Genomic DNA, 65,677 nt, shown 5'->3' with positions numbered 1-65,677 from the left:
AAAGCAGTTGTACTGTAAAGCGCTAGCTCCTTCTGGAAGCTCACGATTAGGCACAATGAAATGGCTGTCTACACACCAATATTACAATTAAAAAAAATACACGTGTTGGTTCAATTTGCAATGTGCATGGTGAAATTTCTTGCTCGGCGCGCTTGCACAGAGTGAAAAACTGAACTAACAAAAAAGTCTGCCTTTTTCACTCTACTGTGCATGCGCCCCAGGATTCAGAAGGAAGAGGAAACACTCACTACAGCTACCCCGGGGCTGGTGCAGTTTTCTCCTAACAGGAGCACCATGCTGGGGTAAAAGGTAAGCGATTACAATCACTAGGGCAGCGGTTCTCAACCTGGGGGTCAAATGACCCTTTCTCAGGGGTCGCGACAGTCCCGGTTTTTACAGCGCGTCCCGCTGTCCCGGATTAAACAATCCAGGCCAGCGGGACGCGCTGGCTGCAGCCGACCGCTCCGGCACCGTCTGTTCTTGGGCTCCTGTTCTTATTCGGCTCCTCGTACGGCGGCGACAGTTCCTTTTATAAGGTTGCGCCCGTGCGTACGTGTGACGTCACACGTACGCACGGGCGCAACCTTATAAAAGGAACTGTCGCCGCCGTACGAGGAGCCGAATAAGGAGCAGGAGCCGCAAGAACTCTGTGGGGGGAATTTTCTATTGCAGGTACTCTCTATGGGGGCAATTGGGGGGCTCTGTGTATTGGGGGGTACTGTGTATGGGGGGCACTGTCTGTGGGGCAATTGAGGGCATGGTCTATGGGGTCAATTGGGGGCACTGTCTATGGGGGGTACTGTTTATGGGGGCAAATGAGGCACTGTATGGGGGTGCTGTCTATTGGGCCAGCGTGGGTACTATTTTAAAAATGGGGTGTGGCAATTGGGGCGTGACCAAAAAGTGGGCATGGTCAAAAAATTTGCCGCGCTGCACGCGCCAGGTCTTTTTGTGGTGGTCGCCACAACATGAGGAAATGTATTAAAGGGTCACGGCATTAGGAAGGTTGAGAACCACTGCACTAGGGGTTCCTAACATTTGGCACCGACTCCCCCAGTGATTTTTACCTTACCTTTAACTTTTAGCATATGATTGTTATTGCTATTCTCTTCTGCCTCTTTCCAGTTTCAAATGGGGTCACAGCCACAAAATTTCTGTGTGGCTACAATTTTACTGTTACTTCTTCTTAATTATTTCTCTCTTTGGCCCTCCCCTCCCATTCTCTCACTGCCTGGTTGCTAGGGTAAATTGTACCCATGCACCACAATAAAATTACAATCTGGAAAGCAGCTCAACAAAAACCTAAATAATTCAAATAATCCATAACGAAATATCACTGTCTGCATCACACTAAAAGTTAATTTAAAAGTGCATTACCTCTTTAAATTTTTTTAATGTTCAGAACTACCAAACAAAAAAAAGAACGTAAAGTTTGTTAAGGCAACTGGACACTTACTCCCTATATATAAATTGTCCAACAAGCACAACATAAAAAAAGCACTGTAAGAAACTAGTACTCTATCCATTGACTTTAATGACATTTAGTAATAAATTATTATTTTACTATATTACTAAGATTTTTAGCAGATCATGCTCACAACTCACAATAACACTAAAAGTAGCTGATACACTTGTGTAAATAACAACGGCTGCACAAGCAAAACTTGGCATATTGCACTTTAGTAAACAAAGGAGCTGTTGTGTTACTAAAAAATGTAGTGTTCACAAGCAATAAGTTATTAAAATGCTTCCAACTTTTAAAAAATCCCTAAGTTTGCATTATTCTCTACCATGCTGATATATTTTAATAACAGGCAATTTAGACACACTAAATGATGTAACTGATACAATATCTGCTGTACGTTACAGGCTGCTCGGATTTTGTGGGGGTGGGGGGGTATCAAGGTGCCTCGGATTTGCTGGGGGGGTATCACTGTGCCTCGGATTTTCTTTGGTCTATGGGGAGGAAATCACTGTACCTCGGATTTTCTGGGGGGGTATCACTGTGCCTCTGCTTTTCTGGGGGGGTGTCACTGTGCCTCTGATATTCTGGGGGGGGCTATAACTGTGCCTCTGATTTTCTTTGGGGTGGGGGGGATTACTGTGCCCCTGATTTGCTGGGGGGTATCACTGTTCCTCTGATTTTCTGGGGGCGGATATCACTGTGCCTCGGATTTTTGGGGGGTATCACTGTGCCTCGGATTTTCTTTGGTCTATGGCAGCGGTTCTCAACCTGGGGGTCGAATGACCCTTTCACAGGGGTCGCAACAGTCCCGGTTTTTACAGCGCGTCCCGGATTGTTCAATGAATGTCCCGCATTACGGAAATGCAGAACATTCATGAAACAATCCAGGCCAGCGGGACGCGCTGGCTGCAGCCGTCCGCTCCGGCACCGTCTCTTCTTGCGGCTCCTGCTTCTTATTCGGCTCCTCGTACGGCGGCGACAGTTCCTTTTATAAGGTTGCGCCCGTGCGTACGTGTGACGTCACACGTACGCATGGGCACAACCTTATAAAAGGTCTTGTCGCCGCCGTACGAGGAGCCGAATAAGGAGCAGGAGCCGCAAGAAGTCTGTGGGGGAATTTTCTATTGCAGGTACTCTCTATGGGGGCAATTGGGGGGCTCTGTGTATGGGGACACTGTATGGGGGGACACTGTAAGGAGGGCTACTGTGTATGGGGGGCTCAGTGTATGGGGGGGCTCTGTGTATGGGGGGGTACTGTGTATGGGGGGGCACTGTGTAAGGAGGGCTACTGTGTATGGGGGCATTGTGTATGGAGGGTACTTTCTATGGGGGCTACTGTCTGTGGGGCAATTGAGGGCATGGTCTATGGGGTCAATTGGGGACACTGTCTATGGGGGGGTACTGTTTATGGGGGCAAATGAGGCACTGTGTATGGGGGGCACTGTATGGGGGTGCTGTCTATTGGGCCATCGTGGGTACTATTTTAAAAATGGGGTGTGGCAATTGGGGCGTGGCCACAAAGTGGGCGTGGTCAAAAAATTGCCTCTGATTTTCTGTGGGCCTTTTGGGGGGGAATCACTTGCAGAAGATGCAAGGTCAGCGGATCAGAGAGAGTGATATTATTTTCAGGTATAGTATATAATAGAATTAGGGACGGGTTTTCTAATTTAAGTGACATTTGTGTAATAAGATTAATGGTTTTCATTACTTCCTGCCAATAGGGTTGAAGCAGTGGACATGTAAGCCAAATGTGTAAATGAGTACCTTCAGCGCCATTACACCTCCAGCATAGTTCAGAGCTGTTTGGGTACATTTTATGAAGTCTAGCTGGGGTGTAGTGCCATCTTGTAACCAGTTTATATATAGCTTCGCGAGTTCTAGATGCCCTAGAGGCTTTGTGTACCAAGTTAAATAGTCTGTTCCAGAGGGCATCTGGTATAGTAGTATTTAGCTCTTTCTCCCATGCCTTGCAGAAAGGTTTCGGAGAGGATATCAGGTTATTAAGCAATAATTTGTATACTTTTGATAAAGGTTTATCCAGCATTTGATTTAGGGGCCTATCCCATTGTTTCTGATTGGACGAGTGGATGAAATGATGTATTTGATTATACCTCCATCTATCCCTAGTGTGGGAGCCCCAACGTTTCTAAATATCGGCTAATGGTACCATTTTGTTCTCTTTAATTAAGTCACTTATTCTGGTATATCTGTTGTCAAAGCACTCCCAGCTAGAAAAGGAACCCGGTCCCATACTGGGAATAAAATTTGGGTTATGAAGCAATGGTTGGAGTACATATGGGCATACAGACAAATTATACTTTTCTTTATTATTGTGCCAGACTTTAAGAGTTGCTTGAATAAGGGGGTGTAGTTTTACTTCTACTTGTGTAATATCTTTATTTACCCATAATAGATTCGTGAGAGGGCAAGGCACAAAAGTTTGCTCTAGTTCAATCCAGTCTTTCCTATCTTTATCAGATGTCCAGTTTAATATGCGTTTTAAATGGTTGGAGATATAATACATATGTATATCCGGGAGCGCAAACCCACCTTTATCTCTGGGAAGTATGAGAAAGTTGTATTACAATCTAGGGTTCTTTCCAGACCAAATAAATCTTGTGATCATGGATTTTATTGATGTAAAATATGACTGGGGCAGATGTATTGGGAGTACTTGTAGGAGATACAGAATTTTGGGAATGAAAGTCATTTTAATCCCTTGGATTCTTCCAAACCAGGAAGTTTTCCCCATTTTTCTAATAGTTTCTGGAGAGCTGTCAGTAAGGGAATATAGTTGTCTTGGTAACACTTACCTAAGTCGGATTGTAAATTTACACCTAAGTATCTAATAGAAGATTTAGTCCATTAAAATGGGAACTTTTCTTCAAGTGCTGATCTAGTTTTGTCAGAGATATTGATATTTAGTATCTTTGACTTGGTATAATTAACCTTAAAGTTGGAAAGTTCCCCAAAGGTTTTCAAGAGGTAAACTATATTTGGGAGAGGAATAACTGGGTTTGTGATGAACATAAGTAGATCATCTGCAAAAGCAGCACACTTATATTCCTCCCCCTTTATTATTATTCGAGAGATGTCCACGTTATTTATTATATGGGATAGCAATGTTTCCATTATCAATATAAAAAGTATCGGCGAGAGGGGGCAGCCTTGTCTAGTACCATTGAAAATCTCTACTTTGGGTGATAATATTCCATTAACTCTTATTTTAGCTGTCGGTGAGCGGTATAACGCTAGAATCCTATGCCTGGACATACTACCCATGCCAAATCCTGGTTTTATCTAAGAAATCCCATGATACCCTATCAAATGCTTTTTCAGCATCCGTCGTAAGTATTATGGATGGTATCATTTTTGATTGTGTATATCGAATTAATGATATCACTTTAGTTGTATTGTCTTTTCCCTCTCTTTTAGGAACAAAGCCTGCCTGGTCAGGGTGGATCAATGAAGGTAAGTATTGTTTAATTCTGTTTCCGATCATTCTTGTGTAGAGTTTTAGATCAATATTTATTAAAGAGATAGGTCTGTAACTAGAACAAAGTTGGGGGTCTTTGCCTGTTTTGGGAAGTATTGTAATATGGGCTTCCTGAGCTTCGGGATGAAAGTTATAGGCACCAATAGAGTTAAAGTAAGTCAATAAGGGAGTACCTAGTTCTTTTTTAAAGGCTTTGTAAAAAAGGGCAGTATATCCATCGGGTCCTGGGCTTTTCCCAGAAGGGAGAGAGTCTATATTTTCTTCTAACTCGAGCAGAGTAAATGGTGCATATAATAATTGACCTGAATTGATTGAATAATTGTTCTTCAGTAAGGGGGTTTAGTCTAACTTCTTTGATGAAAGAGTCAATTTTTTCAAGCTGAGAGTCTAATAGTCTGTTCTCTTGTATTTTATAAAGTGATTGGTAATATTTTTGGAATGCCTCAGCTATTCCTTTAGTATCATATTGTGTTAAATTATTTTGGTCTTTGGTTAGAGGAGATGTAGGTCTGAGGTTGCATTTTTTAAATTATCCTAGCAAAATGTTTGTACATTTATCTCCTAATACACTGCCATACAGCTCCAAGGCAAGCCACACCCCCACTGTGCCTCTGATTTTATGTGGGCCTTGAGGTGGGGGTATTACTGTGCCTTGGATTTTCTTTTGGCCTATGGGGTGGGGGGATCACTGTGCCTCTGATTTTCTGGGGGGGGTATCACTGTGCCTCTGATTTTCTGAGGGGGGTATCACTGTGCCTCAGATTTTCTGGGGGGGTATCACTGTGCCTCTGATTTTCTGGGGGGGTATCACTGTGCCTCTGATTTTCGGGGGGGGTATCACTGTGCCTCAGATTTTCTAGGGGGTATCACTGCCTCTGATTTTTTGTGGGCCTTGGGGTTGGGGGATCACTGTGCCTCGGATTTTCTACGGGGGGTATCACTGTGCCTCTAATTTTCTGTGGGCCTTGGAGTGGGGGGATTACTGTGCCTCTGATTTGCTGGGAGGGGTATCACTGTGTCTCTGATTTTTATTTGGCCTGTGGGGTGGGGGAATCACTGTGCCTCTGATTTGCTGGGAGGGGTATCACTGTGCCTCGGATTTTCTTTTGGCCTATAGGGTGGGGGGATCACTGTGCCTCGGATTTTCTGGGGGGGGGATCACTGTACCTCGGATTTTCTGGGGGGGATCACTGTACCTCGGATTTTCTGGGGGGGATCACTGTACCTTGGATTTTCTGGGGGGGATCACTGTGCCTCGGATTTTCTGGGGGGGTATCACTGTGCCTCTGTTTTTCTGGGGGGTGGAATCACTGTGCCTCTGATTTGCTGGGAGGGGTATCACTGTGCCTCGGATTTTCTTTTGGCCTATGAGGTGGGGGGATCACTGTACCTCGGATTTTCTTGGGAGGGATCACTGTACCTCGGATTTTCTTGGGGGGGATCACTGTACCTCGGATTTTCTGGAGGGGGATCACTGTGCCTTGGATTTTCTGGGGGCGATCACTGTGCCTCTGATTTTCTGGGGGGGGGAATCACTCTGATTTTCTGGGGGGGGGATCACTGTACCTCTGATTTTCTGGGGGGGGTATCACTGTGCCTCTGATTTTCTGGGGGGGGGATCATTGTACCTCTGATTTTCTGGGGGGGGAATCACTGTGCCTCGGATTTTCTGGGGGGGATATCACTGTGCCTCGGATTTTCTTTGGGCCTTGGGGTGGGGGGATCACTGTGCCTCGGATTTTCTTGGGGTGGTATCACTGTGCCTCGGATTTTTGGGGGGGTATCACTGTGCCTCGGATTTTCTGGGGGGTATCACTGTGCCTCGGATTTTCTGGGGGGGTATCACTGTGCCTCGGATTTTCTGGGGGGGTATCACTGTGCCTCTGATTTTCTGGGGGGTATCACTGTGCCTCGGATTTTCTGGGGGGGTATCACTGTGCCTCGGATTTTCTGGGGGGGTATCACTGTGCCTCGGATTTTTGGGGGGGTATCACTGTGCCTCGGATTTTCTGGGGGGGATATCACTGTGCCTCGGATTTTCTGGGGGGGTATCACTGTGCCTCGGATTTTCTGGGGGGGTATCATTGTGCCTCTGATTTTCTGGGGGGTATCACTGTGCCTCTGATTTTCTGGGGGGGATATCACTGTGCCTCGGATTTTCTTTGGGCCTTGGGGTGGGGGGATCACTGTGCCTCGGATTTTCTTGGGGTGGTATCACTGTGCCTCAGATTTTTGGGGGGTATCACTGTGCCTCGGATTTTCTGGGGGGGTATCACTGTGCCTCGGATTTTCTGGGGGGGTATCACTGTGCCTCTGATTTTCTTTGGCCTGTGGGGTGGGGGTATTACTGTGCCTCGGATTTTCTGGGGGGGTATCACTGTGTCTCTTATTTTCTGTGGGCCTTGGGGTGGGGGGATCACTGTGCCTCTGATTTTTTGGGGGGGTATTGCTGTGCCTCTGATTTTCTTTGGCCTATGGGGTGGGGGATTACTGTGCCTCTGATTTTCTGGGGGGGTATCACTGTGCCTCTGATTTTCTGGGGGGGGATTTCTGTGCCTCTGATTTTCCCAATGAAGCCAGACTAGTAGTTTAACCTATAGTTATAGGCTATTGAACATGTATACCCTTTATGGCGCGGTGGTTCCTTTCTTGCCCCGTGACCCATAATAACCAGTTTGCCCCTCCTCTCTTTTTTTCAGTTGCGTCGGAGTTTGAGGTCCCGTAAAGTTTCCTGCATCAGTTACAAGAGCCTGTGCAGCTGTTTTGGGGATCACGTCGGCGGTGAGTTCCCATAATCCCTTTGTATCTGCCCCTCACTGTGCCATACAGAGAGACTACTGATTCCCTGTCTCCTTTAACAGTGTTTCCCACACATAAAGTAGCCAGCTTGGGTATGCAGGTTGCCCTGCGGGTGCTGCAGAGAAAAATGCCCCGTGTGTGCCCAGCTGTGTGATCAGATGATTGAGTATGTAGTCTCCTGGAATGTTTCCGCAGAGAGCAGGTGAGGAGCCGGTGGGGGGGGGGGTGCTACTGATATTCAGGTAATGTGGTACCCCAATAGGGGAGGCTGAAAATATGAGTTCTTTAAGATGGAACTGTGATTGGATTATAAAATCTGCCCCGTTTGGTGGCACCAGGGTGTTCCCTGTGGGCAGGAGGGGTTGTTAACTAAACACAGAAGCGTGGATGCATCCTATAGGCAGTGCCCAGGAGAAAGCGCCACCCATGCCCCATAACAGCTGCAGGGGAACATGTTCTTCTAACTGGCACTGCCACCTTTGTGCTGCCCTGACTGCTCCCTCTTGGTGTTCCTGAAGGACGAGACCAGCAGCCGCTTGTAGGAGAGAGTCCTGGAGGTGTCAGGAAATAAAGCAGCTGGGCCACTTCCAGGGCCAGCTGAGGGCACTCGCCGCCCATCCTATTGCCAACTACACTGTACAAAGGCTCCTCAGTGCCGTCCAGATTAAAACTGGTGAGTTGCCATCGGGTGTTTCCTGTAACCTAAAAATCTATTGGGCAGCCAGCACAACAGGGGTGTAAAAGTGCATGAAACATATTCCCTTATATTCCCGTTATTTCTATAGTTCGCTGTGCTTTTTAATGAGCTGTCCCTGGGGCTGGAGGATGCTTTAGCCAAAGGTCACATGGGAATTATCACAACCCTGGCCGACACTTGCAAGAGGCTGCAATGATGCCAGTGAGAGCTCCTCTCCCAACTCATGGAGGTGAGTGTTGTATTAACTGCCCCCATTTGCCGTCAGGGCAATGACCTATGAGGCAGTTTGTAGAATCAGGGCAATGTGTTGGCGGGTTAGGTGATTATCGCTGCCATGTTTCTGAATGATAATCCTCTGTAAATGCCAGCCATTACCATTGCAGCAAGTAGAGGGGCAATTTGGAGTATTTTGTTGCCCGTGCAAATCACACGGTTACCAAACTACCTCAGGTTGCCCTAAAAGTGTAATTTAAATCGCTTTTTACCTCCCCCAGGCTTTCCACTGTGCAGCTCTGCTCTCCCGCCAGGTGGCCAGCATCCCTCTCGTCCTCTCTCTGCTCACCTATGAGGTTTGTTATAACAAAGAAGAAGAGGAGGAGCCATCAGAGCACCAGGTAAATAGCACTATAATTAGTGCTTTGAGGGGATGCGCTAAAATCATCCCATAACACTAAAGGTGGCTCCTGATAGGCTGCCTTTTACCTTGGCTAAGTCTATTAAACGCAGCTAATGAACTGTATTGCATCACCTTTACTACTGAGAACCATTTTGTGTGTCTTTGATGGCGCAGGGCGATGCCGATAGGAAGCTGGAGAACGTGAATTATCACGGCTCCCTCCCTGTGCAGCACCTCCTCCACTTTGAAGACCCTTCTGTGGCCCTGAAAAGCCTTGGCTCCCTGACAGATGCTGACCTTCTCTCTGTGGATTGTAGCCAGGCTGGATGCCATGTTCTTGACTCCCTGCTGGGCAGCGCCACCATATCTGATAAGCTGAGAGTAAGAACATTTATGGTGTTTCCTGAAGCGACAGCGCCACCTATTGGTGCACATGTGCTTAACCTTAAGGGGTTGTTCACCTTGAAATTAACTTTTAGTATGAGACAATTTCCAATTGGTTTTCATTTTTTATAGTTTTTCAGTTATTTAGCTTTTTGTTTAGTAGTTTCCAGTTGGAATTTCAGCAGCAGGTTGGTAATGTCTTGTTTACCTTAGCAACCAGGCAGTGTTGTGAATGAAAGACTGGAATATAAATAGAAGAGGGACTAAAACGACAGATAAGGAATAAAAAGTAACAATAAAAATAAAAAACATTTTTAAAAAAAAAAAGCAAAAGATTTTTTTTAGTGGGGTCAGAAACCCTCATGTGAAAGCTGGAAACATGTAGACAAAGAAGGCAAATAATAAGACCAATTGCAAAGTTGCTAGGAACGGTATATTGTATAACATACTAAAAGTTATCTTGAAAGTAACATAGTAACAAAGTAAGTTGGGTTGAAAAAAGACAAATGTCCATCACGTTTAACCATAATGCCTATATATAACCTGCCTAACTACTAGTTGATCCAGAGGAAGGCAAAAAACCCCATCTGAAGCCTCTCTAATTTGCTGCAGAGGGGAAAAAATTCCTTCATGACTCCAAGATGGGAATCGGACCAGTCCCTGGATCAACTAGTACTAAGAGCTATCTCCCATAACCCTGTATTCCCTCACTTGCTAAGAATCCATCCAGCCCCTTCTTAAAGTTATATAATGTATCAGCCAGCACGACTGATTCGGGGAGGGAATTCCAGAACTTCACAGCTCTCACAGTAAAAAATCCTTTCCGAATATTTAAATGGAACCTCCCTTCTTCTAAACGGAGTGGGTGCCCTCGTGTCCGTTGATATGACCTACTGGTAAATAAAACATTAGAGAGCTTATTATATGATCCTCTTATATATTTATTCATAGTTATCGTCACCCCTTAAGCGCCTCTTCTCCAGTGTAAACAGACCCAACTTGGCCAGTCTTTCTTCATAACTGAGACTTTCCATACCCTTTACCAGCTTAGTTGCCCTTCTCTGGACTCTAACTTAATAATGTCCCGTTTGAGCACTGGAGACCAGAACTGAACAGCATATTCTAGATGGGGCCTTACCAGCGCTCTGTAAAGGGGAAGAATAACCCCCTTCTCCCGTGAATCTATACCCCTATTAATACAGCTCAAAACCTTGTTTGCCCTTGCAGCTGCTGCCTGGCATTGCTTGCTACAGCCAAGTTTATTATCTACAAGGACTCCAAGGTCCTTCTCCATTATGGATTTGCCTAGTGCAGTCCCATTAAGGGTATAAGTGGTTTGCATATTTTTACATCCCAGGTGCATGACCTTACATTTATCCACATTAAATCTCATCTGCCACTTAGCCGCCCAGATTGCCAGTTGGTCAAGATCCTGCTGCAGGGATGTCACATCCTGGATAGAATTGACTGGTCTGCAGAGTTTTGTGCCATCTGCAAACACTGATACATTACTCATAATACCCTCCCCTAAGTAATTTATGAACAAGTTAAACAAAAGTGGACCCAGCACAGAACCCTGAGGGACCCCACTAAGAACCTTACTCCAAGTAGAGACTGTACCATTAACAACCACCCTCTACCCGATCCTGTAGCCAGTTTGCCCCTCTGTACCCGATCTTGTAGCCAGTTTCCCCCCTCTGTACCTGACCCTGTGCCAGTTTCCCCCTCTGTACCCGATCTTGCAGCCAGTTTCCCCCCTCTGTACCTGATCCTGTAGCCAGTTTCCCCCCTCTGACCCTGTGCCAGTTTCCCCCCTCTGCACCCGATCTTGTAGCCAGTTTCCCCCTCTGTACCCGATCTTGTAGCCAGTTTCCCCCTCTGTACCCGATCTTGTAGCCAGTTTCCCCCTCTGTACCCGATCCTGTAGCCAGTTTTCCCCTCTGTACCTGACCCTGTGTCAGTTTCCCCCCTCTGTACCTGACCCTGTGCCAGTTTCCCCCCTCTGTACCCGATCTTGTAGCCAGTTTCCCCCTCTGTACCCGATCTTGTAGCCAGTTTCCCCCTCTGTACCCGATCCTGTAGCCAGTTTCCCCCCTCTGTACCTGACCCTGTGCCAGTTTCCCCCCTCTGTACCCGATCCTGTAGCCAGTTTCCCCCCCTCTGTACCTGACCCTTTACCAGTTTCCCCCCTCTGTACCCGATCCAAGGCTATTGTGATACTAATATCTACAGTTAGTACTAGTGGTTGTATTTATAGTTTATGTATGTGAGTGTATAGATTGGTAGGTGTGGGTTAGGTGTGCTGGGTTTACTTGGATGGGTTGAACTTGATGGACACTGGTCTTTTTTCAACCCTATGTAACTATATGTAACTAACTATGTAACTTCACTAACACGAATAGACCTTAGTTTAGAAAGCAGTCATTTGTGGGGAACGGTATCAAATGCTTTGGCAAAATCCAAATAGATGATATCTACTGCATCCCCACTGTCCAGCTTCTTAATTACCTCATCATAAAAAGCAATTAAATTGGTCTGACATGACCTGTCCTTCATAAAGCCATGCTGATTCCTACCCATAATGTCATAATGAACCACCCCTTTAAAATGAGCAGTGAAGAATGTGGTATTATTGCCGGTTATTGTGCCCAGTCAGTAGGGGTAATGCCAACTAAACATGACCTGCCTATCAGTGCTAGGTACCACCTTCATCATCCTCATTTTATTTTCCATGCAGTCACTTTGCTGTGTTTCCCTAGGGTCACTGTACGCAGTTGGCCTGCAATAAATATGGCAGCCGTATGTTAGATCGCATGTAGACGGCATCGACCTTAGGGGTCAAAGAGGAGATAGCGCAGAAGCTGGGTATGTCTGCTATACAGCTATACTGGGGTGATCCAGAGATCCCTTCCTGTAATATGGCATTATATTTTATATATTCTCTATTTGATATATACTCTGCCTGCCCTATGCTGTCTGTGTGTATGGCACACACAGGCAGCATAGGGCAGGTAGAGTATGGCACACACAGACAGCATAGGGCAGGCAGAGTATGGCACACACAGGCAGCATAGAGCAGGTAGAGTAAGGCACACACAGGCAGGGAAGACAGAGTATGGCATACACAGGCAGGGTAGCGCAGACAGGGTATGGCATACACAGGCAGCATAGGGCAAGCAGAGTATGGCACACACAGGTGAGCATAGGGCAGGCAGAGTACGGCACACCCAGATGAGAATTGTGCAGGCAGAGTATGGCATGCACAGGCAGCATAGCGCAGAGAGAGTATGGCACACACTGGTGAGCATAGGGAAGGCAGAGTATGGCACACACAGGCAGCATAGGGCAGGCAGAGTATGGCACACACAGGCAGCATAGAGCAAACAGAGTATGGCACACAGGCAGCATAGAGCAAACAGAGTATGGCACACACAGGCAGCATAGGGCAGGCAGAGTATGGCACACACAAGCAGCATAGAGCAAACAGAGTATGGCACACACAGTCAGCATAGGGCAGAGAGAGTATGGCACACACAGGTGAGCATAGGGCAGGCAGAGTATGGAACACACAGGCAGCATAGAGCAAACAGAGTATGGCACACACAAGTGAGCATAGAACAGGCAGAGTATGGCACACGCAGGCAAGGTAGGGCAGGCAGAGTATGGCACACAAGGCAGGGTAAGGCAGGCAGAGTATGGCACACACACAGACAGGGTAGGGAAGGCAGGGTTTTGCTGTACTACCACCATTAATATGGGTATGGTCATGTGATAACACGGGTGTGGTTTAAAAAAAGGGAGTGGTCAAAACTGGCTTCCATTATTGGCCCTCCATCACGTTGGCTGGGAAAATTCCGGCCCTTGGTACCACATAAGTTGGACAGCACTTTCCTAGTAGATTCTATTATCCCAGTAGAGTAGCACAGGGCATCTGTTGACACTATCCTGCTGTGTACCCTGTCACGCAAGTGTGACGTATTGGAGACTGGCACAAAACAGGGACACACCACACTCTGGGAACAGGGGTTACACAGGGGCTTTATTACACTAGGATATAACAATGGGAGAAACATGAACAAGATAATTAATATCACATAAGAGCAAAAGGCTGATCACTTGAAGTCCCATAAAACAGTCCACAGTTGAATTGGATACAACTCCCACGGGGGCAGCCTGAGGTTTCTAAATTAAGCTCCCCTTATTGAATCCAGAACACACAGTTCCTTTAGTTTAGGCAACTCCACAAATAAAGGCACAGGATTCCTCTATGGTATAACAATCTCTTTAGCTGTTGGGTCCCACCAATAAGCCTCCTTCTCAGGGGTAGGGAATCCAAACTGTTGGAGGGAGTCTTCCTGCTGCAGATAGGTTAGATTCCAGGGAGGTGCCCTGCTGCAGCCAGGGTGCTCCCCAGTGTCTAAAGAAGATGCCCCAAGCCAGGAGCTACACATGCAGCTTCCTCAGCCCCTGCTGCACCCACAACAACCCCCACCTCTCAGTCCATAAATACTTATGTAGTGGGAGGGAGTTTGCCAGACACCCTGAGTTAAATGGATATGCCAGCTATGTAGCTTTAGTGGGGGCTGGGCTAGTACTGTTCTTTATGGGAAAGGTAAGAACACATTCCAGGAGCCAAACCACATGCCCTTTTCTATCTCAGTATTCCTCACATAGCCCACTGGGAAATAGACTTTTTATTGGAAAAAATACTAGATCCTAGCGGATAGTATGCCTGTAGGAAAAAGATGTATTTAGGCGACTAGGAAATAGACTGCTTGTTTAAAAAACCTTAGATCCTAGTGGATAATAGTTTCCTTGTAAAGCAAAGATGTACATAGGCAACTAGGAAATAGACTGCCTGATAGGTGTTCTAGAAACGTTATTAAAATGGAAGATTCGCAGCCTGTAGTCCATGCTGCTGAAATCAAAAAGCCGGAAGAAGACGCCAAATCAGAAAATGGATATAGGTATTGTATGAATCGATCTGTTATCCTTTTTTTTTTTATTGATAAAATGTAAAGTTATTTAAAAGTCTAGACAATTCTAGTGTCAGGCCTCCATTAAAGGGGGTTGAATCTTAATTGTTTTTGGGAAGCAATATGGATACAGAGCAGCTAGGTTATCAAACACCAAAGCAAGTAACGCCTCTGTTCTTATCCTAGAAAGAGCGGGTTTCCTAGGCAATTTGTGGATAGATGTCTGAACGTAGTAGTGTTTTAGGGTAACAGCGTTTTACATCTTGCTGTATATAACACTTGATAATGAAATTTCAGAAATACTCTGTAACGCTACACATGAGATTCTGTGAGATAATTATAAAAGTTTTAAATATATTTTTAATTGTAAGCGCAATGCAGTTTGTATCTGTTGGTATTTGGTGCCACTGGGTTTTTTCAGAGCTTCTTTTCAGTCATTGTTTAATAGATAATACATTATAGATTATGTAAGCATAATGACTTTAGATGACAACATTGTTCTAACTCTGACATGTTTTTATTTCCCCCTAGGAGAAGAATCAGATGAGTTGCCTGACTTGGATTTTCTCTGTACCATGACACACATTATATTTGTTGATTTAGATAACTGGGCGCAGTTACACACATTATCCAGGATTCCTTAATAAGGGAACATTTGTCTGGGGCTTTCAAGGTAATGGGGAGCTTACCACTTTATATTACTTGTTTATTTACTTCTCTAACAAAACCACAGAGGCAAAATTTTATGGCTTAAGTGACATGCAAATTTGGCACATAAGGCAATATTAGACTTAAATAACACTATTAACTAAAGATCTAACCTGTATGATTTTAACAAAACATGAATAATATGATTGTGATGAAGTATCTTTTTTTATTTTTCGTGATGCAGCCTCTGCCCTAGAGCTGGAGAGGGAGTCTCTGATAGAAAAGATTCACAGCGTGCAGAACAGTCAAGATATAAGGACAATCAGTGATGGTAAGGCCTACTCATCTCTATATTACATTACATTAACACTTATTTATAAAGCGCCAACATATTACGCAGCGCTGTACAATAAGTGGGTTACATACATTGGACATACAGAGTAACATATAAAGCAATACATAACCAATACAAGAGGTGAAGAGGGCCCTGCCCAAAAGAGCTTACAATCTACAAGGAGAAAGGGTTGAGACACAAGGTGTGGGAATGGGCATGACCAGAGTTGTGAGAGGTGTGGCACAGGGTATTGCTAAACTAGATTAGGGTAGGCTTCTCTGAATAAATGTGTTTTTAGAGATCTTTTGAAGGCAGAGAGATTGGGAGAAAGTCTGACAGTTTGTGGGAGCGAATTCCAGAGAAGGGGGGCAGCCCTTGCAAAGTTTTGAATACGAGCGTGTGAGGAGGGAATGAGAGAGGAGTTGAGATATCGAATCCAGGATTCTTACCTTCTATTTATATTCAGATCTTTTAATAAATGACTCAACATTGCAGGTTTTAGTGGATATCATTTTATTTGTGGTTTCAAAAAAACACTAAAATCTGAATGTTGATAAATGCGCCTATAAGGATTAACTATAGCAGATGCTTGTGCCTTAGAGCCCTGACCCTGAATCTGGAGGGGGAGAGATTGACAGGAACAGTGGGCCTCACTCAAATGGAAGATACGCCTTAAGTTCTTCCATCTCTCCTGTCACATACCTCGGTTACAGATAAGAGTGACTGGCCATCTGTTCCCTTTCCCACCCCAAGGTTAACACACCCAGAAAGACCAACTGAGACAAAAACACAAATGTTGGTAAATGCAAAATGGTGTATCTGTTGGAGGAAAGATTATATAATTCCAGTATTTATATAGGGATTATAGTTTTCAAGTGGCAAATATAGGCCTGAAATAAATTCTGTTGGTGTTGGTGCTGCTGTTTGTATCTAAATAGAGAGCTGGCTGAATTATTATGTACAGTCATATTCAGTGGTGAATTCTCTAAATGTAATATAAATATTGTGCAACTGTGGGTGTGTCGTATCCATAAAGTGAGGTGAGCAGGCCAGTGGGTTAGTTTTGAGATGATACTGGGATGAAATTCATGTGATATATGACTATCATAGTATATGAAACTGGATCAGCTCCTGTTCATTACTTCCTAATTTATCTCCTAGGCTGAATTATGGGTAGGCCATCTTCCCCAGACTCCATTTTAATCAAATAATTTAGATTCTTAAATATTTTATTATTATTCATAATAATAAAACAGTACCTTTTACTTGATCCAACTAAGGTACAATTTACCCATATTGGAGGTAAAACAATTCTATTGAGTTTATTTAATGGTTAAACTGTCGAGGTTGGGGTTGTTTTCTCTGGAAAAGAGGCGCTTGCGAGGGGACATGATTACTCTGTACAAGTACATTAGAGAGGATTATAGGCAGATGTGGAAATAATTAGGGCCTCTTTCTTTCTATTTTTCATGACTTTAATTATGTTTAAAGTTCTAATCGTATTATTTTTACCTTCTCTTCCAGGGATAAATCCCGATTGGTCTGCGTGGATCAAAGATGGTAAGTGTATTTTTATTCTATTTGCTATAAGTTTGGCAAAGATCTTTTGATCTATATTAATAAGGGATATTGGTAATTCTTTAATAACTTTGGAAAGTTCTTCAATGGTAAATGGTCTATCTAAGTTTTTGGAAGTTGTTCTATCTAGTTTAGGGATGTTGAGTTGTGCTAAGAAATTTTTTCTTTTGTAATTTCTTGAGTTCTTTGATTAGGATGCTGTTTCTTTAAATTATATAAATTGGAGTAGTACATATGAAAACATTTGGCTAAATCTGTTGTTTTGTTAACCATTTGTTGTTTATGATTTTTCATTTTTAATACTATATATACTCGAGTATAAGCCTAGTTTTTCAGCACCCAAAATGTACTGAAAAAGTCACCCTCGGCTTATACTCGAGTCGGGTGCCATGGGTCCCTCTAGACTAGCACCCTCTGTCCTTTGTGTGCAAATTAGGCCACCTGCAACCAAACCCTCCAGTGCCCTGGCCTAGGCTCCCACTAGCAATACTTATTTCCCCTTACATCTCCTCCGGGACCGGGTCTGCTGCCCGTTTGCCAATGTGCAATGAGCATGGGGTAGTACTCATATTGTTTTTGTTGACCCTCTTCTCCACTTACAGAGCTAGTTTACTGTTTTTCTTTGAAATAAATATTGAAAAACATATACCCCACTGATGCCTCAATTAATGTAATTTTTATACATATTTATTTTGATTATTAAAACTTAGCAGTAGCTGCTGCATTTCCCACCCTAGGCTTATACTCGAGTCAATAAGTTTTTCCAGTTTTCTTAGGTAAAATTAGGTACCTCGGCTTATATTCGGATCGGCTTATACTTGAGCATATACGGTATATATGATTTAGCAAACTGTGTTTTGAGCATGTTTGCCAGATATTTACCAAATTTATTGCTAAATTCATATATATTACGTTTTGTTCTCAAGAAAGCTTTGCTTGATTCTGTATCAAGCAGGGTTTTTAAATTTTTCCTTTTTTGAATCAGTTCTTGGTAAGTATTTTCTAGCTGAGTAATTTTATGTTGCGTTTCTAATTTACTTATTTCCTTAAGTAATTTGTCTATGTTTTCTTTTCTTTCTTTTTTACAGAGTGAACCCAGAGAAATTAGATAACCTCTTAATGTACATTTATGTGCTTCCCATCTAATATGTTGTGATATGTCTTGTTCAGAGTTATCAATAAAAAATTGCTTCAATTTATCCAAAAATTTCTCTTTGTGTGATTCATTATAGATAAGACTTTCATTTAGTCTCCAGTTAAAATTTTGTTTTAGTACCGTAGGGAATTTAATTGTCATTGATACTGGGCAATGGTCTGATTGAAAGGAGTTTTCAATATCCGTTTTGTGAATTAGATCCAACCATTTATGTTCAATAAACATATAATCAATTCTGGCATAGTTTTTATGGACACAGGAATAATGTGTAATCTTTGTCTTGTGGATGAAAAATTCTCCATACATCTGAGAAGAGGTTTGAGTTTAATATTTGGTTTATACCTCTAATCAAAGAGAAAGGCAAGTATGATTTTTTGGATGATGTATCTAGGAGAGGGTTCAATGGAATATCAAAGTCTCCTCCCATAATTACTATGCCTTCTTTGAAGGATTTTAGTTTATTTAAAATTCCTTTCAAAGTTTTTAACTGATTTTTATTTGGTAAATAAACGTTGCACAACGTAATTTTTTGGTCAAATAATGTACCTTTAATCATAATGCATCTGCCATCATTCCTTGTATATATATATCAGCAATGGAGAAAGGGATATTTTTATGGATAGCTATTAGTACTCCATTAGTTTTTTTTTTCTATATTATTACCCAGATATATCTTGTCATAGTTTCTATGATGAATTCTGGAGATGGTATTCTCCTTGAAGTGTGTTTCTTGAAAAAATACTATTTTAGTACCTATGTTATTACAGTGGTTGAACATCTGTGCTCTTTTTATGGGTTTGTTTAACCCATTCACATTAATAGATATAACCTTAAGTTTTACCATTTTGATATATTGAATATTGCGTAAAACATTGTATGATATGCCCCTGAGAAAAACTTACATTTCTTTTTGAGATTGGTGTCAGATGAAAGTAAAGTAGTAAGAGAAAATAAACTATGTACAAATTATGACATGGGTATGTCAAGACTGCATTAATCCGCATATTTAGTATTTAAGTGTAAATTATTATTAATGCAGTTAGTTTTCTATAAGATAGGTACCTTGTACTATCTTTATAGTAGAGGGGGGTGGTGGAAGGTATACCTGTACCTTAGTAGCAAATACAATATTGTGGCTTATTACGATTCTACCCTGGTTATAGATAATATAACATAAAACATGGGTTTGAATAGCATGCCCTGCAATGTACTTTTTAAGGACAATAAGAGTTCAATTAAATTATGCCTATATAGAAAAAAAACAATAGGCATTTTATTTGCTAAACCTGCAATAGGTAGTTAACTGAATGTATACTAGATAAGCATATAATGAGAACCTTATTCAACATCTGGTATAAAATAACATCAACATCAATTGAACATTTAAGTTTTGAGTTCAGTGTATGTTCAGTTTGAACTCTTTAGTTTTACCGCATATCTGTTAACCTCAGACTTTCACGTTTCACTTTTGTCTAATAAGAAGGATATTTCAAGCACCCACTGACATCAGATGACATTTTTAAGCATGTCAAATCTTTAGTGCAGGATAGTTTGTCAAAACCCTTTACCAACCTGGCATACATGGTGGGCAGTATGCATGAATTCAGCAAAATTAGATGGCATGTTCACTCAAAAGGCATTGATCTCCTGTATCTCCAAGGTTTTTAGACCTGCACTTCATGTGGTTGTTGACTTTTATGGGCTTATTTATCAATTTTCAAGTTTTCTAATTGAAAAAACTCACATTTCAAATTGAAAATATGGCTTGACTTTGCCTAGGACAATTCCCATTGACTTCTATAAAAACTCGCAAGCTTTTAGATGCCAAAGTTTTACATTTGAGTTTTCGGGGTTTTTTGCATTTACCGTATTTTTCGGACCATAAGACGCACTTTTTTTCCCCCAGAAGTGGGGGGAAAAAGTCCCTGCGTCTTATGGTCCGAATATAGCCTACAGATATACTTTAAAAAAATGTTTTTACTTGCCCGTGTGGTCTCCGTGCAGGGCCCTCCTCTATTTACCAGCGCTTAGCTGTGGCGCTGTGTGCATACGCATGCGCGTCATTGCGCATGCGCACATCGCCAGAGCTAAGCGCCGGTAAATAGAGGAGGGCCCTGCACGGAGACCACACGGGCAAGTAAAAAACCTTTTCTTTACAGATATACCGGTACTTTAAGAAAAGCTTTTTTACTTGCCCGTGTGGTCTCTGTGCAGGGCCCTCCTCTATTTACCGGCGCTTAGCTGTGGCGCTGTGCGCATACGCATGCGCGTCATTGTGCATGCGCACAGCGCCAGAGCTAAGCGCCGGTAAATAGAGGAGGGCCCTGCACGGAGACCACACGGGCAAGTAAAAAACCTTTTCTTAAAGTACCGGTATATCTGTAGGCTATATGCTGGTACAGATGGGGGCAATATGTTGGGTGCTGCTGGTACAGGTGGGGGGCAATATGTTGGGTGCTGCTGGTACAGGTTGGGTTTTAATGCACATAAAATATTTTAGGACACTATTTGTTTCAGAATCTTTTTTTCTTCATTTCCCTTCTCTAAAAACTGGTGCGTCTTATGGTCCAGTGCGTCTTATGGTCCGAAAAATACGGTAATAAATACCAGACATTCAAGTTTTTAAACCATTTGAATTATGCCAAGTTTAGCGACAAAAAACTCAAATCTTGAAAAAGATCAAACTTGAACATTGATAAATCTCCCCATAAAGCTGGCCATACATGGACCAATGGGCTACGGATTATCATGCGGATAATTTTCGTACCATGGCGATTGGTCATTTAGTTGATCGGACAGGTTAGGAAATTCCAGTCGGATAACGATAAAATCTGCACATGTATTGCATATCAGACGATATCCTTGGGGGACCTAGGATAGAACTAGGATAGACTTTTGTATGATTGGCGTCTGCCAACTATTTCATGTTCAGAACATCCTCCAATTTGGGCTTTACCCTACAGTTTCAGATTGTTGAATTTAAACATATGACCGATATTCCAACGTTCGTTGGAAGAAGACAAAAATCTAAATGTGTAAAACTTAAACATACATGGGTGTGAATGGAAAGCACTGTTGCTTAGGGTGATGACACATGGGGAGATTTGTTATGCTGGGTTAAATTAGTGCTACTGCGGGCAACAAATCTCTGGAGAATGCTTTCCCACCAGGAATAATATAAATTGCCTCATACAAGACATTTCAGTTTTCCTAAGTTGCCTCGCAAGAAAACTTTGGGCAACTACGGCAAATGAAGTGACGCATATTTTCCCAACAGTAATTTATATTATTGCCAGTGGGAAAGCATTCTCCGAATTATTGTTACCCGCGGCAGCACCGATTTAACCACAGGCAACATGTCTCCCAGAATCTCTCCTCTCTCTAAATGAATGGGAAATAACAGCACTACCTTCTGCTAAATGCAGTGGACTGAATACAGTTAGCTTAAAATGAAATTCACAAAGAAAAAACATTTATTATTGTTCTAGAACTGACCAGAGAATCATCAAATGACATACCTTCAGATGCTCCTTTCCTCACAAAATGAATTTTAACTGACTAGCTAGCTGGCAGGTGGCGCTGTTTAAAATTCATTGTATTTAAAACTGGCTTACTAATTGAAAAATAGAAATATATATGGCTCTTGCACCCAGGTTGTATTTTTTGTTAGTGGTGTGCACCATTATGATCTCTGTATGTATGTATATATATAAAACGTGGAACAGGTAGTATTTAATCTAAGCTCCCATACCCTCACAGACTCAGAGGTTAATTTACTATCAAAAGGCCTTTCATTTGTTCCCATGCACAGGACACGCACACTGGATACCATGATTGATTTGCACAAGTTTCAGCGTACAATGAAGCTCAAAGAACATTTTCGGCTACCAAATACACATAGACGGATATTTAAGCCCCCTAGCCAATATGAACCACCTAACACACCCAAGTCCATAGCAGCATACACTCGACTGCTCATTGATGAAACTTATAAACATACACAACCATCTGGTCATTCTAATCTCACCAGAACAGAAAGGGAAGCCATGAGGAGTTTGTCTCTCAATCCTAACATCATTATAAGACCAGCAGACAAGGGGGGAGGTGTGGTTGTTTTAAACTATTCAGATTATAGACTTGAAATATCAATCAACTCTCTGACACTGTTACATATCAGAAACTTGAGAAAGATCCCACAGGTATCTATAAAAAACAGATTGATGCTTCATTATCTTTAGGCTTGACCAATGGGTTCATCGATACTGACACTTTCAATTTTCTCACAAAAGAATATCCGATCTGTCCCATACTATATACCTTACCCAAAATCCACAAAAGCCTTACTTCCCCTCCAGGACGCCCCATAGTAAGCGCCAGAGACTCCTTACTACAACCTCTATCCATCTACATTGACCACTTCCTTCAACCAATAGTCAAGGGCACACATACCTACCTAAGGGACACGGGTGATCTCTTACTAAAATTACAAGGATTGCATCCGCTACCTCTAAATACCAAACTGGCTACAATGGACGTCTCTTCTCTATACACAGTAATTCCAACAACAGAGGGTATAGCGATTGTGAAAGAGTATCTTGTGAAACATCCAGATAAATGTAGACCCCCTGCCGAATTCCTCATAGAACTCCTTACACATTGCCTCACAAGGAACTATTTTAAGTTCGAACACTCATACTACTTACAGACAAGCGGCACAAGTATGGGATCAAATGTTGCTTTATCTTTTGCGAACTTATTCATGGCTAATTATGAACATACATACATTTTTCCCAAATATGGCAAATTCATCCATAGAATGTTCCGCTATATAGATGATCTATTCCTCCTTTGGATTGGGACTGAGGATCAATTCTGGTCTATGGTGGATGATCTGAACCAACTCCCTACAACAATACGCTTCACAGCACATCTGGGGACCAGCAATATCTCTTTTTTGGATTTGGCTGTCTCAGTCACAGACACAACACTAACCACCACCACGTATGGGAAGGACACAGATCACAATACATTATTGCATTTCTCATCCTGTCATCCTCCACATACGCTACACAGTATCCCATATTCACAAATGGTACGGATGGTCAGGAACAATTCTGATCCCATTCACTTGCAAAACCGGGGATACAGACCATCTTTACTCCAATCATCCAGAACCAAAGTCTCTACACTGACACAAGCACAAGCATTGGAGGGTATGGACAGAGTGTCTCCAAAGGATAGGGACGAGAAACTTACATTTACCACTACTTTCTCCCCGGATAAGAAACCACTAATAGATGCAATCTTCTATCATTGGTCGGTTCTGGAGAAGGATCGGTCTCTACCTCCAATCTTTAGACACCCTCCACGCATTGGATACAGGAGGGGCCAGAGTTTGAGAGACATTTTGGTGAAGACAGACCCCCGTCATTGCTATCAGTCCACAGTCACCAATACGTGGCTCCCCTCTACAAAATTGGGATGCTATAAGTGTCCAAATTGCACCACATGTAATGCTCTCACCACGGGACCCACCTTCAATCACCCACATACAGGCAAACCAATCCAGATCCAACACAGATTGACATGTATATCGAAATATGTCATATATTTCATCAAATGCCCATGTGGACTAATGTATGTAGGGAAAACAGTTACCACATTTAGGGATCGGATGGCCAACCATCGTTCTGCAATCAGGGCAGCCCTCGCAACTAATGAAGCTAACACTCCAGTAGCAGCGCATTTTTTGTCTCAGAAACATACGTTGGCAAGTCTGAGATGTATGATCATAGATCACATTCCCCCTCTGATCCGTGGGGGCAACAGAGATAAACTTCTCCTACGTAGGGAACTACAATGGATGCACCGTCTCAATACCATCAGCCCCTATGGACTTAATGAACTAGTATCCTATTCGGCCTTCTACCTCTAAGGGGGAGCCTGCTTTGGGACTGTGTATTAGGATTGTGTTTGACCCCCAGTCTCCAACACAGTAGGTCGAAATAAGTATGAGATCATACACAGTTTCCGCTAGACTATTTTTTATTGATTATTAAGACGCTTTTTATTACACAGACTTTATGATTAACAAGGCAATCGAAGTGGAACTTCTTTGTTTATTTATTTCAAAATCTTCTCCAACACAGCAGTGACTGATAGCCGATAGCTATAGTGAAACATCCTTCATAACAAACTGTTGTAACAAAAATGATCCTTGTAACCAATTTGTGCTAATTTCACTTGTTACTTTGTTAGGACGACTATGAAGCTCCAGCAGAGTATATGTATCATTTGGGGGATTTCCCCTTACTTTTATATGTTTCTGTCTAAACTTATTATTTTTTATTTACTACCTTGGGTGTTTCCTCTTTAATATATTTTCTTTCCTTTCTCTTCTCGGTCACCACCTGGGCTATAGGCTAAAAGACCCACAACTCAGGCAAGCTGGACTTAACACACAGTATAATTCCGCGATCATTACACTGCGATCATGTTCTATATAAATACATTTTAATTTTCTGTATGCCCACATATGGCGATAGGAGTCGGTGTAAATAACAACCGATGGGGCACTGTTGTTCATTAGGAGTTTCGTGTAGTCTGCTACTGATACTGGCAGTCTATTTGATATGCTCCTATATACAGCCCCCAATGAACTCCATACCCCACAGTGGGTCCATGATCGGATTTTTCTGCACGGCCACCGGTCAGGTGGTAAGATCGTGGGACACGGGACTTTCCTATCAGCCTTGCTACACCCTTCTGATTGATAACAGCACTAAGTGCCGGAACTTATAGAGATCTGAGTAGCGCTTGGGTTACCATGGTAACCGGTATATACTGGTTCGTCTGTGTCGGCATGTCGGCTTCTGAGAAGTCAGGACGTAAGTAAACAGCGAACAGCGCTAATGCATCTATTCTTCCCACATGGCAACCCCTTATTTACAATAGACTATAATGTAACTTTAAGGCAGTTACTGATCGCTACATTTACCTTATGATCACAGGAGTCCGTATACCCTGATGCACTATATGAGTTGGTAGGGGAGTTGCAGTTCAGCCCTAGTGGGTGACTATGTGCTTTTCTTTATTACACTTTATTTTTACATATACTGTCTACCTTTCTCAAGCTATTCTTTTCTTATGACACTGTTATTCTTTCTCTAATTTATGTTGTTTGCTCCTTTATGTATTAGTGTTGGGATATCACTTACTACACAGCCAGTGACGTCATCAGTTTGTTTTTGGCGCCATTTTTTGTTTATGAGTGGGTTTGCTGTATTGTGTGATCACTTTGAGAAAGGCTGGGGATCCAGCCGAAACGTTAGTCTGTCTGAATAAATTTTCTTTATTTTTTCACTAAGACCTGTGAGTGCGGCATTTCTTCTCTTCTCTGTATATACTTACCTATATACTGCACCCAGGCACTATTGACTCTGATATTACGTGAGTGCCGGCTTTTTTCTACATATATATATATATATATATATATATATATATATATATATATATATATATATACACACACACACACACACACACACACATACAAAACACTTTAATTCAGAACTGGTACCAATCACCCATAGCAACCAGTGATTAGCTTTTCTCAGCCAGTAGAACAAAACTTTGATTGGTTACTGCCCAAGTGTAAATTTTACCCCTGCTAATAAATGAGCCCCTATCTTTTCTGTTGGGTACTTCCTGATTATATACCAATAAAATAATCAATAGCTACAGCAATTTTTTTTTTTTTAATGTATTTACTTAGCATACATGCAGTTAATGCAACACATGCTTTTTGTGACTGTTGATAGAGGAAAGCACCTTCCATCTTACAGTGCAATATTTTATATGGGCTCAAGGCAAAAACGACTTTAGACCAAAAGGTATTTTACACTTATCTCTCTCAACATGTTTGTTATATAGCAACAGAACAGATAGTCCATAATTCAAATTAAACGCAGTCAAGTAAATCAAATTTGTTTATTTACAGTAAGACAATAACAACTTTCAGTCCATACATGTAACTGGCTTTTGATCCTATTAAGCCTCCATACTGAACAGTAAAGCAAGACTCTCTTGTTGTCACAAGTCATCCATCAGCACTGACTGCACATGTGCATTGCAGTTCACCCCAGTTGTGTATATTAAATAGGTTTTCTACATATATACATGCAAGATGAACTAAACATTCTTTATGGAATTTTGTAATTAAAGTGCACCTGAGTTGAGGTTTGTCTTGCCTTAGGCATTTAATATCTGCACATATAGCTCATAATTCTGTTTCCATCATTTACTACAAGTTCTTTTGTACAAATTATGTTTAGGAAACCTGATGTTTGTATGTTTTGTACTAAAATATTGATGGCAGGTTGAAGCCTAATGAGCTGTAAGAGAAACTGTAAATGTCTACAATGATCTGCTATTGTGATCCATGTAGTACTCGGAGGGGAATCCCCAGTTGCATGCCATACCACTCCTGCATTACCATACAAGCTCAGAAGGCATCTTCGTTGTCAATCTTTTAATTTATTTTTTTTTTTTTTTAGGAAAGGGTCCAGATGAAAAAGCAAGGGAAAAACTTTCCATTACATGACAATGCACTGCCGCATTAGTGATAGCACAGACTGGGAGGCTTGGGCAATGGGATGAGTATTCATGAATATTTCATTTAATTTGTGCACTGAAGACAGTTTCCAGTAACAGGGACACATAATAAATGTAAAATGCTCTTCGGAAAGCATATTGTACCTTTCAGACATAACGTGTATAGATTTCCTGGACTTGATTGATTGATTGATTGATTGGAGAGTAATAATTGCTGGAGAAGCTGCAGTTAATTCCTTCTGTGTCTTAGATCACAGTGGATACTTGTCCTTTTCAAAACAGATAATGCGTTTGGATGTGTTCAAGGAAAAAGGAAAACTAAACCCTAAAAACAAATATGGGTAAAATGCTGTATTTTATATACTGAAATTATTGCACCAACCGAAAGTTTCAACATTCAATGACCCAGGTCTTTACAGCTATGCACAGGAGATCCCCATCTTTTTGTTAGGAATGTCAGTGACACTCAGTCAGTCCCTAAGCTCAGTAACTGACAGCAGCACAGAGCATGTGCAGTGAATCAGCAGAAAAGAAGATGGGGAGCTACTGGGGCATCTTCAAAGGCACAGATCCTCCCTGCTAAAGGCTGTGGTTGCCTTGGGCTGGTACAGAAGCCCACAACAAACAGTATAGCATTTCTACCCTACTGATTTATTAAGCTTTAGCTCTCCTTTAGCGATGACTTATATAATGGGAGGATGTCAGATATATAATGCAGAACCTGCCTAATAAACAGGTATGAAAACAGACAATTCTGTAGACATAAAATTAAACAACATGATAAGTCTGCATTTTTGGGTTTGTGTAACCTGGGTTGTTGCTTAAATGAAACGGATTGTCTAATTTAAAAAAAATAATTACCGGCCCATCAAAACAGCACAATATGGACAGCTGGACAAGTGAATTCAAGACTTTTGCTTTATACAAAGGCTACAAGATCTTGCCACAGTAGTTATGGCTGTGGAGTGGGCACAGTGGGGAAGAAAATACAACCTTTACGCATGGAAATGAACAAAGCAAAACCATCAAAAATAGGTAGGTTAAAAACCATTTGAATAGCAGCTTAGTGTCAAGGCATAGAATATTTTTTGGCACCATGCACATGAACTTCTTATCCCCCAGTCACACAATAGCTGCACACTGCTTCATAGTCTATTAACCGCAAAGAAATCCGTAATTCTTCTATGCACTAATACAGGGTTTGAGTAGTGGCAGACTTAAGTTATTATGGTTGCTGGTGGTACTCAAAAGAGTGAGACAAAACAATGTGTGAAGGGGGGAGCTAAGGGGATATTAGATAAGCTTATGTCAGTTCCTTGCCCTTAAGGAATCTTGATGAATTAACCAGGCTAAGCCCTAGGCTCTTGCGTTCTGTTATACTGACAGACTTGAAGCACACTCATATTTAAGCTGTAATACTATAACAATATGAGGAATCCTGCGAGTTATACTTATACTGACCAGTAAGAACACAAGGAGCTAATGTGTTGCTGCTTGGCTAGCAGATATAAAGTGCGGTGTGGGTAATCTTCCAGTCCCAGTGAACTGTAGACATGCAGCCAACAAGCCAGTGCACACTTACATCTAAGGAGCAGCGTGGGGTACTAAGGAGGATAACAGGTACCACAGGGCTATACGGCCACCCTGCTATCCTTACCACATAGGGGAATGTTGGGCGTCAGTGTGCTTACTTATATTATTCTACAAATAGTGTTTTTCTGTGTACAGAATCTTACATTCAGTTACCTGTAAGAATCCTATTTTGCAGCATAAAAATTGATCTCAGAAACATAGTGATGATACCTCTATTCCCAGCTGGGTAACCCCACCATGTTTTTGTTATGTTATTTTCCAAAAGCAGTTCTTAGTATTAGCTATTGATCTTCAGTTACAAGACTGCTGGTGCCTCTAGGACTGTCTCTATGACTGCTGGTGGCCCAAGATGTTCTTCATATGATTGCACTCGAGTCCCCAACATGTAGTCTTTTTTTGTTATGATAAAAACAGTTTTAAATTAAGTTGCAGTTGGTGAAAGGGCTTTTAGTTTTCTTGGTCCTCTGTTTGTTTGGCCTCAGATTGATAACATCTCCACTACCATTAAGGCCGTTTGTCTTCTGTCCAGAATGGCTGCCCCCAGCTGTGTTAAAGACTCCTAGATGGAATAACAAAGCACATGAACTCATTGCACAGAAATTACAGTAAGGTTAGTAAAGTAGTACAATAGTGTGCACTGCACAAACACGGGCATGAGCTCCTGCTTTAGAATTTGCAAGTGCGCTCACACTGTGGAAAATGCACATGCGCTTCCTCGTAGTCTGTCTGACTGCGCATGTACAGGGTCTTGGTGGCGGAGCGTGGCATTATGGGAATTTTGATTACACAGCTCAGCTTTTTTTCATATAATGCTTCGGATCTTCTGAACAGGTGAAATATGGGGACACTTAAGGCCACTATTGAGAGAACTGAAGGTATGCCTTTATCTTCTAACTCTTTATTAGCCTTTCCTTCTCCTTTAAAATGCAAAGTAATTTATTTGCTGGGTGTGAATGATAATCTTCATTCTTTACACTTCCTTCCACACTTCAAAACAATAGAGGCAGGATAACAAATTCCTGATGAAACTGACGTGTGTATGTTATGGGGCAACATTTGATTGCAAGCTCCAGCGGGGCAGGGAGTATTGTGAATAATGAACCATAATTCCACCTTTCCTGGATATGGCATATATGGTAATAATGCAGGTATAATCAACAGTGTGCAACAGTTTGCCGCAAACTAGAAATAATAGCAAGAGTAATGCCATACTGATAATTGCTAATAAGGAGCAATTAGCAAATTGGCTTATGAGCTGGAATCCTATTCTACAGTATCAGTATAATGCACAAAATGGTCATCTAAGACAGTATATGCATGTGACTTTTTGAATAACTCTTTCCAGTGAAGCATTTAACCATCTGTTTCCTTATTAGGGCCCCTAACCCCACCTAGCAAGAAGTAGTTTGGGCTAGGAGAGAATATATATATTAAAAAAAAAAAAAAAAAAAGAGGAGCAGAATAATTAAAATGACAAACAATTAAATTTGCAACTTTATTTACAAAATGTGGCCATGCTTAAATGGACTTCAAAAGTTTTTTGTTTATAAGTGCCCAAATCCCCTTTTTTTGATTGAAGTATACAGTTTTTCACACCCAATGGTCTAAGGCTGGTGCACCTGGACCACACTATAAAAGTTTGTTGATTGTATTCATTTCTACTGTGGTTTACATTCCTATATATTTTACTTCTGTACTGTGCACATTCTAAGCTTATTCATTAAACAGTATCTAGTAGAATTAAATCTAGAAGCAACTGGACCTTCTGAGTTCTTTAAAGTGATACTGACACTAAAAAACGACTCCTCAAAATATGAATGTACGTAAAAAGTTGACTATAGGTCATGTGGATTGATTTTCACTGAGAGATTTGCTTTTGTAAATAATTGTTACTTGAAGTTCCTAAACCTGACTGTTTTGCCAACCTGACTGTCCCTTCTCAGCCTGTCATTATAGCTTCTAATGCTAATAGGCTCCTGCTGGACAAATATGGCAGCCCCCTTATAGGGGAACATGGGGGATCAGACAAGTAATATAAAAGCATTGGGCAAATACTTTTATGGCAAAAATGAAGGTCACACAAAGACAATGTTATGATAGATGTAAAAAAAGGTTTAATTTCTGGGGTCAGTATCTCTTTAATATGTTTCACAAATCATCTGATCGGCTTTTTAGTTCAACTGAATGGTGGGAATTCACCATTTAAACCCATGAGGGTAGTACAGTCACAGACAGGTACTAGCTGAAACTCATAGGTGTGAAAAAGTGCGATCCCCACTGGAACTGCAGGTTTCAATTCCTCTAGTGTTACACCCCTTGCAATCCACATAGTTGTGCTAAGCACCATTTCCTGGTTAAGCACCATTTCCTTCTGATGAACTGTGTGCAAATGAGGCTACTGATGCTAAGGAAACCTGGAACAAGTGCCTAACATGGAAGTAGCAGTAATTCCTAAGGTTCCCAGTGAGCTGCATATATAAGGTGCTACCGATCAGATACTAACAATGTTTTCAAAAGTTATGCACCAGAAGTGCCTTAATCTCCACACTGAAGAGGCAAAAAAAAAACCAAAACATGACATTGCATCTGAAAACTGCATTTTAAACAAAACACGGGTTATGTAAATGCTCCTTTATGAAATAAAAACAAAATATAGATCTAAATACCTAAACATATTAAGCAATGCTTGAATTTCTAAATACATATGGCTTGAAATCAAATAAATACATACCAATTTTGTTGCTGGTTGTATGCACAACTTCATTGTCTTCTGCAGTTTGGCGCTTTAGCCTTTGAAGGTATTTGTCTGCCAAGTATTTGAAGACTGAGGGGATAAAACAAAAATGCAAAGAAGGTATTGTAGATGCCAGACACTGACTTTTACTCTTTTACCTTCACTCTGACTCTTATAATATAAATTATATTAAAGTTATTTTTTGCTACACCAAGTGGATTGTATTTTGTTTTTTTAAACACAAGGTTGTATTTTATAAAGAATGCTAAATGACAGAGGTAGGAATTGGAATTATTATAAGTTTGTTATTTTTAGTCTGACAGAATTACCACAGTGAAATTTGCATACATGTCATAACCACTGTTACAGGTAGAGAGAAATGAGTGTGGAATAGTTGTGATATTCTCTAGACATTTGCATTTATAGGTAATGTGAAAATGAAAGTAGAATGTCATATATCTATTAAAGGAGAAGGAAATTCTAATCACTCAGGGAGTGACAAATGTTAAGAACCTCCCCAGTGATTATAATCACTTTCCCGATACCCTGGGTCAGTTCTCCTTGTTGCTAAACACTGCACCAGCCCTGGGTGCTTCTGTAGGAGCACCAAGTTACAATCATCTTCAACTTCTCAGATTTTCTCTTAGGCCACAGGCCAGGTGAGCATGCACAGTTAAGTGAAATGCCAGCTTTTAGCTTCCAAGTTTGACTTTTCACTCTATCACACATGTGCACCCAGACCAGCATGTAGAAAAAGATAAAAAATAAGAAGATGGCAGCATGGCGCTCCTGCAGTAGTATCCCAAGTCAGTGCACTTTTAAATGAACAGGAGCAAGTATCATGCTTATTGCTAACAAGTATCATGTAAGCAATATGTAATCATTGTAAGGTGCCTTACATTTGGTACCCCCAGTAATAATCCCTTTCCTTCACCATTCAACATTTTTGATTCCCTGTAATGTTTGCATTGCTCAATATTTTTTAAACCTAATTTTATGTATAAGTCTAATATATAAAAATAACTTACCTTCTGTAACATTTAAGTCTTCTTTTACAGATGTTCTGTAAAATCTCAATTTTAACCTTTTTGCCAAAGCCTCTGCTTCTTCACTAGAGTAAAAAAAACAATATTTTGTTTTAGGCCAGCGGGAGGGGGGAATACAATTCAAATGAATAAATAAAAATGACTGGATCCTTGAAGTACTGAATATCACAAAAGGTATCCCTCTTCCTACATAAAGATTTGTATACATGACATTGGTTTTGGTTACAAAAGGACCAACAGTCAATTTACATGCCCATTCTAATTCAGACTAATGCTGAGTCAGAAATTAACAGGCCAAACATATATGTTTCAGAGTGTGTCACACAGGCTGCCTGGAACGCACTATGCAGCTTTCATTTTAGTAAGCACAGATTAGTTTCCATGCAGTTGTTAGCTGTACGCCATGCAAACACTATGTAACAATAACCAGTATCACTTAACACCATACAACTGTACTGGGTGAGTGTAACTTACATTATCCAGGAATACAAGCAATTGCAGGTGTCACAAGCAGTACAGACTATACTACATAGTGTGGTATAAGGGAGGTATTGACACATTACATACAAACACAAGGTGCCACAATGCTAGAATTATAACTGCCATGTACAATTTATAAATGTATATGTATAATATATGTATGTATAAAGGTGTAATACAAGATTCACTGAAATAATATGACCCCTATCACAAAGTTCCATGACTTATACATAGGCACATAGCCTGATGTTTTCTTCCTTAATTCTTCCTTAACTCCTTAGAGACCTCTCATATTCTGCAATGGGAACACATTATTCATTTTATAAATAGATGGTACAGGTATCGGACCCCTTATCCGGAAACCCGCTATCCAGAAAGCTCCGAATTACGGAATGCCCGTCTCCCATAGACTCCATTTTAATCAAATAATTCAGAATTTTAAAACGGATTTCCTTTTTCTATGTAGAAATAAAACAGTACCTTGTAATTGATTCCAACTAAGATATAATTAATCCTTATTGGATGTAAAACAATCCTATTGGGTTTAATTAATGTGTTATTGATTTTTTTAGTAGACTTAAGGTATTGAGATCCAAATTACAGAAAGACCCCTTATCCGGAATACTCTTGGTCCCGAGCATTCTGGATAATGGGTCCTATACCTGTATTAGTATATTTACTCAATTATCATGGGCAGAAATGCTGAAAAGGTACAACTAGTGTACAGTTAGCTGGCACATTAAAAAGCACACACAATATGCCAACTAAACTTCAGTACTGATATGATAGCACATTAAAGCAGTGTTGGTAAGCCATGGCACATGAACAAATTCATGCCTGTGTGCTGTGTAAAAAAAATACATCCTGCAAATTACTTAAATGAAAACACAAGAGAAGCCTCATGTAAATGAAAATTAGTAATAAATTATGCATCATAAATAAAAAGTACAATCTTATAAGTAGGTGTTACAGATATAGAATTAGAAGCAATTTGTCTAGTAAAAACTCAGCTGGCAGTCAAAAAGTGTAATTATAGGGGCATGAATTAAAATCACTGCATGTAAAACTTAACATGCAGCAAACCTGTGTAATCATACATAAATTTGTTTGAACCATGGCTTGCCCCATGTAATAAATTCTACATGCAGTGATTTCAATGCATGGAGGATACTGAAAGGTATTTCTGGGCGCTTTGTCAATAGTTCTTACACTAAAAGATAATGCCATTTATGGTGCTCAAAAGAAGTAGTGAATAACAAATGTTCTCATATAAAATACATTAGTAAAAGCTTGTTGGACAGATTCAGAATTTAAATTAAAGAACAAAAGAAACTCTCACTTTATGGCATTACTGACGATTCATCATACTTAATGAAGCAGCACAAAAGATCTGTTACACTCACTCACTAAAAAAAAACAAAAAAAAAAAACACCACTGCACTTTCTATTTATATAAAGAGTTAAATATCACATATATGAGTACATAGCCTTCTTACACAGTGTTCCTTTTTCTGTAAAGGCTTGGAGTAGCATGTGGCTGGAACTTTACATAAGCTTTTAAGCCTAGGAAGTACATTATTCATTCTTTTAATACAACAGAAACAATTATAGCTTAAAATACAAACTGTTATTATTATTCTGGTGTGTTTTTTTCTGGTCCCTGAAATAAGCCACGCAAAGACTAAACTTACTTTTTAATAACAGTTTCATCAAGAAGGTCAATTTTATTCTGGACAAGAACTGTGGGTATATCACCAACTTCAGCCACCACCTTCTCTCTCCAGCTGGGAATAGTTTCAAATGATTCCCGGTCTGTGGTTGAAAATACAAGTACACAAGCCTGGGCACCTGTGAATGATAATAAAATTCATTTAATTATAATATACAAATCTGAATTTGTAATTGGCTACTTGATTTACATAGTTTATCAAACATGCCCTCAGACCTCAACAACCATGCATGTTAAAAGGATATACATATAGCAAGTCAGATAAACCTGTAGCATAAGTGCACCAGTCAGAATAACCCATCTGCCTGTGCTCAAGGTGTGGATAGCATTAATTTTGTGCTGCTAATGACCCGAGGATGAAAAGTTAATATCTAGGTAGGTATTCTTTAGTTAGCTTCAGCCACAGATGTGCATACAAATTCTCTTGTGGCCAAAATGTGTTATTAAATGCACCTACATATCTACTGCTAAATTATCTTTCAAGCCTTTATTTAAAGTGGACCTGTCACACAGACATAAAAAGCAGTATAATAAAAGCCCTTTTCAAATTAAACATGTAACCCAGTCATTTTTTTATTAACACATCTATACCCATTATGTAAGCATTTAAAAGTCCCAGCTATTAAAGAACTCTCTTTAGGTAATTGGATAGACCTAGGCTTAGATACAGTAGATAAATTGTTTCAAAATACAGAACTAAAATCTTTTGAACAATTAAGCCAACAATATAATATCCCTAAATCCCTACCACAAAAGATATTTCAAAAAGGACTATCCGTGTAATATAAGACATTATTATCGGATAGAGTAGAACCTCCTAGGTGTCAGTTGACAAGATGGCAGGAATATTTACAGTTAGATTTAGACCAAGAAGAATGGGAGCTAGCAGTCAAATCGCTGAGAAAGTCCACACACTGTGTCTCATCATGAGAATCTCTTAAAAATGATATGGAGATGGTACCTCACTCCAGTAAAAATCGCCAAATTCAATACCTAAGTTACACCACTTTGTTGGAGAGACTGTAAACAAGCAGGTTTTTTGGAACATATCTTTTGGGAATGTCCTAAAATCCAAGGATTGTGGAAGGAAATAGAGGTTTTTCATAGGAAATTACCTGTGAATTTGATGTGTATTCCTCCCAGTATGGCCCTTCTCCACATAAAAACCATGGACTTGCCTCCCAAGGAGAAACTGATTTTTAATCACATTTTTGTGGTTACCAGGTGTAAGATAGCAGAAAATTGGAAATCTAAAATAATTCCCAAAATTGAAGATATTCTTAAAACTGTTGAGTTTAATTTTCAATGCAGAAAAAACCTGGGCAATCAGATCAGGAAATTTACAGTCCTTTCTGGTGAGATCAAGTTTATGGCATTCGATATACCCAGATACTAAATTGAATGATCTTAATTAGAGGTTATAAATCCCATAAATCCAATACATCCTATAAATCCTCTCACAGAGATGGAGACTTTTCCAGTTGTGTACTCTGCATAACACAATAATTTATGAGGAGAGCATACTGTTCTTAACTCTAAGCAACTGAATACAACTTCATTAGTTGTAGTATTAGGTGTAGTTATAGTTTTTACTATATGTATACTTCCTTATTGGGATATATCAATTTATTATAGTACAAATTTTGCTCTATATTTTTGGTGAAGCAAAATTTCTTAATGATACAGCTTGACTATGTTCAATCAATCCTTAGATGGATGCGACCCCTAGGATCTCAGTAGTGTCGGTTTATATGCGTTTATATGCGTTTTTCAACACGTGATTAGTATACGGTTATAAATATACGTGTACATAACAAATTTCTTAACCAACATTAAATTATATTATATCATATTTTATCATATGTTGACCATCACTGAATGTATTTTCAACGGCTGTTATTATTTGTGCTGCAGATTATTTTTCTGCATAATGTAAACATTAATGTTTGAAAATATTTTAATGCCTTTATTTGGCTATAATGTTTAAAAAATCCCAATAAAAATGATTGAAATAGTAAAAGTCCCAGCTATCAATCATATATTGCCTGATCCACCTCTATGCCTTAGGCATAGGGGTGGGGCAGACAGTTACTTTCACTTTCAATGCAGAACTTCTTAGATGTCACTGCACTCCTCACATTCCCCCTCCCTCCTCACCATCTAATTATGTAACCAGTGCATGGATATGGGTATTAGGTCCCCTCATACTGGCACAAAAACAAGATTTTAGCAGGATGCACAGGCTTGCTTTAATAACAGTGTCCACAAAATGGAGCCTGCCTGTTTTCTGCAATTATGAATTCCAGAGCTGAAGGAAATAAGTTAAAATAATTTATATAGTGTAATTGAAGTTTATTTTGATGACAAACACAATAGAAAACAATTTGTAATTATTTTTTAGGGTGACAGGTCCCCTTTAAAATATCTTCTGCCCTGAATTGCCATGTAGTGCAAGATTCTATACGAGAATGCTGATAAGGATAAATAATGATAAAACATTAGCATTACAATTTTTGAGAATAAAACATAACCCTGACTATATTACAGTAAGTTTCCAACTGGTGCATCTTAGAGTAAATTATTTGTACATGCCTGTTTGAAAATTGCTGATCTAGGCCATAGGTTTAACATAGTAACTTGTTATGTGAAAAGGTATTTTAACTGTGGGCCAGATGTAGCACTACAAGAAATTAAGGACACAAGCATGGCTAAGATCATGGTCAATTTATGGACAGCACAATCAGATTGTAGCAGGAGTTCTGGCCACTTACAACCGCCAAGGAGGCACAGGCTGATAGAATTTTTTGTCAGATGGTCTGCACTATGGTAGCTAAATATGGTCAATGAAAGGCAACCAGAAAAAAAAACTGTTTGGCAACAAGCACACTGGCTGACTCCAACTGAGTCTATAGCAAGAAGAAAAAAAAACACATCAGAGGGACTAGAAAAGACAAGGGGGTCAGGCTCAAATATTTCCTTGCAGTGACATGTAAAATCCTCCTGCCTTCTTTCCCAAATGGAGCACTGCTGCAGTTATTGCTGCACGGGAAACCTGGAGCTACTGCCAACTCTGAACTAAGTGGTAGCTCGAAGGGTTCTCACATCATCAGGTGCAGGACACATGCCAAAAGAATTGGGCGCATGTCACACCAAAAATGATGCAAACTGGTCTTAGAAAACTTTCAGTGCAACACTGCCATTTGCATCAAACTGCAAGCAAAACTACATTCACGAATCAAGCACAACTTCCTCTGTTAACCACAACAATGCTAGAATTCTGGGGAAACCGCTGCATTGTGGGAAAAGAAAACATAGCACTTGTGTCGGGAACAGCACTTTCCACACTGCATCTGTGGCAAGTAAATGACCCAATGGAATTACATAGAAAAAGCAAGAGGTGTCAAGGGCTAACCTGAATGACAAATAAAAGATTAACAAATACTATAGAAATCAAGTGATAGAAATATCCAGGTCTCACACTTAAGTATAGTAATATTTATTGACCAAGAATTTTAGAGACTTGAATGGAATCTTTATCACTGTGCCCCAAAACTGACTATTTTTCTCAGAGTTTGTGGTGTAAAGGTTTAGCACTCCTAAGAAAGAAACTTCCACAAATTCTTAGTTATAAAAAGAGCATTTTAGTAGAGCATAAAGATCAGATCTTGTGTGGAAAAGCTGTGTTCAAGCTACAACAACATACAGACGGCTGGTGATGACTAAATTTACCTAAGCAAAATTAAATATCTGTGTGGCAGTTCACAGAACCAATTTCAATGCCAACCAATGAAACACCAGTGTGAACAAACTCTATCCCAATGGCCAGACCTCTTACCTACATGATGAAATAACTAGGGCAGTAGGACTCCCCTGAATGTAGTTTGTTTTAGCTATCTTACTAATTTGAACATTTCTAGTCTACTCAACTTTTTGTACATAAGAATAGCTTCAATCTAAGCTGTGCCCCACTTACCTCGATAGTAAGCTTTAGTTATTGCATCAAACTCTTCCTGGCCTGCCGTGTCCCATAACATTAAACGTACATCTTCATCATTCAACCTGAAACAAACAGAACAATAATTACAGAAGTGCTTTCTAGGAAGCAGCTTATGTGCTCAGTTTCCCCTGTGCTTTCAGCACAAGTGAGAATCAGACGTTGTGTCCTTCCTTTGCATTTCACAAATAAACCATAGGGGAGACTTGAGTGCCTGTATCAATCATTGATTCTATTTGTATCAATCATTAGGTTACTCCCTCACAAGTTGATCTTTAGAATTTTTCTCTGGCATATTTCTGCTGGTGAAGAAAAGCTCAGAAATACCTCTGTGCTACCCACTGCATATCATGGAAACTGACTGTCACCTTGGTAAAAGTGTTTTTTTGGCCCAAAATGTGCACTTCGCTCATTTCTGGTCAAAAGTCATCTTCACTAGTGGGAACAGGTGGTTTACATTATACTCAATGCTTGCTGCATGGGCGGTTTCAGATGTTTATACAGATAAAAATATCTAGAAGCTGTTTTACAAGAACACCCTTTTTACATACTAACCCCCCCTCATGTAATAAAAGGCACTAATTTTGCCCAGGAGCAGGAACCAATAAGAAGTTTGCTTTTAAACAGGTGACCAGTAAACCTACCAGCTGATTAATTACTTTGGGGTACTGCTCCTGAGCAAGTTTAGTGTATTTTATTACATAACACCATAGAACTGTTGCTATCAATTTAAATGACAAACACGTGTAATCTTATCATACTTTGCCACACTTTGCAATGTTTTTGCTCCATGCAGCTTACCAAACCTGTTTTCCAATGCTCTATAGCAACTGGGCTACCTCCAGTTGTTACCTGTTGATGTGATGGTGGGAGATGTAGTTCAATATTATCTGGAAGGATGGAGGTTACCCAGCCATGGATTATTACACATAAGGCTGATGCCACACCAGGCGTAGGGCTGATTTTTTTGGCAAGCGGAAAAACGCTTGCCGAAAATTCAGCCCTACGCCTGCTACCTGTGCCTGCACCCGAATGAATGGGATACGCTCGGGTGAAGGCACAAGTAGCCGATATACGCATGAAAACGCGAGAGAATGCAAAGTCTCGCGTTTTCATGCGTATATGAGCTACTTGTGCCTTCACCCGAGCGTATCCCATTCATTCGGGTGCAGGCACAAGTAGCAGGCGTAGGGCTGAATTTTCGGCAAGCGTTTTTCCGCTTGCCGAAAAAATCAGCCCTACGCCTGGTGTGGCATCAGCCTAACACTGCTGCACATGAAAGGGGTTGTATACTGACTTGCTGAACGTTAGATCAATGAATTACACTTGTGCTTAAAGTGATACTGACACAAAAAAACAACTTTTTAAAATATGAATCTACATAAAAAGTTGCCTATAGGTCGTGTTGATCATTTTTTGCTGATAGGGCTGGTTTTGTAAGTAATTGTTACTTGAAATCCCAAAACCTGACTGTTTTGCCAGCCTGACTGTCCCTTCACAGCCTGTCAGTTACAGCTTCTAATGCTAATAGGCTCCTGCTGGACAAATATGGCAGCCCCCTCATAGAGGAACATGGGGATCAGATAGGGAATGTAAAAGCTTGGACAAATACTTTTATGGCAAAATTATAAATAGCACGCAAAGACAGTGTTATGACAGATGTAAAAAAGGTTTCATTTCTGTTGTCAGTATCTCTTTAATATACTCTTTGCCACTTATTTTTATCATGAAGAATCTTTTGGAGCTGTGCAGGGCAAACAAAAATTAAAAATGAAAGTTACATGATGTTTGGTCCTTGCAATGTTGATAATATATATCCTGATTTTTTACCCTTTGTTGTGTCTGTTTTGTAGAACAAAAGTCCATTATGCAGAAAGGTTCATCTGCGTGCTCTAATCTAATTATCTACCTGACAAGGACTAAACATGCAGCAGCTTCACTTACCCCCCTCTGTGTGCCCCCCCCCCACCTGTCTGGCTGCTTTGACACATCCATCATTGTGTCTCTGTATGCTGTCTGTGTGTGCCATAGGGCAGGCATAGTGTGGCACACATAGGCAGGGGAGGGCAGGCATAGTGTGGCACACATAGGCAGGGGAAGGCAGGCATAGTATGGCACACATAGGCAGGGGAGGGCAGGCATAGTATGGCACACATAGGCAGGGGAGGGCAGGCATAGTATGGCACACATAGGCAGGGGAGGGCAGGCAGAGTATGGCACACACAGGCAGGGTAGGCAGGCAGTACTCTGCCTGCTATATGCCTCTCCTATGCTGCCTGTGTGTGCCATACTCTGCCTTTTCGTATGTTGCCTGTGTGTGCCTTACTATCCCTGCCCTATGCTGCCTGTGGGAGGTGAACCTGGCAGGGGCTTGTTCTAGGAGTTTGTTAGCATTTGGAAATAGTCATTATATGTTCCCTAAGGTGTGTAATTATATGCTGGTGGTTGCTGTGCTATCCACAGAAGAGGAGGAGGCATATGGATTTAAGTGTATGTCTTAATATGACATAATATAATTCTTTCACATATGAATGAAGGGTGATATCCCTACAGTGAGCACCAACCATTGGGTTTTTGCTGTGTTGCCACCATTAATGTGGGGATGGTCTTAAAAGCTCTTGTGATAACATGGGTGTAGTTTGCAGTGGGTGCGGTTTAAAAAAGGGGAGTGGTCAAAACTGGCTTCCATTATCGGCCCTCCACCATGTAGGCCAGAAAAATTCCGGCCCTCAGTATCACAGAAGTTGGACAGCACTGGCTTAAGGCATTACAAAAAAGTCACATGTTTTGGGGGATTAAATCAATAAGCAAGAATTAGTCCTATTCACTGAGCTCATGTGGTATACAGCCATTTTAAAATATTTCTGAACAAAACTCAAAATATTATTATTGATCTGCATGTTTAAGAGAAAAATAATGTGTGCCAGCAAAACCCACACTTTACAGTAGGAACTTCCAATTTATGTGCTTTTACACTTTAAAAGAAAAGCAAATGAGTTTATTGAAGTCAAAAGAAAAAAAAGGCTCAGTCTCTAGGAGATGCTAATTTTTTATTCTAATCACTTACCTCTTTCCCCTGAATATAGTTACACTTGATACATATGCAGTTAAGAACTCTTCTGAATAATTTTCTACTGCAAATGCACCAAGTCTGACTAACACACAGGCGAATGATGGTGGCCTGCTCTGCACTAAACTACCCCGACCAATGCACTTTCTTTGAAAAAATTGTCACCCTTCAGTTACTGAGGCATTCCTTGTCGCAAGATGCTGAAAACTGTGAATACGTACTGAATTTGTCTTTCCAAGAAGTCCACACCAATGGTTTTCTTGTAATCCTTGGTAAATATTCCCTTGCAATACCTCTGAATCATGCTCGATTTCCCAACAGCACCATTTCCTACTACCACCACTTTTATAGCCACTTCCATATCCTCCTCCAGCATCTTGGCAGTTAAGTGATCCCAGCGAGAGGAAAGTTAGGCAGGGATGTTGCGCTTAACCAATCTAAAATTGTTGAAGAGAAAAAAGCATACATTTGCTGATAATGTGGGCATTACAGAAAGAATGTTCAATCATACATAACATGTAAAACAACAAAAATGCAATACATCGAATATAACAATAATTATATTGGTGATGCTACCAAATTATTTTCCAAACAAGAGGTAAAAATGTATGCTTTATGCATATGCTTTAACTAGCAGAATGGCATAGTATATTTCTGAATATAAAAACATTAATAATAAACGTCAGGTGCCTCTAATAATGTTCGCTCTCTCTAACCTTATTTTGCAGAGCAGGAAATTAAACTAGGTAGAACTAAATTCAGGATTCCTTTTGAGATTTGGCTAAACCTTGCAGCAATGCTGGGGGTCAGATCAAATCATAAACAAAATATTTCATACTGAGCATTCCTAGTTTTATCATACCATAGCATTTAAATGCACAGAGAGAGCAAGAAAGTAGGGAAAGCAAATCTGAACCCAAAAATACAATCTGTGCCAATGAAAGAAAAATATAATTCTAAGCAACTTTCCCCACAATCTTTATATTTATAGAGGCAATTGCTATTAAAACAGTACTTGTCTGCCACTGATGAACAAAAGGGCTGGGGGCAAACTGACTTCTGCTACACTGTTCGAAGAGTCAGAACCAGCAACGCAGAAGATGCACATATTTCTTGTCATTGCAGTAACATGTACAAATAACAATACTAATTAAATGTAAAATAGAAAGATGCTTTGAATTAAATATTCTTCGTTTTTATTTGTTTCCTTTGATCCCCATTGAAGCTCTGGACAATTGACAGGGTTTTGGTTAGTATTTGGTCAAATTACTTTCTGCAAAATTCGTATTCACATGGATTTATAAAGTGTTAACATATTCCACGGGGCTATATAATTAACCAATAACTGATGCAGAAGGGCCATGCCCAAAAGAGCTAAGATCCTGAGTTATATCCTTGCAAAGAATTATAAAGATGTCTTACTACAGCCTTAAGATGTCTTGATAAGTTTGAGAAATTGTTAGTTATTTTCAATCAGTCCATAACACAGAAAAGGGTGCAAGGGGACTGGTTTTGAAATTGCCAGTCTTTAAAAGGACCGAACAGCCAATAAGTAATTTACTTGTCCCTCTGCTTAAGCACACTGTGAGAAAAACAACCTGATTTAGGAACACAAATGTTCCATGTCACCAAATCATTTATAATGCAGTTATGGGTCTAGGCAAGCACAAAATGACACTACAGTTTGGGATAAATACAATGTTCATGGTCATATGGCCATTGTTATTTAAAGCACAGTGTAGATACTGTGGATATAGAAGCCAAATTTTGGTGGTATAATTCCTTTGGGGGTATAAATGTTTTTGGCAGCTGAGAATTATCTAGAGATACCTGGTGTACAGGCTATGTCTGTACTTTTACAATAATATATTGTAATACGCAGGGCAAAGTGCACAAAGACATTGGATGTGTAGCCTCTGAAAGTAGCAGGCTTTTTTGACAAAAAGGTTGATACACATGTTCACAAGCTAGGCATGCGGTGTACCTTTTTTCCTATTGTACCTATTGTTGTAAGGTTAAAACCTTTGCTATGCCTTCTGTAGAAAGAGCATGGGAATGCACAATGCTGAATAATGTCTTACAATAAGCCAGTCAATGAAGAAGTCTGGTAACAAACCTAGCTGGCTGAGCTGCTCTAAATGTTGCTCCAGTTGAAAATGCCTATCGGTAGAAAAATTACATTACAGACATAGCCTTACTGATGAAATTAACTGTACAGAGAAAGTGTACATATCACTATAGAATGCAAACTCTGCTGGAGAGGGATGATAAATATATTAAATAATAGGCTTGGCAAAATGTCAGTGCTATGTGAACAATACCCACACAACAGACTTTTTAATTTAATATATATTTCCCTAAGTCATAACAATGAGAAACAGTGTCCCGTATAATTTAGTCTTGTTGTCGGAGTGCAATACAGCTGTATTTTTTTGTTCTTCATATTGGACTTTTTTTTTTTTTGGAGACAAATTCTCAGTTAGGGCGTTAACACATGCATCAGAATTTCCAACCCTCTGGAATGAATCAAAAATATGAACCGCACCTACTGTGCACTAGAGATTCATGACAGTGGAAATCCAAGGGGTTCAAACTTAAAAACATCTCTGTTTAACAGCTGTGGCGGCCAAAATCCTTGTAGCAGAAAGTAATATATATGTCTGGCCTTAATTTCTGAACTTTTTTGTATAAACTGAATGCAAATGTGGCTGTTATCTAATGACTTCGGGGGTCATGCTCTGAGCTTATGAATCCATAATTAATCACCTTTATTTCCTATACTAATACCAGCAGTTTTTAGTGAACCATTATATGATTTGCTAGTATTTACAGAATTATTATTATTAGTTTGTTTGTATTTTTTTCAGGGATAATCATGTAGAAATGTTTACAAAGGAAATGGTGCACATTATGACTGATTATTATAACTATAATTAAAGATTAAACCATTTGGGAGATATGTAGAACTGGTAATTCAGAAGGGAGAACACGCAGGCAGAGAGATAGTCTCTTGTCATTTTAACACCACATTTTTTTATGCAAGATTTGTATGCATTAGCTGTGGGGGAGCTGGCTGTAGCAACCAGTTGCCATGTTAAGGTCAGTTTGTTCAGCTGATGACTACACTGCTGAACCAGAAGTGAAAAGGCACAAAAAGGTTCTCTGTAATTGTTGCTTCACCCTCGGTTCCATTGTGTAAGGTTATTTTAGCACCAATAGTTGGCTCAACTGCACACTGGCATGCTAAAGCCACCAAATATTTAGTACTAAAAATTAAAGTAAAAATTAATGGGGGTGCAATTTATCTTTAATGTCACACAGAAAACGCCTTATGCTGAACAAAGCCACCCAAGTATGTGTGTAACAGGCATGAACAGAATGCACACAATGTGGATTTTAGCCAGAAAATGTCTGCTTGCCCCTTGCACGCATTGACTGGTGGATCCCATTCATGCCCGTTACTACAGAGAAATAGTATCTACCACCCTGAAAAAATAAGTATAATAATAAAATAATTGGTGATTATAGCCAAGAATATACAATGTTGTAGACTGGGTCCATATTGCAAAGATTTTCAAAGATCTACAAATTGTGGTTAGGGAATTTACATGAAAAACCTATAAAAAAAAAAAGTTGCAACCATTTCATTGCACTTTAGGCACAGACCAGATCTTAAAATTGAGCTCCACTTATGTAAAGTAGTGGGCTAAGTGGGGGGGGGGGGGGGGGGTACTAGGGCAACTTTCTTGTGGTTTATGGGTCTATAGCTTAAATGCTTCCATGAGTACCTGAAAATATTTTCCAGTGACAAGCTCAGTCTGAAGGCTACTCACCACATTTCCTATAGCTGTTAATTAGTAGCAACATGGTGAGACATGGATACATAGCATCAGCAATTAAAACACCTCATATTCCATAACCGTTAATAACATGAAAGCCACTGAAATGATTGACAGGCCCCTTTTCACTGTAGCTATCGTGCAACAACATGACTGTTATCTGAGACACTCCACATAGAATCTGCACAGTGACACAGTGGTTCACAAATGGTAATGAATAGCAGTGATCAAATGCTATTCCCCCCCCCCCCCCCCCGACAGCATTGTGATTAGCCACTAATCAAAAACTTGTATACTTCTGCTAGTATCTTGGGGCCCATGTCCCTAGTTGTTTGACCACAGTCAAGTATAACACCTTCCTTGAGCTTGAGCACTTAGCCAACACTCTAAACCTTCTGCAGCAGAATCCTGCATTGAAATTCGACTTTCAAAAATGCCATCAGATTTTTTTTAGATTTTATTTTGACATGGGGCTAGCCATATTCTTCATTTCCGAGGATGCTACAGGCATGTGACTTGTGCTCTGATAAACTTCAGAAACACTTTACTGCGGAGCTGTAAGTTAAAGTGATATCACCCCCCCCCCCCTTCCTTTTCCCCCCCAAGCAGTCGATCAGCAGAACAAAGGGAAGGGAGCAAGATAGCAGCTCCCAGGAGATATCAGAACAGCACTCAATAGTAAGAAATCCAAGTCCGGCTTGGGACTCCTTCAGTTACATGGGAGTAGGAGAAACAATAGGTTACCTGAAAGCAGTTCTAATGTGTAGCAAAGTTTATCCAAATGTGTACAGTAACTTACTTAAAAGTTACTGCTGGATAAAGCAAACCTAAGGAAGCATTTTACAGTATTCTTTGTGACCCCTTGGTCACGAAGAGTTTCTTTTTTTTTTTTTTTTTTTTTTTTTTACAAAACCTATGGCATTAGTGCAGTGAATGTTCCACCCTGCCCATGCCTTAGCCATTTTCTGGCTACTTTAAATGCAAACAGCCCCATTTACCATTCTTATCATTCCTATGGGATTTTTAGAAGCGTATTTATCAATGGGTTAAAGTTAGAACTCAGCAAGAAAAAAGCATATGGCACTCAGGACTACAAACAAGGGTAATACCCTTTTTAAAAGTTTATTGCGGAGGTGCAACGTTTCGGGGCAATGTGACCCCTTTATCAAGCATGCTTGATAAAGGGGTCACATTGCCCCGAAACGTTGCACCTCCGCAATAAACTTTTAAAAAGGGTATTACCCTTGTTTGTAGTCCTGAGTGCCATATGCTTTTTTCTTGCTGTAGTGTATTTGGAGGGTGCCGATCCCTCTAGCAGTGTGCACCGGACAAAATAATTTTTGAGAGAGAGGGTGTGCGGATAAGGTCTCTGTGGTCTAGTTAAAGTTAGAACTCACCATTTGATAAATCCACTTCTAAAATCTGGGTGAGTTTTTATGTATTTAGCTCTAAACTCATATTTTGATTAATCTGCTCCTATGTGTAACAAAGTAAAATATGGCAGTAGCCACCCACAATGATTGCACTGATTTAAATAGGATTTATCATATATAAATATATATATAGATAGATATATATATATATATATATCTATATCACAGTGTATATTGCTCCCTTTCACCATGTTTTTCAAGGCAGGTCTGCATAACTAGGTGGCTTCATGGAGAGCCTCAATAAAAGGCCAAAATAAAATTTCAACTTTAAATGAAACTAATCAATTACTCTAGCAAATATCACAGAAATAGCACACAACAGCAATAATAAAATCGAGTTATGCCAATATTAGTATGTGGAGTCAGAGTAAAGCAAATAATATACCAGTTGCCCTACAGCTCCATACATCACCTGCTACTGAGACAGAGGCTGCTGGTAATTGTAGTTCCATAGGAAAAGAAAGAGTGATGAAAAATAATTCATATAGACCCATGCCAAGATGCCTTTACGTATAGCTATGATAACAGAGAGAGTAGATTTAGAATCCACTGTTTAACTGTGCAGCCCCCCCACCTACATTCTCTGTAAGACTGGCACCCCAACACAAGCGCGGCACATACCAAGCAATCCCCCCTTCGCTCCAACAGAGATCTCCGGTTTCTGGGCTCCAGGGCTGCCAGTCGGCTTTCTTGCACAGTTGCCAAGCACCGGGAAAAACGCAGGGTGGAGAAAGGTAGCGTCCAGTTACTATCCCTGGACTACACCTACTGATGTCATTCATTTCGTCACTAAACCACATGATCGTTCGGTATGGGGAGAGGAAGTGTAACAGTATCAGAAAGGAAGTAAGGGAAGCAGAGGAGGGCAATTGATTTGCTAAGCGAGGAGGAGGCGCAGAACTTGGCTTTCACCATAGTAACCAGGAGCCGTCAATCGAGCCGTTGCTCTTGGCAACTGAGCGGCGTTTGACGATCCCATCCATGCTTTCAGATGCTCTGTTGCTCTGGCCTAGAAATTGGTCTTGCTTTCCCGCGTTCAAGCTGGTGGCGCGATAGTGGTGCAGAAGCCGAGAGGGAGAAAGGTAATGTTCCATTTACATGTACAGCCCGATAGGTCTATATAATTCATACATACATACATAGTTGCTGGCGTGGTGAGGGGGACTCTTTATGCAATGCTATCATAATGAGCATCTTATCATAGCTGTCATCTAACCCCATGTCATTAGTTTAGGAATGTTTTAACTATAACTGATTACAGGGTAACCCATTTGAAATAAAAAATAGAATAAGTGGTATAAATGTGATACCTTTATAGAACATTTTATTTCCTTTTCAAGCTGATTACAATGAAGCTGTGGTGCTCTCTGATATATAATATCATACCCCCCAACTGTCCCGCTTTCTATAGCGCATCCCGCTGTCCCGGATAGTCCCCTGAATGTCCCGCATTTTTGTAATAGATTACGGAAATGCGGGACATTCATAGAAGGATCCGCGACAGCGGGATGAGAAGGTTTAAGATGAGCGCTCCGACTCCTTGCGCTGCTTCTCTCCTGTGGCTCCTTCTCCGGCGGTCCCTGGCCCTTTTATAAGGTTGCGCCCGTACGTAATGATGTCACACGTACACACGGGGCACAACCTTATAAAAGGGCCTGGGAGCGCGTATGGGGGGGCTCTGTGTATGGGGGGGCTCTGTGTATGGGGGGGCTCTGTGTATGGGGGGGCTCTGTGTATGGGGGGGCTCTGTGTATGGGGGGGCTCTGTGTATGGGGGGGCTCTGTGTATGGGGGGGCTCTGTGTATGGGAGGGCTCTGTGTATGGGAGGGCACTGTGTATGGGGGGTACTGTCTCCCCTGTGTGGGGGGGCAAAACTGGTAGATAGTTATAACTCACTTATATTTATTATAACATTTGTCCTCCCTGTGTGTAATTCTGTATATTGTAAGATTGTACAGCACTGCGTACCCTTGTGGCGCTTTATAAATAAAGTTATACATACATATATACATACATACACACACAACTGACTGCCTTCTCTCTATATTTGTCACAAAAGTGGGCGTGGTCAAAAAAATTTTGTCCCTCTTTTTGTTTTTCAAATGTTGGGAGGTATGTAATATATATACAACATTCAGCTCATAGATCAAATAACCAGAAAAAAAGAATATCTGTGTGGAAGGTGTTAACGAAGACATATAACAGGGGGCCTGCCAACTACAGGATAATGTGTATCAACATGGCTTGATGTAAGTTACTGAAGTGTGAAGTAAAAGGAATTCCTTGTTATTAACTGGCCCAGTGTCTCTACAGATGTTTTTATTTCGGGCTGGGTGCAGGCAGTTCTTAATCTATGTAAATTGCCATAAATCCAAGGCCCAGGTTCAGTCCCTTCTCCAGAGAGTTAAAAGTTTTCATTAGTTTGTACTCCTATACCTTCCTTTCATTCTCTGTTTTAAAGTTTCCCTTATGGACCAAGATTCTTAAATCGTTTATGGAGTGGTGAGGGCTGTTAAAATGGTTCCCTACTGGTGTGTCCAGTTTTTATTTGTTATAGTTAAGCGGTGGTGTGTATTTCTCCTTCTCAGTCTCTCCTATATACAGTCCTCCTGTTGGGCATCTAGTGCACTGTATTAAGTACACCACGTCGGAAGAAGAACAGTTGTGCTGCCCATGGATGCTGTATTCCTCTAATGTATCTGAAATCTGTATTTTGTCTGAATTACAGATGTGTGGGCAGATTTTGCATAGTTTTTTTGCCACAGGGATAAGTTCCATTTTTTTGGGTTGTATCAAGGTACTTCTTGTTATTAGTCTTTTTAGGTTTGGGGGCTGCCTGAATGCCAGAAGTGGTGGGTCTGGGAATATGTTTTGGAGCCTCTCATCCTTATGAAGTGTACACTGTAGATCCTTGGCTATTTTTCTGAGGGTCTATAGTTGGGGATTGTATGTGATCACTAGAGGAATTGGATTCCTTTCTGTTTTTTGTTTGTATTGTAGAAGTCGACTTCTGGGAATCAGTGAGCACCACAGCTTCATTGGAATCAGTTGAAAAAGGAACTGAAATGTTCTGAAAGCTTGCTATGGTTATCTTAGTTAGCCAATAAAGGTATCACCTTTATACCACTTTTGTTATTTTCTATTTCAAAAGTGTTACCATGTAAACATTGTGACTGGCTAGCACGGTACATCACCAGCTCTTGCCTGCAGCAGTAGTGTAACTTGCAGACCCAGCTCTTGCCTGCACCCAAGCCATCAGAACATTTAAACCTAACACCTCTTTTTATTCTAGATTTTACACTGACTACATTATTTGAAAAAAATGCAATAGTCAACCTCAAGTTCAACCTCTTCAAATGACATATATATGTGTGTATGTATATATATATATATATATATATATATATGTGTGTATATATATATATATATATATCTATATATGTCATTTGGAGAGGCTGAAATTGAGGTTGACTGTTGCAGTTGAATTTTATATTTATATATAGCTCCAATCTATAAAAACCTCAGGCGACATCCCAACTTTTATTTCTCCCCCCTCCTTTTGGATAATGGTATGTGATCAATACCAATATATGAAAAAGTCCATAATCTATGGCCCATTTCAATGAAAAATTTAGCTACCAGTCTAATTGATTTCTGATCTATGTCCATCCATGCTTAACCAGATTCATTTTGCTCACCTATGACAGCGGCAGGGGCAAGTTATAAAATATATGACAATAGCCAATAATTCACTCAGTTTTGAAATTTCAGCAGCTGTCTGGTTGCCATGGTCTAAAATACCTTAGTAACCAGGCACTGGTTTGAATGAGAGACTAGAATATGAATCGGAAGGGGTCTGGATAAAAAGTAACAATAAAATTGTAGCCTCCCAGAGCAATATTTTTTGGCTGCTGCGGTCAGTGACCCCCATTTGAAAACTAGAAAGATTTTGAAAAAGAAGGCAAATAATTAAAAAGCTATATAAAATAAAAAATGAAGACCAATTGAAAAGTTGCTAAGAATTGGCTGTTCTATAACATATTAAAGTTAGCTTAAAGGTGAACTACCCCTTTAATGAAGGGATTAACCATTTTAGGGCAAAAACTCTTTTCAAATGCAATTTACCAGATTGTACTAATGGACTGGCGGTCTCACCCACATAAGGAGTGTGGGGGGAGTATGGGGACCATGTGCCACTGGGATGCACCTGTTTGTTGTTCGGTATACAGGTATAGGACCCATTATCCAGAATGCTCGGGACCAAGGGTATTCCGGATAAGGGGTCTTTCCGTAATTTGGATCTCAATATCTTAAGTCTACTAAAAAATCAATAAAACATTAATTAAACCCAATAGGATTGTTTTGCATCCAATAAGGATTAATTATATCTTAGTTGGAATCAATTACAAGGTTCTGTTTTATTTCTATATAGAAAAAGGAAATCAGTTTTAAAATTCTGAATTATTTGATTAAAATGGAGTCTATGGGAGACGGGCATTCCGTAATTCGGAGCTTTCTGGATAACGGGTTTCCGGATAAGGGGTCCGATACCTGTACTATGGTTTGGTATTTTAATTTTTGCTAATAATTAAAACCAATAAATGTTTGCATGTTTTACTGTTAAATTTGTTGTTTATTTATATATTTGTATTCAGGACCTTAAGGGTGAAGACACACTGATCTACTAGTAGCAGCTACTTTTTCACGACTACTAAACTCCAGAAAATCCCCTTCCATAGACAATACTGAGAATTGCCTCTGCTAAAACACATGTAGAGACAGTTATCAGTAAATGATCAGCATTGTCTATTTTAATAGCCATGACAAATAGCTGCTAATAGTAGCTCTGTGTGTCTTCACCCTAACAGTGAGATATAGATATTAGATGGTTTAGATCTCTCTCTCTCTCTCTCTCTCTCTCTGTATATTATTTATTGTTGTAGTTAAGTAGATATGCAAGTTTAAATAGTTCAAGATCAAACTGGAAAGCATTAAATGGGATTGTAGGTACATAAAATGTCTTGCTCAATAGTGTACACCAAACATACAAAAAAGGTCAGTATATATCTATGTATGTATGTGTTAGTGATGTGAGGGTTGATAAGACTGATGCCACACTGAGCGTATGGCGAATATTTTCGGGCAAGCCTAAAATTGCTTGCCAAAAATACCTGAAGGGGCAGAGCAGAACATACGCGTGCATATAAATAGATGCTGCCAGAAGCAGGGTTCAGTTTCATCATGGATGGGGAGGGAGGCAGAACAGATTGGCCCAAATGTGCCCATGACCCACTTCTGATGTGTTGATGTCATCACACTACATATCACTGCTGTGTTTGTGCATATGCATTTTTAAAAAGATGTTGCTGGCATCAAATTCAAAATGAGCATATATTTTTTAGAAAAGAATAAAATTGCCTCTGTTAAATATAGGGTTTAAATGATTTGCAGATTATTGCATTCTGTTTTTATTCATGTTTTACAGTGCCCCAACTTTTTTGGAAATTTGGTGTTTTATATTTAAAAAAAAAAAAAAAAAATTCAGACCACTTGGTGTCACTGTGGAGTAAGGTGAAATCTCAATTTAAATTAGTCCATTTGACTAGTTCATTTTTCCTGTGTATCAAAATGAGCTTTTTAAGAATGTTGCAATGTAATTGGTTACAGTAACGTATTTACAAACCCATTGGTGCCATAAAATCAAGTTCATGGATCAGAAAGGCATCTCTTCATAATAAACCTTATTTATAGATATATTATTATTATTATTCATAATAAACCTATATTTTTATAGTACCTAACAATGGTGTTCTTGTTTTCTATAGGTTTATATTTTCTGTATTTGTGTGGCATCCTGTAAACAATGCTCTTCTCCAGGGATCGGAAATTTAGGCATACGACAAGATTAACGGGAGACAGGAAGGGTGACCTGTATCCGTCAAGTTTACAATTTTACCAGCATCCACCAACAGAGAATATATCTCTCACTGAGTTTGAGACCTTTGCAATTGAGAGACTTAAACGTAAGTTTAATTTAGAGACTTCATGTAGTTTACAGTTAACTACAATAGATTAAATTAGTTTCAATTTAAAAAGTAATAACTGCATAGTTAAGAATTATACATACATATTTTCTGTTTTAACTAATCGTTACATATACCTTTACACTAATATTCAGTATTGGTTTCTTAAACTAATACTTTTTCCACACTTAGTTCTTAAAGCTGTAGAGAATCTTGGTGTCAGTTATTTGAAGAACTCCGATGATTACAATAAAAAACTAGAACAGGAATTGAGAAAACTCAAGTTTCCATACAGAGTAAGTAAGAATTCAGACCTTTTTTAAAAACTTTTTTATTACATCTTTTTTAAAATGTGTTTATTCAATTTTTTTTAAAATTTATATCAGATGTTTACAGCTGGAGACAGAAAATGTGGCATCTTTTATGAATTTAGTTTGTAGTTTTATTATTGATGGCATTAATACAATATCTGTACTTAATATTGTTTCATACACATAAGGCCTCATTTGACAAAATTTCAGAGGATTGGAGTCCTACACCTTCTGGGATTTCCAGTCTTCTAAACTATTATCCCTTACTGTTTTACCCTTTCTTCTTTTCCTTCCCTTCCAATAGACATGGAAAGAGGTGTTCACTGGCAGTAGCAATATGGCCCAGGGTACTTTTCCACTGAGCGCCATGTTATCATTAGTCACTTCCTAGGATTCCCCTGCCACTTTTCCTGTATGGTATAGTAACATTTCTAATTTTTTTTTTATATAAGGTGCCTGCACTCAGTTGGGGACTTTTACATTCTAAGAAAGACATTAAGTTAACTTTTAGTATTTAATAGAGTAACCTATTTCTGAGACAGTTAGCAATAATTTTTTTTTTTTTTTTTTTATAGTTGTTTGTCTTGCTCTTTGCTTCTTACCAGCTTGCAATTTAAAATGCCTTATTGTTTTGGGGCACTAGCCTTGGCAGCCTACTAGGCTGCTTCTGTGAGGCTGCAGTATTATTGCTTTTGTTACTTTTATTGTTTTTTAAAGGGATTCTGTCATGATTTTTGTGGTATAGTTTTTATTACTATAACACTGTTCACATTACCAATTATTTATTCTACTATTTAAATGTTTGTAGGCAGCCATCTCAGTGCATTGTGCCTGAGTCTGAGCTTTCAGAAGGAGCCAGCACTAATTGCTTTCAGATAACCTGTTGTTTCTCCTACTCCCATGTAACTGGAGGAGTCATGGGACTGGAGCTGGACTTGGGATTTTTACTATTGAGTGCTATTCTGATATCTACCAATAGGTAGGGGATGGGAGCATTTTTAATAATACAGGTGTCAGGAAGCTGCTATCTTGCTACCTTCCCATGGTTCTGATGATCAGCTGCTGGAGGGGAAAGGGAGGAGGTGATATCATTCCAACTTGCAGTGCACCAGGGTACAAGTCACATCACTGAGAGCACCTAAAATAATAAATAAATGATAACCAACTGGAAATTATCACAGAATATCATTAACCCTTTAACTGCCAACGGCGTTGCAGTAAAAGGCTGTATCTGCCAACGATGTGCGCTGTACGTCGTTTGGCAGATAAAGATACTCTCTGCAGAAGCGGCATGTGCTGCTTCCGCAGAGAGCTTTTAACCATGCAAAAATACTTTTTTTAAGTTCAGTTGCTTTCATATGGTTTTCTAGAAATAAAGTATTTTTCCAATTGCTTTGTATTACAGCTCTGGGAGGTGCAAAAAATTCCTGTAGACTCCATCTGTTGATGGCAGAACAATGTTACTGTATTTTAATGCATGATTTTCCAAATTACTGAAAAATCTCTTAAAAATTAAAGCAAAAGGAAGGATACATTGTGCTCATCACTTAACATTTTTATATTAGACATGGTGTGACCACAATTCATACAAAGAAAGAAAAAAAAATTGTTACAAACTTTCTAGATAATTTTGCTAATTTCTATTGCTTTCAATTAGTTCAGACATAGGTTTAAACAACCTAATAAAGGCACCTTGACGCTCCACACATAAGCAATATATATTCTAAAAATGTTCAGCCAGCATAGTAAGTGTATTAGGGTATTTAACATACATCCCTGTTTACAACTTTCAGCAATCCTTGACCTTTAAATCTATTCTGGAGGAAGGATTCTGGGAGATGTAGTTCACCAACATCAGGGAATTCAAAGTTAAGAAACATTATTTTATAAAGCCAAGTTTCTAAGGGAAAATGCTTAGTCCCGCTCACTGCTGCCACATAAAATTTTAACTGCTACAGAAATATTATTGTAATGGGTAGCCTTAATTTCACTTGTCAACATAAATATCTCAACAATGTTTTTATTATTGTCCATATATTTTTAAGGCTTTACAAGATGAGATAAATGATGAAGTCTATGATCTAAGAAGGAAAGACCACATTTCGCATTTTATCCTACGTCTTGCATACTGTCAGTCGTAAGTAGACATAGACATAGATTTAGAATTCAAAAATGTGGTATTTTTACTTTATTTCTCATTTCTTAACAAATACAGATGTTAAACAATTGTATATTTTCATGATATTAAAAGGAAGAAAAATCACTGGATGATGCCAAATGTTAGGTACCCCCCAGTGATTGTAATCACCCGATACCCCTGGTATCTAATTAGCAGAAAATTACACCAACCTGGGCTACATGCAAGCGAGTGATCCTCTTCCTTCTTGTTTTTTCTGCGATCCTGGGGCCTGCACATGTGGAATAGAGTAAAAAAAAATCTCAATACTGAATATGTAACATGTAACAAGATTGAATATAATTTTTGTGGGTTTTTCTTTTTTAATAAATGTGTAAAAATAAATTTGATACATTACACAGTAAGCTATTTGGTTATCCAGTGCTGTACATTTCCCAGAAAAAAATAATTGTAGGTGTATGCTACTTAATGCCTGTTGTACTTTGTTAACTAGAAACTGGATTAGATAAGCCTCACTTGTGAGACTTGCTTAAAATTCTAAAGATGGGTCCAAAATGTATCTAGGTTAAAACATTGTATTTTGGTTACAAGTTTCTTTCGAGATGGTCCAAAAGTAATATTGTTATAGTATTAGGGATAAACTCTACTGGAGATTTTCAGCAGATTTTGTGGGTCAGATTTTATCTGATCTTGTCATGCAAAAGCACAAGATTTTGTAGGAACTTCTTCATAGGCTGTTATGTAAAGTCGAATAAGATAATGTTGGAATGGTGTGTTTTGTTCCTGCATCTACATGAGAAAAAATTCTGTCAGACACCATCAGATTTTATCTTGTAGGATGGAGACACAGCATGCAGCGAACGAAGGGTGCATAATGTCCAATGGAAAACCCTTCATGTTGTTTACACATATGATTATATTTTGACCCATGAAACTACATCTAACTTGTAGGATTCGTATAGTTGAACTTAAAGGACATGTAAACCCCACACACAAAAATGTAATCAGTGAACAGCCTCTTTGAAATCTTTCAATACCTGCCACACTGGTTGTCCAGAGGTTAATAGTAAGGCTGCAGTGAGATTTCCTTCTCCTCCTGTAACCCACTCAGCCCCCACCCTCAGGAATTTGCTTTGGCTGTTGGCTTGTGGGCATGCTCAGTTGCTCTAAGCTCAGATTACTAAACACGCCCCCAGTCTAGCAGCCAGTAAAGATATGGCATTGCTGGTTCTCATAGACAGCTCTAGCTGTCTGCTTCAGTTTTTTTCTCCTGAGCTCAGCTTTACCATTACAGTGCTCAAACAAAGCTGAATTTTTATCAAAGACGGTTCTGCCTGTGTGAGCCTGTATTCTTGATGAAATGTATGCTGAATAAGAGTTTTTGTGTGTGTAGGCTGTTTGCAGATTTAAATGTATCCAATTATGTATCAGAGGAAAAATGTCCACCGGGTGAAAGCTGCTATTTGGTTTAGGAAAATGTGATGGTGCTAGCAAACGGAGGGGATATACTGTATGCATTACAAATGATGCCATTTGGGTGGGGGAGACTTGCCCAACTGATATACATTGTAGGCAAATGTAGGCTTTACATGTCCTTTACGTTTCCTATACCAATTCATTCTCTCTGTCTCTCTCTCTATATATAATTTTTTTTTTTTTCAGAGAGGATTTAAGGCGCTGGTTTATACAACAGGAAATGGACCTGTTTAAATTTCGGTTTAGTTTGTTGACTAAGGAGAAGGTCCAGGAATTTCTTAAGCTCAATGATCTGGAGTATGTTGCTGTAAGTACACCTTTAAAAAAAATATATTTATTTCCACTGGACAAAAACTAGATTCTAAATATTTCAATGGATAACTTTTTGGAAAAAAATGTGTTGCTACCCAAGGAACTAGGGTTTATAAAGAATATATCCAGTTTAGTGAAAAGTCATAACAAAAATGTTTTCTTATTGCAGGTACACTTGTGGGTATTTTAAACTATGACAAATTGGTATTGCAACTCTTCTTTTCATCTCCAAAAATAAAATTTGGAGGTTTTTGTTTCAAAAGTGGTGGTTCAGTGATTCTCCTTATGTTTTATGTTTTATTTTCTGGCATTCTGTTTTTCCAAATATAATTAGAAAATCTGCTTAGGTTTAGCATATTTTCCAATCACAATGTTGACTCACTGATAATTTTTTAATAAGAACGTTTTAAGATCTGTATGTTTTTAACATTATACATCATTGTTGTTGCTCAGTGTGCCAGGCTTTAGTACCACTGTTTAGGTGCTGAAGCTTGGCAAGTTAAGCATCCAGGAATCTTGGGGCAACTCACTGATTTTGTGCCTGTTCTGAAGCCAATTTTTAGCTTTAAAGCACACAACCAGTAAGTGCTATATGCTAATTGGTTGCTATGAGTTTTTTTGATGAACTGCAAACTTCTGTTACATTACCTTGTTTACTCATAACTTACTGTGGGTGGCATTAGATAAATAACATGTAGGTATTTCCAAAGCAGGTTGCAACGTGCTGTATTATTAAAATACAAAAAGTGGGAATGTAATAAAATTCGTAAACCGAAAAAAATTTGCACAAATAAGAATAAAAGTTAACATTTCACAATGTAATAATTTTCAATAGAGTTTTATTGCATTGCACATTTGTATTGCGCACTACAAATGTTTTAGACATGCTTGAAGATGGTGTAATTAGCGTGAAAACAACTTTTTCATTAATTTTTATTAATTTTTATTGTACTTGCATACTGGCACAACCTAAATAATTCGCAAAAGATATTTACATTTTAGCAAATGGAAAATTGTTTGCAATGTGCATTTTTTATCCTCATTGCAACCATTTCATTCTGTTAGCAACCTATATTACGTTCCTCCCATGGGCGTCCGCAGAAAATTTTCCAAGGGGGGGCAAGTAAGCTAGCATCATCCTGCAACAGACAAATATATATATATATATATATATATATTTTTTTTTTTTTTTTGCAGGATGATACTAGGGGAGGCTAAAGATGGCCCATACACAGACTGACCTACAGCTAATGTGACACTGGCGCTGCTGGCGTAAAAAGTTAACCTCCCAACTACCTCTTGCCGTTTCCACTGACTCCCAGGGATACTGTACAAAAGTGCGAGTGGGGGTACTTTTTTTTTTTTATCCTAAAATGTTTAGTATGCGCACTTCTGTTAGGGGGGATCTGCAAACATTTGTGTTTGTGATCAGTTAGCTTAAAGGGGTAGTTCGCATTCGAATTCACTTTTATTTTTAATGGTTTTTCAGTTATTTAGCTTTTTGTTCAGCAGCTCTCCATTTGGTATTTGAGCAGCTATCTGGTTGCTAGGGTCTTATTTACCCTAGCAACCAGGTAGTGGAAATACTTGGAATAATAAGTAATACAAAATTATAATAATAATAATAAAATTGTAGCCTCACAGAGCAATATTTTTTGGCCCCCATTTGAAATCTGTATAGAGGCAGAAGAGAAAGGCAAATTATTCAAAAAAATTAATTAGGAAGACCAATTGCAAAGTTGCTAGGAATAGGCCATTTTATAACATACTAAAGGCTAACTTAAAAGTGAACCACCCCTTTAGATGTGTTTATGTTAGTTTTATAGCAAGAAAGGCAGTGGATACTGACTCCCCATTATATACAGTGAGACACAGTCCTTATTTACAAAACCAGCACATTATATACAGTGAGACGCAGTCCGTATTTACAAAACCAGCACATTATATACAGTGAAACACAGTGGGTACGGATGGCAGATATTCCGGCCCTGGCACTATAACACTGGAAGCTAGTGATAATGTCAGCTAGTGATTCTTTAGAACTGTATAGTACCTGTGTATAGTGCCTGGGTATAGTGCCTGTGTATAGTGCCTGGGTATAGTGCCTGTGTATAGTGCCTGGGTATAGTACCTGTGGGATTAAAACTGCAGCAAAAGTTGAGAGTTGGTTCTTAGGTAAAGTTACAGCTGCAGATTCTTCTTTTCAGTCTTCATTTCTGTTTCCAGTTTGCAAAATCTCCCGATCCCTGTGTGCATCTGTGCTCTGATTGGTCAATTTTACTGTCTGTCAAGGAAGCTGTGCTCTGATTGGAGAATCCACAAGAAGAAAGATCCAATCGGAGCACAGCAAAACGGGCTTGAGGGGACAGTGCAGAAACGGAGTAAGGTTTTTTTTTTTGTTTTGTTTTTTTTGCTACTTTTCCAGGGGGGGGCAAGTGCCCCCTTCTGTGGACGCCCATGGTTCCTCCAGAGGGAATCCTCTAATACCTTCTTGTACTAGTGTGATTAGTGAACTATTTAAATATCTTACATGCAAAGAGTGTGCACAGTTGCACTCTCTCCTCTCATAATAATTTTTTTCCAAGCTGTTTTCTATAGGGCTTAGCACCATGCTGATATCTCTATCCTTCACCCATACATGCACACACCTCTCTATTATTTACATTCGTCAAAACCTTTTCAGTGCTGCATAATGACACACAGGACGTTTTGACATCCATGATAAATTGTGGCTAACATGGGTAACAAAATGACCCTTGTTTTCTTCCCACTGGCTAAAATGCGAAACACCGGTGGGGAAATGTACGTGGTGCAGATACTTTTCAAAATTTCCTTGAGAGGCAACTTTGCATTATATTGTGAAGTAGCTGAGTTACATATGTTTTCCCTCCACTGATTTGCATTTTAGACAGGGGAAAAGCATTTAAAGGAGAAGCGATTTATTGATGTGACTTAAGTTCGTCATTGCCCTTAGTCATATTTGAAAGCATACATATTTTCCAATTTAGTAAAATAGACAAAACATTGCTCTGGCGGAATAACTAAGGTCAGCCAGTTAACAGTTAGCTTTCACTGGTGATGTTTGTCAATGTCTTATTTATTTTTTGGCAGCCTAGGAACTACAGGTTTAAAATATATTATAGTTTTGTTGTACATAAACATGTTGCTGATGTCTAATATAATTTAGCAATCTAATAAGCTGCATCTGAAAACCAGTTAATAACTTTGACTGCTCAGTAGGGGGAGATCTAGTTCCACTGTTGTCTTTTGGTTGACTGAGGAAATGTCCAGAAAGACAAACATATTTTAATAAATAAACCTTGAATAGTTTAATTCATGTAATATAAGGTGGTCAGCCCATGACATCACCATGTCTGTCCTTCTTTTCCCTAAACAGTACCCCATGCTCTTTGGGGGATTGTTGATTCATTTATTTTATGTGCTTTTGTAATTCTGCAGTAATTCTTCTGCTCTTATGCTCTGGAGTTCGATGATTTCTAATGTGCAAAGCATACATTGCTACTGCTTTTATTTTGCCATGAATGACTACATGTTTATCATATCCCAAACTGTAGAAAATACACTTAATATTTTTTAAATATCTATCATTTTCAAAGTGTTTAAAATAGTCCCGTTGTTTGAAATTATCTTTCCTTGCATACACTTGTCCAATAGCATATTAGATGACCTTTAATACTTGCATTTGTAAAGCTTAAGACACACAGAGCTACTTCTAGCAGCTTCTTGTCACGGCTACAGAAATAGATAATGCGGATAATTGTCTCTGCGTTTAGCGTGTTTTAGCAGAGGTAAATCTCAGTGTTGTCTATGGCAGGGTATTTTCTGACGTTTAGTAGCTGTGACAAGTACCTGCTACAGGTGTAGGACCCGTTATCCAGAATGCTCAGGACCAAGGGTATTCAGGATATGGGATCTTTCTGTAATTTGGATCTTCATACCTTAAGTCTACTAAAAAATCAATAAAACATTAATTAAACCCAATAGGATTGTTTTGCCTCCAATAAGGATTATTTATATCTTAGTTGGGATCAATTACAAGATACTGTTTTATTATTACAGAGAGAGAAAATTCTAAATTATTTGATTAAAATGGAGTCTATGGGAGATGGGCTTTCCGTAATTCGGAGCTTTCTGGATAACGGGTTTCCGGATAAGGAATTCCATACCTGTACTAAGTAGCTCTGTGTCTTCACCCTTATTCTTCATTGATTTGACTATATTTTGTCTAAACTGAGAAACGTTTAGTTTATTGACCACTACAGACAATGCACGCCAGTCAAAATGCTAGGTGCTTTGTGTATACAGTGAATGTATACAGTGTCCTTCTACCCTTATGAGTAGATTAATATATAAATCATTTTATTGGTTGCTATGGATAAGTACACCTGGGCAAACTTTGTGCCTTTTACTACACATTGGGTATAGACTTACGAAATAGATTTTTGCTTACTTGACACCAAGCTGCATAGATCTGCAGAATGTGCCTTGAACTGAGGGCTGCCTGTGTTAGGCAGTGCTTGATTTAAGAGGGGCAAGGGGGGGGAGGCAAATAGGCATTGCCTCTACCTGCCCCGTATCTTGCATATCAATAAGGTGTAAGGTATGGAGCGGTCTTACGGACTGCCCAGAGACTAACAATTTTTAATCCATTACTGAGTTTTCATTACCCAGGTCGGTGACAGGGTCTTTAATTTTCCACCTTCTGACACAAGTTTTAAAAGCCAAATTGCCCACCATATTAATATGTTAAGGGCGTGGCAGTGAAGGAGAGCCAGCGGCTCTCTGCATTTTGTAGTTTAATATGCCAGTTATTCTCCACCTGGATGGACACACAGAAGAGAGGGGAATACAGCTCATTTTTTCCTGTGTGAGAGCAGAGGTTTGATTGGCTACCCACTGCTTTGTTTCTGGCCAAGCCAACACAGACAGGGCACAGAAAAGATCTGTATGAGGAGCTCCATTTAAGGTAGACTTTCTAAATGTAACAATTCTATTTATCCCATATTTACATTATGCCCTATTTGTCACTGCCTACGTGATGAGTGCAATTTTTTAAAATGTTGAATGTCCCCATTAAAATTTAAAATCGGTGTCTTACTCACTGAACTGCTAATGGAAAATATTTCTAAAAAAAAAAAAAACAGTGAAAAAATATGCTGACTAGATTACCTCTTTGGTAAGGTGCTTATTCTTTGTTCTCTATTGCTCTAGTAAATTGTCATTATTTGAAAATGATACCTTAAATATTCAGTGAAAAATAAGAAGCTTTGTTTATGTTGTTCCCACTGATGATTTGTCGTAGATTTTAGCAGTCTGCTTCAGTGTCTTTTTTTACTATAAGCATGTTTATTCCCTGTGTCCCTAACTACCTACAATATTTTAATTCAAATTAAGTACTCAACCAGTGCACCAAACTGAAACATTATTAAGCCTTCCTTATGGTCCAGCTATAAAGCACCTCATATTCCAGCTGCCAGTAAAACCTTTAATCAGGAGAATGGATATCATATCTTGTCGTAAATTTTCTGTTAGTACTAAATGAAGCTGCAGTAAGTTCATTAACCCAACAGACTGCATCCACATTACTTTACCTGAGGAATCAAATGCTTTGCTCGAAGATAATTGTTTCCACTGTCCAGTTTTCAGAGTGCCATTTCTCTTGCCAAAGAGCTTTGTGTAGAATTTTATGAGGTTTTTTTTTTATAATGATCTCAAAAATTAGGATTTATATTTTAAGAAAACTTACCTTAAAACAAACTTATTTGTTTTTATTTGTAGATCAGTCAGGAAGAAAAGAACATGCACAAAGAGGATTTAATGAATTCAAGTTTTGGCTTAAGTTTGACTAAAATGGAAGATCTAGAATTTTACAAGGTAGGGCATAATCAATTATTGAAAAGTAATATGTTAATTTATTTGCCTTTTTTTCCCAGCCAGTCATGTCATAATATATGTTGGTGTGCAATAACAATAATACCCACTAGCTCAATACCCTGTCTCCAGTCATTTTAATCATTTATTGGGATGCACCGAATCTCAGATTTGATTAGGGATTCATCATTTTTGGCAGGATTGGCCCATTCATAAGTGTTCTGCCAAACCATATTCAAATCCATAGTCACGTGACTTTAAAGCCCTGGACAATGGAATGCAACAATTTTTGATTCTCAATTCTCAAATTTAAGTATGAAAATTATGGTTTGTATTTGGCACAATATTGTTTTTTTGTGTGTGTAGGGTTTGATATTCAACTGTTTTAAAAATTATGTATTTGGTATATCTCTGAGGTACTGATCTGTGTGGGTTGCAACAGTTAATTTAAAAAAAAACTTCATATTGTGCCCATTAGAATAGAACAGCAAGCAATTAGAATGGGGATAACCTTTCATAATGATGGTATTTCCACCTATAACAATATCTCTCGAATCATCAAGAAAAAAATGGCAAATTTCCCTTAAATGGGTAGTGCACCTTAAAATTAACCTTCAGAAGTGATGAGCAAATCTGTACCTTTCACTTTGCTAAAAAATTGGAAAAAAACTCAAAAATTCACAAAATGTTTTGAAGTCAGTGGATCATTTGGATCTATGTGCACAATTTGCAATTTTTGAAGTATTTGTTTTTTTTCCCTCTCAGGCACAATTTAACTTATCTAGTTGCCAGTTACCTGTAATCCTTCGTTACACAAAGGGCACTGCTGATGGGAAAACACTTGATGCATTCTGGTGGAGAACATTTTTTTATAAAAGAAGAATGGGGTTTCCTCCTACATTACTTTATTCACAGAGAAATGTTACTTACCTATTTAATATAGACTGATAAAAATACTGAAAATTATACCTGTGCCAAAAGTAAATAATGATGTTTTTTGATTTTTAAGGTTCCCTTCCAAGCTGCTCTTGATTTAGTTCGCCCAAGAAAGGTTTTCCTTTGGCACGGCTTTGCATACATTCCTCATACAGATATTGTTTCAATTGTCTTGAATGACTTCAGAACAAAGTTATCCAAAGCTTTGGCAGTAAGTGTGAACTATTATTTTGTTGTTTTTCACAGCATATATCTTCTCATATTAAATTAGCTTGAATGACTCTAACCTTTAATATGCTTCCGTACTTGTGCTAAACTATGAATGGTATAATGTATTTAATGTATTCACTTTCATGTTTTGCTTCCTAACTTTATTTTTTATGTCTGTATGGTTTTAGTCAATATTCTCAGTAGTTTAATCCTTTTCTGGTCTTATATATTACAAGGCTTTATGTAGTTTATTAAGAAATGTCAGGTGGCTCTTTGTTTTATTGAAGATGTTCATAAAGGAATAAAATACTATTCTGTATGGATTAAAAGGACTCATCTGATTTTATAGTGTGTTTGCAACAGATCTAAAATCCAGTTTTGGATTTACAGTGTGGTATACAAAACATGGAGTATGGTTTTATTGAAGGTATACTTAATATTTTCTAACATTTTCTAAATATACATTTATCTCAAATATTATTTATTTCTATTTATTTCTTGAGCATTTCAGTTTAGCGGAACAGATAAAAGAAAGTTATTGGAAGTCACTCACAATTCAGTAGGTGCAAAAAACTGCCTTCATGCAGGTTTATTGGAGTAATCAGTGAGAAGGATACAGATGTTTCGGGAACCTCTCATTCCCTTTTTCAATGTAGCAGGTAACGAGAGTTTCCCGAAACGTCTGTATCCTTCTCACTGATTACTCCAATAAACCTGCATGGAGGCAGTTTTTTGCACCTACTGAATCGTGAGTGACTTCCATTTTTGTATTTTGCACTTAGTATGTCTATAGTCTTAGGCCACGGCTTTTAGGAATACACACTCCAAGTTAACTTTACTATAGACTCTATTTTGGATAGCACAACCGTTTTTTTCTTTTTGCAAAAGAAAGTTATTGGTTTTGGCAAGCAATCAAATATTGTCGATCTTGGACCTACTCTTCTACTTTTTATTGAATTTAGTGAGACTATGTAAATTAGCCATTTAAATTTGAAGTAAAAATAGTTCTTTAAGGGTAATTGTATCAAAAATGTAATATCTGGAGCCGGAATAACTCTTTAATTGCTAGGATAGTGGAATGTTTGGTTATTGCCACATTAGTAGTTTTATTGTAATTAAGCTACTTGAGCAACAGTTCCATAGTGCTTTTCTCTGTCGTGGATGTGAGCGAATTGCCACTTTAGAGGCTTATGTTAGAGCCCTTAAGGAACAAGTAGCAACACTGCGATTGATTGACAATCTTGAGAAGAGTCTCCTCCTCACTGACCAGGAGCTAGCGGGGTCAGATAGTTTGGGGGAGGGGAGCAGCGAAAAGATGATGAGGCAGTAAGCTGGGTGACAGTTACAAAATGTAGTGTAAGGAAAAGGGAGGCTTCTCAGGGATTTGTGCATACCAACACATTTGCCAGATTCTGTGAAGAAGATGGGAGTGTGAACTCTGGACTGTCAGTTCGAGATGGGGGAGGAGAGCAGAGCTAGGCCTAAAAAAATATTGCACTTGAAAATAGAGTTCTTTGTCACTTCTTCGTTCAATAGACAGTTTTCAATATGCAATATAATGATTGTAAGAATACCAATATTTTTGAGAAGGGGGAATTCTATATCTAGAGCTGCTCATGGTTGATGAGATCTACCCTATTTGTGTGTCACATCGTACTCTAGACTCTACCCATTTATTGAGGCATGTATTTTCTAACCTG

At 39.3% G+C, this 65,677-nt stretch overlaps 2 protein-coding genes and 1 pseudogene across 2 annotated transcripts; 2 read left to right on the top strand and 1 right to left on the bottom strand.

Annotated features, from left to right (window-relative positions):
• The first annotated feature begins 7,590 nt into the window (after positions 1-7,590).
• Positions 7,591-18,086, top strand: LOC116410977 (annotated as a pseudogene).
• An 8,038-nt stretch (positions 18,087-26,124) lies between these two features.
• On the bottom strand, positions 26,125-47,407 carry rab23 (RAB23, member RAS oncogene family). The gene is given in 7 exon segments (NM_001016964.2): positions 26,125-28,914; positions 31,087-31,179; positions 32,118-32,200; positions 34,307-34,463; positions 38,318-38,403; positions 41,630-41,845; positions 47,302-47,407. Coding segments are annotated over 6 exon segments (717 nt in total). The 5' UTR covers positions 41,785-41,845; positions 47,302-47,407; the 3' UTR covers positions 26,125-28,771.
• Positions 47,408-52,503: 5,096 nt separating this feature from the next.
• Positions 52,504-64,301, top strand: prim2 (DNA primase subunit 2). The gene is made up of 6 exons (NM_001016008.3): positions 52,504-52,703; positions 52,896-52,999; positions 55,060-55,151; positions 56,814-56,934; positions 62,739-62,834; positions 63,841-64,301. Exons 1-6 carry the CDS (start codon positions 52,544-52,546, stop codon positions 64,036-64,038), a joined length of 771 nt encoding a protein of 256 aa, NP_001016008.1. The 5' UTR covers positions 52,504-52,543; the 3' UTR covers positions 64,039-64,301.
• The last annotated feature ends 1,376 nt before the right edge of the window (positions 64,302-65,677 follow it).

Source organism: Xenopus tropicalis, chromosome 5, assembly GCF_000004195.4.
Source record: "Xenopus tropicalis strain Nigerian chromosome 5, UCB_Xtro_10.0, whole genome shotgun sequence".
In the NCBI taxonomy this organism is placed as follows: domain Eukaryota; kingdom Metazoa; phylum Chordata; class Amphibia; order Anura; family Pipidae; genus Xenopus; species Xenopus tropicalis.
The sequence above is the reverse complement of the archived record's forward strand: the minus strand, read 5'-3'. Positions and strand labels throughout refer to the sequence as shown.

Excerpts from the sequence above, each read along its gene's own strand:
- prim2 (NM_001016008.3), top strand. The coding sequence starts at position 52,544 with ATGCTCTTCTCCAGGGATCGGAAATTTAGGCATACGACAAGATTAACG. Across the intron at positions 53,000-55,059 it reads AACTCAAGTTTCCATACAGA|GCTTTACAAGATGAGATAAA; the intron begins GTAAGTAAGAAT and ends TATATTTTTAAG. Across the intron at positions 55,152-56,813 it reads CGTCTTGCATACTGTCAGTC|AGAGGATTTAAGGCGCTGGT; the intron begins GTAAGTAGACAT and ends TTTTTTTTTCAG.